This window comes from Neomonachus schauinslandi, chromosome 4 (genome assembly GCF_002201575.2).
Source record: "Neomonachus schauinslandi chromosome 4, ASM220157v2, whole genome shotgun sequence".
In the NCBI taxonomy this organism is placed as follows: domain Eukaryota; kingdom Metazoa; phylum Chordata; class Mammalia; order Carnivora; family Phocidae; genus Neomonachus; species Neomonachus schauinslandi.
The window spans coordinates 131416360-131488448 of NC_058406.1; positions in this window are offsets into that span (position 1 = coordinate 131416360).

The window sequence follows — 72089 nt, forward strand, 5'->3', positions numbered from 1 at the left end:
ACCACTGATCTTTTTGCCATATCCATAGTTTTGCCTTTTGCAGAATATCATGTTATGTAGACTTTATACACTGGCTTCTTTCACTTAGCAATGAGTACTTTAAAATTCACACATGTCTTTTTGTGGCTTGATAGATCATTTCTTGTTACCACTGATAAATTGGCACTTTTAAAGTAGATGTGCCATTTTTAATTTCCACTAGCAATGAATAAGATTTCCTGTTGTTCTACATTCTCACCAGCATTTCTTTCAATTTTAACAACTCTAATATGAGATTTTAAGAGAATTACTTATTATCCTTTTAATATTGTTGGGATCAGTAGATCAGTACTGATGAATCTTCTTTCATTTCTGATTTTGCTAATTTGTGTCTTCTCATTTTTTTCTTAGCCTATCTATATGTTCATTGATTTCATTCATTATTTCATAGAACCAGATCTTGGTTGTGTTGATTTTCTCTTTTTGTTGTTGTTATTGTTTTGTTTTTAATATCATTGATTTCTGCTCTAATTTTTATTTTTTATTTTCTTCTCCTTGTTTTAGGCTTAAATGGCTAATTTCATTATGATCTGAGAATATGTTTTGCATGATTTTTATTCTTATACATTTCTTTAAGTGAATTTTATCATCCAGAATGTGGTCTATCTTGGTGAAAAGGCTTCATGTAAGCTTGAGAAGAATGTACATTTTTGTTGTTGAATGGAGTATTATATAAATGTCTCTTCCTTTATTTATGTCAATCTGAGTTTTGGCCTATATCATTTTACTTCTGTCTGAAGAATTTCTTTTAACATTTTGCAAGGACATCTTGTGGTAATGATTTTCTGTTTTTAGTTGTCAGAGAAAAGTTTTATTTTGTCTTCACTTTTTAGAATGATTTTTCTGGGTATATAATTGTAGGCTCTTGGGGTTTTTTTCTTTGAATAGTTTAAATATTTCAGTCCATTTTTTGTTGCTTGCATGGTTTCTGGCAAGAAATTCACTGTAATTCTCCTTCTTGTTACTTTATAGATAAAGTAGTTTTCTTTCCCGCTAGATTCTTTTAAGATTTTCTTTTGTCTTTGATTTTCTGCAGTTTGAATATGATATATCTTGTGCAATATTTGTGGTATTTATCCTACTAGGTTATCTCTAAGCTTCCTGAATTTGTGCTTGAGTGTCTGCCATTAATTTTGGAAAGTTCTCCATCATTATTACTTCAAATGTTTCTTCTGCTCCATTCTTAGTTCTTCTGATTACATGTATGTTACACCATTTGAAATTGTTCTTCAGTTCTTGAATATTCTGTTCCATTCATTCTTTTTATTTTTCCTCATTACATTTCAATTTCTGAAGTTTCCATGACCAGTATTCAAGGTCATGGAATTTTCATTTGTGTCTAGTCTATAGGCATACTTCATTCTTGTTACAGTGGTTTTGATTTTGAACATTTCCTTTTATTAGAATTTCCATCTTTCTGCTTTCATTACCTATCTATTCTAATGTGTTTTCAAATTTTTTCCTTAGACACTTCAGCATATTAATCAGTTATTTTAAACTCTGTCTGACAATTTTATCATTTGTGTCATGTCTGAGTCTGGTTATGATAATTTTTTGTCTCCTTAGACTGTTTTCTTTTTCTTTCTTTCTTCCTTCCTTCCTCCCTTCCTTCTTTCTCCCTTCCTTCTTTCCTTCCTCCCTTCCTTCTTTCTCCCTTCCTTCCTCCTTCCCTCCCTCCTTCCTTCCTTCTTTCTTTCTTTCCTTTCTTTCTTCTTTCTTTCTTTCATTTTTTCTTTCTTCCTTCCTTCCTTCCTGCCTTCCTTCCTTCCTTCCTTCCTTTCCTCTTTCTCTGTCTTTTTTGTATTTGACAAGACTTGGAATTTTTTGTTGAAAGATGGATATTTTGTATTGGGTATTAGGAACTGAGTTTAATAGGTGTTAGTGTGAGGATTTATTTCCATCTGCTTAGGAGTTAAGCTGTGCTTAATATTTACTGTAGCTATAGGTGCCAAAGGTTCTAGTGTCCTTTCCATCTCCCCTCTCATCTTCTCTGAGTACTTCTCTTCAGAGAGAATTTGCACTTGGAGCTCTTTCAGTTGTAATCCACTATTGTCATATTAGAGCCTTGTTTATGTGGTGGTTATATGTGGAAGAGGGGAAGTTTTGTATAATCTTCTGATTAAATCATGATTATTTGTGGTCTTTTGTCTTTGCACTGTGATCTACAGAAGTGTTTCTCCATTGTTGTAGCTTTTTATCTCCTTCAGATAATGGAGGAAGCAAAAGAGTGATGGAACTGAAAAAAAAAAATGGTATTCTTCCAGGTGGGATAAGTCTCTGGCAAAGGCTTTTATTCTAGGTGTAGGCATTTATTATGGGGAATGTGTGGCCATATTTTGCAATGATTACTCCTCACCCTCCTCTGCCAGAGACACAAGAACATCTGTCTTGGATCTTCACTGGGAATCCCTTGTTCTTAAATGGTATTGGTGCCTGGATGATGAAACCCCCCAAAGTGTGTGGGGGAGCCCCAAGACTACAGCTCCAAGGAGTTTCTCATTTTTATGCTACTCTATAGTTTCCAGCAATTCATCCAAATTACCAATTAAGTACTCCTAGTACTTTATGTTTCTAGTAGGTACTTCCACTTTAGATAAACATTTCTTGGCTATCACTCTGAACTTGTCTATCTCTCTAGACTGGGTGATGGTTTGCCCTACAACCTTAGTTCTCTGGTATATGTCAGAAAAGTTGTTGATTTTCAGTTAGTTCAGTTTTTTTTTTTTTCTTGTTGTAAGGACAGAGTGACAATTTCTAAGCTTTTTACATGTCAGAGATAAAACCAGAAGTAAAGCATTTTATTTTTCAGATATAAGTACAAGTGAAACATTAGGTCACAGTTAACAAATTGTGATAGTATATGATATATTGATGGCTGGGGGAAGTGAGAAAATGAGGATCATCATCATCATCATCATCATCATCATCAAAACTCTGCAAAAGAAGGAACTGTAATATGACTCTTTTCTAAATTATCATGAAATGATGAGATGGGGAAAATAAGTTAGAATAGCTCTATTTGTGTCATCTCATCTTTTCTTAAATAAGAAGCCCTCACCTCCTATAAAGGAAGACTTCTGAAAAGAAATGTCAGTCAAGACCTGCATAAAAGCAGTTCCTCCAGCCAAAGGAATTTTATAAAAGGATTTGTATATTTTCTATGAATATAAAAATCATTCCCTTTTTTGAAGGTGCAGTTTTGTAAAGAATAAAAGTGAGAAGGTCTAAGTGAGTCTTAGGAGAGAAATTGTGAGCTTGGCATACTGGTTTTAATCACTGATTTGAGATTTGGTTTTCCAGTTCAGTCAAATTGAAGTTTCCCTAAAACTTGGTTCTCATTTTTTAACTTCTCCCTATGAGGTGTTTTCTTTTTCTTTTATCCTCTGAATCCTTATGTCTAACAATTTGCTATTGCTACCATCTTTAATCATTTTTAGTCAGCCCTTCTCATGTTTGTGATTTTTCCCTAGCTATTCCTAATGTTTATGTATTTATTTGAAGAATGTCCAACTTTCTTTTTGAATTTTCAACTCAGTGTGTTACCTAGCATACTTCATAAACTAAAGGTGTAAGAGACTATTACATAAGAATTCTTTGGGTCCTCTGCCCATTATTAAATATTCAATTAAAAAGCAAGGCCAAAATCCAACAATGTATAATTAGAATTATATACCATGACTAAGGGAGATTTGTTCCAAATATATAGGGCTGGTTCAGCATTTGACAATCAATCAGTATAATCCAACTTATCAAAAAGGCTAAAGAAGAAAAATCATATAATTGTATCAATTGATATAGACAAAGCATTACACAATCCAACACACCTTCGTGATAAAAATTCTCAGCAAATTTGGAATAATAATAACCTTCTTGACTTGATAAAGAACATCTACAAAAAGCCTACAGCTAACATCATACTTAATAATGATGGATCATTACCTTAATGTTAGTTGGATGCCTTCCACTAAATTGAGAACAAGACATAAATATTCTCTCTTTCTTACTTAACATTGCACTGGAAATCCTAGTTAGTGAAATAAGATAAGACAAAATTATTTTATTTATTTGCCAGAGAGAGAGAGAGAATGAGAGAGCACAGGCAGGGGGAGCAGCAGAGGAAGAGGGAGAATTGGGCTCCCCGCTGAGCAGGGAACCCGATGTGGGGCTCAATTCTGGGACTCTGGGATTATGACCTGAGCCAGAGGCAGTCGCTTAACTGACTGAGCTACCCAGGCACGCAAGATAAGACAAAATTAAAAATGTATTGACTGGAAAGGAGGAAATAAAAATATCTTTATTCACAGATGAGATGACTGTCTATGTATTGTTATATTAAGAAATTGACAAAAAATGCTGAAACTAATAAGCAAATATATCGAGTTTGCAGCATACTAGGTTATTACACAATAACATATGGAAAAACAAAAGGCATAGAATAGCTAACATATTACTGATGAAGAAAGACTCACATTACCTCATTTAAAGACTTAAAATAAGCTACAGTAATCACATAGATCAACAGAACAAAATAGAGAGCACAGAAATAGAGTCATACAAATAGAGCCAACTGATCTTTGACAAAGGAACAAAAGCAGTTCAATTGAGAAATGATAGCATTTTTAACAAATGGTACAATTTTTCCAAATCCTCACCAACACTTGTCACTCCTCCCCTCCTTTGTATAGCCATCTTAGTAGGTACAAAATAGTATCTTATTGGGGTTTTATTCATATTTCCCTAATGACTAAGGATGTTGAACATCTTTATATGTGCTTTTTGGACATTTATGTATCTTCTTTGGGGAAACACCTATTCAAATCTGCCCATATTTTAATTGTGTCTTTGTCCTTTTATTGAATTGTTAGAATTCTTTATATATTCTGGATACTAGGCTTTTATCAAATATATGGTTTGTAAATATTTTCTGCCTCTCTGTAGGTTGCTTTTTCACTGTCTTGATAATGTTCTTTCATGGGCAAAAGTTTTGAATTTTGATGGTCTCATTTATCTATTTTTTTCTCTTGTTCAGAAATAAAATAAATAAAACCATAAAACTCTTAAAAGAAAACATAGGAGCAAATCTTAATGACCTTGAATTTGGCAAAGAATTCTTAGATATAAATTCAAGAGCATGAAATTCTAGAAACCTGTTTCCCTAAATACAATGCTTTGCTTCCTTTACTCAATGAGACTGATTTTCTATACTCTTCTTGTCCCTACTTGGGGAATTGCCTCCAGTCAGAAAATGAGCATTAGGGTAAGGTTCACCTCATTTTTTTTCCTTCCTAGTTAGCCAAGGGAGAGCAAATTGCACAACAGTATTCTTTTATGAGTGGAAGCAAAATTTACAGATTATTTTTTTTGTTGCTAAACAAATAGATTTTACAAAGAAAGGTTTCCTAAAATTTTTTCAGAAATTTAAATCTTTAGAAATAACAAGGAATTTTCTTTATAGACCACTTTTGAAATCAATTTTGAATCATATTTTTAATAGTTTGAAAAATCCCAATTTTGTCATTTAAAATTATTGTGATCTCATTATCAATACCATTAATAATGTGTTTCTTTTGAAAATCTTAAAGGCTTTTCATGGATTATATCATTTGTTACATTTTGCAGGTGAAAAACTTATAATACATAAGGTTAAATCAAATTATTGTTACAAGTACAAATGCAATTAGCCAATGAATAGACTTCAGATATTGCATGCAAGACTCATAATTCATTCACCTATCCATCCAGCAAATACTTAGTATGTATATTCAAACTTTTCCATGAACAATCTCTACTTTTATTTCTTAGACCCAGGTTTGCTTCCTACACACTGCCATTTTTTTTTTTTTTTCCCATCAGGTTCCAGCAATTGGCTAGATTTGTTGCTTTTGCCTGCTTTGCAAATCTTAGAGTGCTGTGTGTCTATTTCCAGCATGAAAAACTTTTAACTCCCTGCTTTTCTCCTCCATTATTTTTCTGAAGGCAAACACAAATATTTTTTTGCTTTGTTGTTAAGAAGCTATATAAGGGGTTTATTTTCAATGGAGTCGTTATAACATTTGCTAATTTTATAAACTAATTGAGGAAGACTTGAATTAGTTACCCATAAGAGAGTCATATTCCTTTCTTCTTGATTCCCTCTATTATGCAAACTGGAAAGTGAAAATATCACTTTCTCAGATTTCTTTACAGCTATACATTTTCTTATAGTTAGACATGTACAATGAACTGCAAACACAAGCCATACAGTGGCTCTTATGGGAAAAATTTTTTTTAAAAGTAAAGAGATACCACTGGAACTCTAAACCTTTGCTTCACTGATTGTCTTGTTTTGCTTGTTTGTTTTTTAGATATGGACTTCATGCCTGGAGTGTGGCAACCATCCTACAACCATGAAGGGAGAAGCATTAAGACAATGTCTAAATTCCACCAGTGATGATTCAGAAATATAAGACAGCCTGGATCACTGATCCTGGGTCCTTTGCAGGTGTACCTTGGGGGCTGCCTACATTTGAGCTTTTAAAGTGAGATGGATAAATAATTATTTCAGCCATCACTACTTATGGTATCACTACTACTTTGCTTTCAGTAAAATGAATTTGTATCTGATTCAAATATATTCTCTATTTCACAATTTCTGACTGCTTTATATAATAGAAGACCCTACTGGCACTTTTACTCTGCAAATAGAAATTTATTCAAACCCCCACTCCTGGGAAAGAATACATTAATTCATTCCCTTAAGTAGGAGACACTCAGGACAGAATAGATGAGTAATCCCATGTTTCACTGAACTTCTAACAAGTTAAGGAATAATACTTTTTGGGGTGTTTCTAATACAGTGTATCTTCTTTTGTTTTAGAGAGAGAGAGAAAGAAAGAGTGGCAGGGGGAGGAGCAGAGAGAGAGGGAGAGAGAAACTTGAGCAGACTTCGTGCTGAGCACAGAGCTCAATCTGGGGCTAGACATGGGGCCTGATGTGGGGGTCACTGCAGGGCTCAATCCCAGGACCCTGAGATCACAACCTGAGCTGAAACCAAGAGTCAGACCCTTAACTGACTGTGCCACCCAGGCGACCCCAGAGTGTATATTTCTAAACCACTAGTCAATAAAATCTACAGTCAATGTTTTTCTTATCTTCTGGTTGATTAGTTGCTGCCTTTCTCTTTCAAGTTTTAAATATCTGAGATGGATTTGGTACAATATTGTTCCCATAGTTACCTAACTTTTTAACTGTATTTAACTAATTTAGAAGGAGGAGGATTTTTCCTGAATTTGTTTAACATGAAGAACTCTAAAGGGAACTGATGAACTATCATTTTTATTTCTTCACTAAGGGATTCTGTTTAGAAGCCTGACTCTCCAATCATACCATCTCAGATTTGAATCCGAGCTCTGATATTTATTAGCTATACAATTTTAGACAAGTGATTAAATTTCACAAAGTCTCAACTTATTTTTCTTTACAATGTGGATAACATATATCGGGGTCATAAGTTGCGAGAATTAAATGGAGCAATGTGTTTATGCTTAGTTCAGTGCCCGATACAAATTAGATTTTTTTTTTTTTTTACAAATTCGATCTTAATTCATGATAGCTATTGTTACTTTTAGTGTTAATTATTATTCAGCACTTGAGATTGTTGCACGCTGTTAATTCAAATTACTTTCTTAATTTGTATTAACCACCAAAGTCAAGTTGGTTAAAATTATATTAACCCCCGAAAAAACCTGCCCTCACATTTATGCTGCATTTGTTTAGCACAGTATGAAGTGAATATTTATAAATATCCAGTTAATCACATTGTAGATGACACAGTCAAAATAATATGTAAATCAGTGGGTACCAATATACTTATAGGATTTGGACCATGCATATAACTTCCACTAATCTGGCTCAGTTCATGTATACATGATTCCATAAACTTGATAAGAATTTAGTTTTCATGAATTGAATGACAGACCATTTGAATAGCCTGATATGGAGTCCCATTATCAACCCATTATTAAAACATTTAGAGGTAGATGCATTAACATTAAAAAGAGGCTTGAACCTTCCACATCTAAAAGTTTCATGTTGTTATGTTGTATATTGGTTTGCTAAGGCTGACATTACAAAGAATTACAGATGGGGTGGCTCAAACAACAGAGATTTATTTTCATACAATCTTTGAAATTATATGATCTTGGAAATCCAAGATCAAAGTGTTGGCAGGGTTCGTTTCTTCTGAGGCCTCTCTCCTTGGCTTACAGATGGCCATCCCCTCTGTGTTTTCACATGGACTTCCTTCTCTACATTTCTGCATCCCAATCTCTTCTTATTAACCACATCAATCATACTGGCTTATGGGCCACCCTAATGATCTCATTTTGTTATCTCTTTAAAGATCTTATCTCCAAATACAATAACTTTCTGAGATGTAGATGCCAGGATTTCAACGTATGAATTTTGAGAAGATACAATTCAGCCCATAACATGAGGGTATTAGATTGTGAAATAGTGGATCCAGAATGGAACATTCCCTAACTTTATATGTTCAGAACTTTGGTTCATTAAGTGAATTAAATCATATATTAATTCTAATGGCTTTCTAATTGTAAAAAAAAAATGACATTGCTATAATAATTGATAGATTTCCTCTGAAAGTATCTAATAGCTTATTTTAAAAATCATCTGCATACCTTAATTTTTAAATTAATGCTTTAATGTTTTGAGAATTTCTTATTTTCTTTGCATGGTCACAAAATGTATAGCAAATTCAAATGTATGGCTTAGGTAGTTAGAAACACCTAATCTGAAATGTATGCAAAGCTGAGAACATTTGAATGCCTTGCCTATAGATTTGTAGAACCTAATGGAATCTATCATTTATTCTCTTTAATATTAAAAGTTAATTTTTTAAACTAAATTTCTAATCATAAGCTTGCTGCTGTTGTATATTTTTGCTTAACTTTTTCTTCTCTTTTTATTGCATCTCTGAAAATGTGATTTAGGTAAATTCCCATTTATCATAATTATTATCATCTTGAGTACCAGTAGAATTATTTTTTAGCAGATGATAATATTTATAATAATTGATTATGTGCCAGTTTATGTATACATAGCTTATGAGGAAGCCATTGAAAACACAATATTTATTTTCCTTGTCTAATGTGCCATAGTGTTTCAACAATTGCAATGCTAAGAAAAAAAGAGAGAGAGAGAGAGTAATGTTTGATGGGGCACAGGGAACTGTTCCCCAGAGGCTCACACAGAATAGCATGTGATAACTTCCAAGGAAGCATTTAAATAGTAGCAAGATTTTCTTTAATGTCTGCACAGTTGTAATACAAATTAGCTAAAAAATAACAAAATGTATAAATGTATTTTAGACTCATTGCATCTATTTTCCCCCATATGTATTTTTTGGAAAGTTACTTTCCTCTAGGAGATACATACTATGCATAATTATGTATTTATATATTTGTTGCATAAGCATGTTCGGCTTTACAAGTTTTCACATTAGCTGGTTATGTAACACAGCATGCTATTTTGTCCTTTGTTAAAAACTTCCAATGGTTTATGTTGTTTTCCATAAATGAATTAGGAAACCCCAGAAAATTGGTTACTGAAATTGAAATGGGATTGGTAGGATCCATTCAGAAACCTGCCTTTTGGTGTTTACCTCTAAGCGCGCTTGTGTGTGTTTGCTTGATTTACATTTAGCAATATCTAAGTGCAAATAGTAATCATACACCAAGTAAATGGGACTATATGCAATTGCTCCCTCTGTTTCTTCAATTGCAGTTGCAATCCCATAGATTCCAATCTTGACAGGTAGCATAATTAGAAAATTCTCTTTGTCTTATTAAATGTGACTCTTCTCAATAGAATTCACTTCGTTGCCAGCAAAGAACAGAAAATATACTTCAAATCTAAAATGGGAAATCAAGGGGGACTGTTTTATTTTTATCTGTCTTTGTGCAAGTGACATTATTATCAAAGGATATTGTAATGCTGCAAATGTACTTTGGGGATTTAAATCACGCATTAGCCTGGAAAGCAAAAAGTGCTGTAGGGCCCATGCAATATATTTTCTCATTAATCTGATTGAAAGATTATCCTTCCTATAGCTATGAAAAGTCTAATACTCATATATCCATCTTCTCTGCTAGTAAAATTCAGCTTTGTGCAAAGTCATTGTCTCTTGTGTCGGGGTCCAACACTTTTCTTCTCGCGGCATAAGCCCATCTGTATTAAAATAAATTCAGAGCAGGCCGCCATTTCATGCACACATTTTGATTATTTCATAAGCTGCTGTGGAAAATGGAAGTATCAGCAAGTCATGCAGTTTCCTGGTAATGTAATGCTGTCATTACCTCAGTGGTCATGTGAAAAAGTTTAGCTGTACTATCTTTGACAAATGTTCAGTGAGTCAAAACAGTGCATTTAAATGAAATGCAGATACGAATGAGCCATTATTGCAATCACAACTCTAGCTTCGAAATTATCTTATATGAATATATACACTTCCTCTGTAACCTGACATTTGCGATACATAACAAGCTGTGCATTTGCTCTCTTGTTACTCACCCCGCCTCCTTTCTCCACATCATCCTCCAGATTCAGAATGGAAGAAGGGGTTGTGATCAGAGGCTGCATGTAATGGTAATTGAAGACACTCCTGATGATTTCATGCAATCAGAGAGGCACATTATTTGTTATGAAAATTAAGTAAAGAAACAAAGCAGATTTATAGATTGCTTTGCTATGGTCAATACCTCTACAAAAGATTGGCAAATCTACATGAACAAGCCCATCAAAAACCAAACCAAAACAAAACATTAAAAAAAAAAAAAGAAATCCAACCACTTATATGCTTTTCCACATAAGAGACTCGCTGAAAATTTTGTATAACCTTTGTCATAACTTGCAGCACTTTGTGATTTTAAGTTTTAATGAAACTACAGAAAATGTCTTAAACTGAATGATTTCTATTCATAGCACTTTGAGTGCTGATACCAAGAACGGTATAGATGGCTCCAGCCATAACTGTCACACAGATAATATTCTTTTATGCCCCAAGACACTAAGATGGTGCTGTAGATAACCAAAAGAAATAAGCTGCACCATCACTAATCTGTAGCTTTGAAACACTATAGCTTTTGCATGGTTAAGAGAAGGTAAAATGTGTACCAGTGTAATAGAGAAGACATTTTACAAATGAACAGGACCTGGAAAAATTAAAGCTTTCATATTTATTTGTAATCCATATGCACCATGAATCAAATCGTCCATATCCTATTTTATGTGTTTATGTATGACAATTGGAAATGCAAAATGAGCTGGGGCCTTTACATTCCCCCAGGACACTTTTGCTAATGTAGTGAAATGAAAATCTAAGCAGTATTTGGCCTTGTGTTCCCTTCAGAGGTTAACTTTGGAGATCTTAAGTGTGTTCTTATGGCTGGATTTGTAATGTATGTAGCAGATTAGAGTGTATTATGATATTCAGATGCACCACCCGAGCAATATAAAAAAAAAAAAAATTGCTGTCTGTATTTTTCTCACCCAGCAAATATTTCTTGAGGGCTTTTTACATGGATAAAATTGAATTTTACATTCCCATTGCATAATGTGACTTATCAACTACTTTCTGTATGTGTGAGCCTGCGGTTTGATGCACACAAATCATAGCCAAAGTTTGATGAACACCTTCTATAAAGCTAAAATACTGGATCTATAAAAAGAGCATAATTAGTTTTAGGTCTTGAAGTAGATTTTGGGGTGAAATAATCATTTCATATCACAATGGAATGCATGTTTACTGGCAAGGAAAATAGTATTCCTTGGTACTTGTTCATGAGGAAAAAAATTAAATAAAAAATCAAAATAAATTTTGAAATACCTAACGTATTTATTCTTACTTAATTTAAATGGTTGTTTTTCATATTCAGTTTGGAAATCTTAAATCAGAAATTCTTTCATTTGAGAAAACAGGCTGACATTCAAGACTCACGGAAACAGAGACAAAAATAATGATAAGCCAAATATCTTGAGAATTGGATGGTACAATAAAACCCTTCTCTCATTATTTATTCTAAGAATGCGATGACTTTCTGGGGAAGAGAAAAATTCTCCTTGAAAATGTAGAGCAAGATACACAATTTTTTTAATCGAATACAAGAACTATCAATACTAATCTGTTAATTTGCGCCCCCAAATGCAATCATATTGTTGGGACAAAAACACAATGCATTCAGGAAGCTATTAAATGCACAACAGTATTTGAAATCGAACCACAGTGACTTGTTATGGCATGCTGACATTATTGGTTCTTGTATATAGTTACATAATGATCTCTGAAGCCAGCTTTAAAAACTGTTCTATAAAACCAGTTAACAGACGTCAAAATCTGACTACAGAGTCAACTTTGTAAGATACTTACCTTAAAGCTACATTTAAGAAACCTTTTTTCCCAAGGTAAAAAATAAAAATCCCAAAACAAAAATGTCACAGTATTTTCTCTCTCCAAAGGTACTCTATGGCACTGTAGACGTTCTTGCCTTTTATTTCCAGTTTATTGTGGATGTCATCATCCGATGGTCATTGACCTAAAACACATGCACCACTGAAATTATGTCGATGTCAGAAACACACACACACACGCACACACGCACGCGCACACAAACATACACACATTCTTTGTTATGATTTCTCTCTATCAGCATTACTGATACAGCATACACTGTTTATTCTGTCTGAAAAATCATATCTTGTTATAGAAAGTCTGTATCATTTCACATATGCAAAAGACAATATGATCAGAAGTCACTTTATCCATAACAATCATTCTTTTATGGTCATATCTCATAACATACTAGCATCTGCTGTGACTATCATCTTATAATGTAAAAGAACACACTATACATTAGGGCATTTGGTGGTATTGTGGACAAATATTTTGGATCATTATTTGTTAACTCCAAGGAAACACTGTGGCTTCAAATTACACAGTTACGAAGTGAGGATGAAATTATGCTGAAAATAATTAAACATTCTCCTCTCCTCTCCAGTTTCTATGTAAAACAACTCACACATCAGTCTACACACACAAAAGAATCATTCTCAATGTTTTTGCATATTTCTCAAATACAGAAGATGGCATCTAGCAAATGGAATTGCTACAGTAAAACCCCTTTTTGTTCTGTGAAAGCCCTTGCTTTTGTAATTTTAAATGAAGTTGTTTCATCTGGTTTATATGCTGTTGTTCCTACTATTGCAGCTCAGGGCAATACAAATGATTAGTTGCCTGATTCTGGATTCATATAGGCTCAACTAGGAGAACTAGACTCCAGCATTTAAATGACTGAACTGATGTGAGCACATAAACAATTCCAGACCATTTGTATAAATGGAACAGGCCAGGCATTTTGTCAAATCTCCTATTACAGGGAATAACCCTGTATCAACTCCATACACTTTTGTTTTTTGCTTGCACAAAATATCAGGGTGTGCTTTCTGGTCACTTTTTTATTTTTAAAAAGTTTTGACATAAATATCCCCCCAAAACGATATTTTCAGATCACAGTCTCAAGTGGTCAAAGCTCCATGTTTCAGTCAGTTGCACTTCAGTGAAGAGGTCTTTATAAGAAATGTTTCCCCCAAAGGAAACCATCCTTTCCTATAAATTAAGTTTCTGAGGAGTTTCCCTGGAATACAAAAAGTGTGGACTTCAAATGAGCTCAAAAGATAAAATTTGCATATGAAAATCAATCATCCTATTTTGGGTTGAACATCCAAATTACCTGCTTCAGCTTTCATATTTGTAATTTCATATTCCTAAAGAGTTTGAAATGTCAGCGAATACTCTCCAAATCCTCATTTCTACCTTTCACCAGAAGGTCTAAGATGTCAGTTTGAAAAACTGCAGGAACTGTATGAAATTTTGCAAAAAATTTCAACACATAATTTAAACAGCCTACTAAATTAGCACAATTGAAATTTAGACTCTAATACTATTGTTTATGGGCTTGAGATTCTGCCTCCCTGAAGTTAATGGAATAGTAACAGCAATAATATATGTGAAAAAGATTAGAAAGAAATAACGCTGAATTTTGTAAGCTACCCAGGTAGATCAGAGTCCCTTTCCTTATGATAATAGACACTGCACAACATGAATAACAATGAACAACCACACAACAATAACAAAATGGAGAGAACTGCTTTTATGAAGGTTTATAAGAAAAATTAAGAACGAGGCCTGATTTTATTAACTGAGATGAGATGATAAATAGTTCCATTTTTGGAAAGCCTTTAATTTTTTTTTTTTCTTTTTGGAGCAGGTTTAAGTTCACAGCAAAATTGAGGGAAAAGTACAGGGAATTCCCACATACACCCTACCTCCTTCCTCCACACCTGCTTAGCCTCCTCCATTATCAACTCCCCTCACTAGAGTGGTACAGTTGTTACAATTGATGAATCTACAATGACATATCATAAAGTCCACAGGTTAATTAGGGTTCACTCTTGGTGTTGTATGTTCTATGGGCCTGGGCAAAGTACAATGATGTCTGTCTATTATAATATCGTATAGAGTATTTTCCCTGCCCTACAATCCTGAAGTTTTCAGATAATTGTTCTAATAATCATTTTTCACTTTAACTGTGAGGATCAGACCTAACAATATTATGCAACATGCCTGTGGGTGTCAAGCTAGAGTAATGGAGAACAAGGCTATTCCTTGAAACTTTTTCCTGGCACCCTGTCTAAATTTAGACAGTTCTTTGTGCTTCCATAGCATCATCTACTTACTGCTATCATAGAAGTCATCACTTTTGTATTGGTGCCTGTCTATGCCACAACTCACCATCCTCCCCAGCCTCCAACCCACTACCTAGACAATAAACTCATCAGATGTAAAGTTTGTGTTCTTTCTCTCTGTATCATGCAAACTGCAGTGTGGTACACAGAAGGGCTCAATACACATTTGAATCAATCAATAAGAATTGTATTGAAAATTAAAAATTCACTGTGCGACCTTATGCCTGTGTTGTTCCTAGCTATTGCTACAACCTGCAATCCGCTACATCTTTCCTAGTAGTTTAGATACCTACTAAACTTGTAGATTTAGTAAAGAATTTTTATATTTAGAATAGAATTTTTATATTTAGTTCCCAAGTTAAGTCTCATATATAAAAGTTTATAAACTTTCCCTTTCATACAATAAATAGCTAAACAAAGTGACTTATAAAAGAAGAAGGCTATTTAAGTTGAGTACTTTCTGATTCTCAAAGCACTGCAAGCAGACATTAGGGCTTATGGAATTATTTTGGGGTCATTAAGGGGTAATAGCCAGAGGTTCAGAAATGCCCAAACCACCTCTCCTTCTAATAGAGTTCCTAGTAGAGTAGTATAAACTTATTTTTTTAAATAGCTAACTGAGAAAGAAGAAATGACTTTAGTAAGAGTCACACAAGTTTCTGAGAATGTAAGCAAAGCTTGAATAAAAGTCAAACTGGTACAGAGTGGGAGAAGATATTTGCAAATTCTTATCAGATAAAAAGTTAGTATCCAAAATCTATAAAGAACTTATCAAACTCAACACCCAAAAAACAAATAATCCAATCAAGAAATGGGCAGAAGACATGAACAGACATTTCTCCAAAGAAGACATCCAACAGACACATGAAAAAAAATGCTCAACATCTCTTGGCATCAGGGAAATACAAATCAAAACCACAATGAGATACTACCTCACACCAGTCAGAATGGCTAAAATTAACAAGTCAGGAAATGACAGATGTTGGCGGGGATGCGGAGAAAGGGTAATGGTGGGAATGCAAGCTGGTGCAGCCACTCTGGAAAACAGTATGGAGGTTCCTCAAAAAGTTGAAAATAGAGCTACCCTACGACCCAGCAATTGCACTACTGGGTATTTACCCCAAAGATATAAATGTATTGATCCAAAAGGGCACCTCCACCCCAATGTTTATAGCAGCAATGTCCACAGTAGCCAAACTATGGAAAGAGCCCAGATGTCCATTGACAGATGAATGGATAAAGAAGATGTGGCATATACACTCTATGTTAATTAATTGAATTAAAAAATAAAAAAGTCAAACTGATGCAAGCGGCCTAGGCCCAAGCTCTAAATGGAGCTTCAAACATCTACCTAAAAATAAACCTTGGGATCCACACACTTAGGTATGCTTGCAAAGAGAGGGAGATGAACAGAATCCAAGAGAGTCCCTGGATCCATTTAAACCTCCGATTATAAGGAACCAGCCCAGACAAAGTTTCCTTTGGAGCCCTGTCTTAACTAGTTGATTCCACCACTGCATTTGAAGTAAAAGATGTACATCCAAGAATCTGAGGTAGAAATATGTAAAAGGGGGCATGGGAGTTTTTCTCTTAACACAATGTCTCTAACCAGAGATATTTTTGGCTCATCAATGCTTGGCAATCTGGCCAAAATAAGCTGGAAGATCCTCGTTCTATAGAGTAGATATTATTATTATTTTATGGATGAATAGGTGAAGTTTAGAGAAGCCAAGTGGCTTGCCAAAATGTACAGAGGGAGGGAAGCTAGAATTTTTACTAGGTTTGCCATTCTGAAATCTGTGCTTTGATTTAAACCAAATGGGAAATCCCCAGGAGATGCCATTTGGTGCACAAGATCCACCCAGCTAACTGTCTAAATATTAACTCCCCAGAATTGTCAGCAAATAAAATGGCTGCTATTTCAGCCATTAAGTTTTAGGGCAGTCTGATATGCAGCAATAGATAGCTGAAATGCATGTGTTCTCTGAGACTATTCTTATTTAATATTACATACTTTAATAAAGCATGCATGTTCTTACTGTATAAGAGGTTACATGGAAGGAAGCCCCACTCAGCTTATTGTTGAAATCTATTCTGGGCTTACAGTTGATCTGAGATTGCTTGTACTGGTCTAGAGAGCCTTCCAGTTAGCTAAAGTCTAAAAATTTCAGTGAACCAAGATCATATTACATGAATTTGCCAGAGAAGTAAGACCTGGCAAACACTGAAGAATACTCTACTGACACAACTTTCAACAAATATATAAACCAACAATCCTGTATCATTTATTTTTAAAAACCAGTGTTTCCAAATTGGGAGCCCATCAAAACCAGAAAAAATCATATTCTTGAACATTTTGATTCTCAAAATGTAAACAAAGATATGATAATTTGGTTTTCTCCACACCCTTTTTTTTTTTTAACCTGGGTACTTTTAAAACAATTTATGGGGGCCCCTGAGTGGCTCAGTCAGTTAAGTGTCTGTCTTGGGCTCAGATCATGATTCCGGAGTGCCGGGATCAAGCCCCACGTCGGGCTCCCTGCTCAGCAGGGAGTCTGCTTCTTTCTCTGCCCCTTACCCTGCTCTTTCTTCCTCTCTCTCTCTCTCTCAAATAATAAATAAAATCTAAAAAAAAAAAAACAATTTATGAATTCAAACATGTACCAGGTATATGAATTTGGCTCTTTCCAAAATGCTTTTACATAAATGACAGTAGTAGCAAATATAAGTGTTGTGGCTTGTTTGGCTGATTATTAATGCCATCAGAACCTCCTTGTGAAATACAAGATTTTTAGCCTAATGGTTGAGAGTGACTCTATGGAATAGTCCTTTCAAACATAAATGATTAAAATTAAGATTTAAATGTCTTGAGTAATCAAACATTTACATGTTGGTCAATGGAAGTCATATTTGTGAGTGTGAATTATGCTGGAAGTTAACACTATTAAAAGCGAGCAAGACCCATGCTGATTAATAATTCATTAGCATTCTTTCACCTTTCTTTAAAATAAGCTATTACCTGCATTGTGGGAAAGCAGATAATAGACGATAATTTATCACTTTTTCAGGAACTAGAAGTGGTCCTATATTTTAAATCCTTGTTTTAATTATCTAGCCTGGTATTTTGATAACCAATATTATAACATCAGGAGGTTCAGAAGATACTGTGGGAGAGATATTTTGACATATTTAGTCTACATTTCTTGATTTCATAGTGAGATTGTAATGAGGAATTCCCATTTACTCTTGAGCTCAGCATCTAGATAATTGAATAATAAACCACAATCAATGAGGACCTTTAAAGATTGTCACTCTATGTTCAGATTGAACTCAAAAAAAGAAGAAAAAATAGCTTGCAAACATTTTTGGCTCAGCCCCATTTGGTATTCAGAATGTAAATGAGATTTGTTATCAGGCAGGCAACCTGAAACTGATTTAACCTAGATATTAATCTTCATATTAAGGACATATTTACATTTCTTGCATAGCACAGTAGGTTAGCACTATGGAGGATCTGCACTTAATTTTTTTAAAATGGCTTGGCCCAATTGATGCACAGTGCATATTTCTCATTTTAATTATTTTGTTTATTTCATAGATTCTTCTCTTTTCCCATGATCGTGTTAAGGCTTGCTGGATAGAAAATACGCTACGAATAGAAGCCAAACCACAGTAAAATGACTCTGCCTAACCCTAAGAGTTCCAGCCATTTCCTTTTATACTTTATAATAAGATATGACAACTCAATTTAAAGAAAATACACAATAGTTGCTGACTACAGTGAAAAGTTTATATTAAAATAATGTGTTGCTGTGGGGAGGTGGATAATTGAGCATACAGTAGGTAATTTCTGGCAGGGCTCCTGAAATAAGCAAAAATAATATCTGTTAACAGAGGATAAAGGCAGATAATGTTACTCTACTCAGTAATTAGGATTTTACAGATCCCTGTTTAAATGCTGATGCAAGAGAAAATTAAGAAGAAGGCTGCATTCAGTCATTAAAGTTGAGCTGATACAAATTCTCTCAGTAAGACCTGACCTTTGATTGGGCCCCATTCCTACTGATATGTGACTCCACCAGTTTTCTTCTGCATTTTAATGAGTACTGAGCATTTTTTTTTTTAAAGATTTTATTTATTTATTTGACAGAGAGAGACACAGCAAGAGAGGGAACATAAGCAGGGGGAGTGGGGGAGGGAGAAGCAGGCTTCCTGCCGAGCAGGGAGCCCGATGTGGGACTTGATCCCAGGATCCTGGGATCATGACCTGAGCCGAAGGCAGACGCTTAACAACTGAGCCACCCAGGCGCCCGAGTACTGAGCATTTTTGAGTGCAAACAAAATCTAATTGAGACTGTCAATTTCAAGGAGTGACTGGAGGGGATTTGAAACACTAAAGGTCTAGCAAGTTTCCCCTGCTTTCAAACAAAACCTTTGGCCATTTTGTCTCCTTCTGTCATCTTTTTGTTTGTTTGTTTGTTTGTTTTTTGAGTCTGCAGACAGATCCTAAACTTCTGCCATCCTATCTAATTCCAGGAAATAGACTTTTAAGTCTTTGGCATTGTCAAGGAAGAGAAGTGAGGTGACCAGGTATTAACTTTCTTAAAGAGAGAGTTTTTAGAAAATTCCAGTTGACTACTCTCTTCTCCAAGAGGACTTATAAAATCAACATAGGACAAGAAGATTGTGCATCTTCTTGGGCAATTGTGTTTGCCGAAACAATAGTAACTTGAAAGATCAAGTTAGTAGCAAGAATTGGAAAGCAGGTATTTTTCCTCTAGGACCACTACACAGTGATAGTATTTGTACAATGAATACCAACTTACAAATGAAAATTTTAAAGCCAAACCTATTCCCCAAATTATAAGCTAAATAACTCCTCCTCCTTTCCACTTTGTTGCTGGAGATGATTGTGAGGTGCCGGTAATAGTCAACTTTCATCCATTACTGTTTTTGTTTGGGAATAATTACAGGAATCTAGACATGATTAATATGGATCACCCTCCTCCCTTGTGAAAGAAAAGAACTGGGGACTTTGGGGTTATCATCACTTATTGTGCTTTGAATAATTTCTCTCAGTGTTTCCTTGTTACTCGGCCCAGTGAGGAGGTTTTTGCAAGCATAAGTAGGATAGATTAAAGTGGGGAGAGAATAGAGTTAAGGAAGCAATTAGCAAGGTATTTCAAAATGTATTGGGGTGAAAGTCTCCATTATCATTTGTCAGTGTTCCTTTAGTTGGGACCTGGAGACAAGCCTCTAATCAAGCATTATTGTAAATGATAGACACTTGAATCTCTATAATCATAATCTTCTCCATAGCCTTGGAAGCTGCTCATTCCATTGCAACTAAATCCTTTTTATCCACTTGATCAAGTGTCCTGTCAACCCTTGCTCTTTTACCTTAGGTCATCTGGGATGAGTATTGACTGCTTTCTTCCGTTACTAGTCTATGCTTACATTTGGATACTACCATTAGATTTTTGTTCTATAAGGCTAATTACTACGGCTCTGCTTTTTTACTTGAACAGTGGGACCTCCTTGACCCCCACACTAAGTTAAATCTCTCTGTTATATAGTTCCATAGGACCTTACATCAAACTCATTCATTCTTTTATTTAAATGTTCAGCAATTTGTTTCCTGAGATTAAGAATGTGGGGGGTGGGAGGGATGGGGTGGCTGGGTGATAGACATTGGGGAGGGTATGTGCTATGGTGAGCACTGTGAATTGTGTAAGATTGTTGAATAATACATTATATGTTAAAAAAAAAGAAGACGATAGTAGGAAAGGAAAAATGAAGGGGGGGAAATTGGAGGGGGAGATGAACCGTGAGAGACTATGGACTCTGAGAAACAAACTGAGGGTTCTAGATGGGAGGGGGGTAGGGGGATGGGTTAGTCTGGTGATGGGTATTAAAGAGGGCACGTATTGAATGGAGCACTGGGTGTTATACACAAACAATGAATCATGGAACACTACATCAAAAACTAATGATGTAATGTATGGTGATTAACATAACATAATAAAATAAAAAATAAATAAAATACTTAAAGATTAAAAAAAACATTCAACAAATACCTGTGGAATCACTATTCTGTTCTAGGTACAACAGTTAACAAGGGAGACAAAAATTCCAGGCTTCATGGAGCTTACGTACTACTGTTACATGCTATTTAGTGCCTTCAAATCTCCACTAAAATAGAGCTCTTTGAAGACAGGAATCACGGCAGTTTTTTTCACTACTGTTTCCCCAGCACTTTGCAAAGTACCTGGAATATTGTAGAGATGCAGTGAGTATTTATTGAATTAATAAATAAATAAGCATTGCAATTTTACGGAAACATAGGTGTTTTATCTGCTACACAACAAAGTCCAGATATATAAAATTAACATTGAAAAGTATCATAAAAAGTGACTTAATGGAACCATCAGACTGAAATACACTAGTACATGGGCCCTACCAATATGAGTATATGACTACTTAAAAATAACGTATTCTCTAGAAAAATATTGGGATTTGTTTCATACTCTGTCTCTTCGACATACATTAAGGCATTGTTAAAGAATTTTCTAGCACTCAGTTTAAGTATGTATAGTACAATACATATTATTCATGTGTATTAAAGTGATACCAAGGACCCCATCCTAGAATTATAGTAGCAAAATATGTGACATAAAATTAAGGCACAGACTGTTTTTCACCTTGTAGTACACACACACACACACACACACACACACACACACACACATCTTTGCAAAATGCTTTGAATGAACATTGAGTTGAAGTCTTTTTGTTGTTAATAGGGTATTTAAAAATATCTGAATCCTTTTGACTCTGTTAATGAGAGCAGGGAGTTCCTAATGATGAAAAGGCTAAGGTCCAATGCCTGCATGAAGGCGAGATTTACCTTCAATTGTCTTATTTTTTGTTTCCAGCTTTATTTGTGGCCAATATTACATTGCAGAGAAAGGAGGCAAATAGGGACATAAACGCTACCCATTTATTTGCCATGGGTTTCAGCCCATGAGAACAGTTAAATCACAGAAAAAGTTCCATGAAACTATCCATGCTTCACATATGACTCTTTTAGTTTTGAACCATCAAAAATAAGCCCTCAAAATAACTTCAGAAATGAAAGGAAATTATTTGCTCATTTAACAAAAACATCTAGAAATAAGGCTGGTTACAGTTATCACTTAATTGAGGGTGCAAATGATATTATCAGAACCCATTTCACAGCTTGAGATGCTCAAGCTGTGCTCAAGAATGGCTTCATTCTCAGGGACTGCCCAGGTTAGGAAGAAAGCAGCCCAATCCCACGGGCTCATTTTCATTCCAACAATCTAGGCCCAATGATCAGGAGGGTATGATCATTTGGGTAGCAAATTTATTTTTAAAATTTTCTACAGAGTTCATATTTCTGTCACATGATTATGTTTTCAACTTGCCCCAGTAAAAATTTACTGTTTCTGCTGAAGAAATAAATAAAACACAAGCTCCATGAAGCCAAGGTCTGACTACTCATCATGCAGAAACATGTACAGAACCGGGTTTCTCAGTACCGTATGAATGGGGAGGGAGGGTTAGATGTAAGAGCTACTATTTTAAAGATTTCATTTATTTATTTATTTGAAAGGGAGGGAGAGTGCGAATGTGAGGAAGGACAGAAGGAGAGGAGAAAGAATCTCAAGCAGACTCTACATTGAGCACGGACCCAATGTGGGGCTTGAGATCATGACCTAACCCAAAACCAAGAGTTGGACGTTTAACCAACTGAGCCACTCAGGTGCCCCAAGAGCTACTATTTTAAAAATAGCACACAAATAAACAGAAAACCCAATTTGGGTATTTGGTAACAAAAGGGACCATTTAAATACTTCTAGAATTTCTTTGGCATATCGCTTTTACTTTTTGTTCTTCTTTATCCTGTCCCCAGCTGAAAACACTGTCTAAATTCCAATCCTAACCCTTACATCATAGTCTTCTCCTTCATTCCATTCCCTTTGCATTTTCTCAGTGATCTTAACCACTGGCATGACATTGCATTGTATAATTTGTATCCAAATGTCTCTCACTGCACCATAGCTAGCTATGACCTCGCCTAAATTTCTTCTGTGTATTTTCTTTAACCTTTTAAATATTTCGCCTATGATGTTCCACCGACTTTTCCCATTTTAGGCATCAAAAACTCAACTCATCAATAACACTAGTCAGTTCTTTTTCTTGCCTACTTCATGACAATGATTTTTTCTCTCTAAGTATCACCATGCTAATTGAGCAAAGGTTGTTACCAGATATTGACTGAACTTATTGGTTGTTTTGTTTCTGCCAGTTCCACATGGGAATACCTATTTCCCATGTCCTCTCTTCAGCTCCTAGACACCTTTCCTTGCCATCTAGACTCCCGTCAAGAAATCCTGACCTTTTAGTTCCTGACTTCATGCCATGTGTCCTAACCAAACCCTGTGGGTCCTTTTACAAAATTAATTTCACTCACTAAATTCTTGAAAATGCAACCCATTTCACCTGGATTCACAGTTTAATGAGCAAAGCTTTATTTACTCAGATTACCACTACAAATATATCACTCAGATGAAGGGAGAGGATGCAGAAAGAGAAATATTTCCAACACGCTTGAAAACTCTGAAAAATGAAAGTGGGATGCAGTGCAGGGGAAAAGCCTAGGTGCCCTATGCTGCTATGAGAGCAAAAACCTGGAAGAAAAGACTGATTGGTTTTTAAAAATTGAAAGCCTGGATTCTTCTCCACCACTTCTATTTGTCTTCCCAGGAATCTTTACAATAAATTCCTATCAATCTCTTTTTCATTACAGACTCCGATAAGTCACCAATCCTTCTTTTGGCTTGGTTCCCAACAGTTGTTAACATTACCTGGTTCTGAAAGAAATTCCAGTGAAGAAAAATTTAGCTCAAGATATTGTTGGTCCATTTTTAAAAATAGACAATCGACAGTCTTTTTAAAAATATCTCAGTCAATAGGCAATACAAGAACAACAACCAACATGGCAGGTATTCAGAGTTCAGCCTCTGGGTCTATCTGAATTCCATAATTTATAGGATAATATCGGGCAATTAACTTCCTTGTGACTCAATTTGCTCATAAGGATAATAATAGCACCTACCTGTTTTCCTTTAAATGATTAAATGAGATAATATACTTAAAGTGTTTAAACGTACAACTAGAACAATTGTTCAATAAATATGAGCTATTAATTATGAAGTTCTTATTCTCTATCAGAAATATTCTGCACCAGCTGACGGGCCATTACTTATGCATTTTGGAATTAGCATGTTGTCCAGCTGTAGGAAGCTGTCGTAAGTTTAAACACTGATGCGAAGCTTTCAAATTCCAGGGATTAAAAGATGATTCTGAAGTTTTCCACTTATATGACCACTCTAGATGAATTAGCTAGGAGAGAGAATTATAGTTGTTTTGATTGCGTCACTAGCAGGCCATTCAATTTGGGAAAATTTTTAATTATCGTGAGATACCTAAACAAATGAGCATAAATGAGCACATGGTTAAGAAATTATATTAAACTCTTAATATTTACTAAGCTGTGCCTGTCAAACCAGGAATTACGTTAGACCCTAGTGAGGCAAAGATGAGCCAGATCAAATCCCTGCCTTCACGAAACTTACAATCTTTTTTTTTTTTAAGCTTTTATTTATTTATTTGACACAGAGAGAGAGACAGCTAGAGAGAGAACACAAGCAGGCAGAGTGGAAGAGGGAGAGAGAAGCAGGCTCCTAGCTGAGCAGGGAGCCAGATGCAGGGCTCTATTCCAGGACCCTGGGACCTGGGACCTGAGCGGAAGGCAAACGCTTAATGACTGAGCCACCCAGGCATCCTGAAACTTACAATCTTTACGTTATATAAGTCAGGGTACAAGAAAGCAGTTGAGCCAGAGAGAATGATTGTTGTGCCAGAGAATAAACAGTTAAAAGAGAAGATACAATGTGAGGCATGTTTCCTAAGGATGCCTCATTATCCATTGCATGTGGCAGAGTTCTGTTTTTTTTTTTTAACGCCATTTTCAAATTCATAATAAACGTCATGTATTCGAATATTCAAAGATTAAAAAAACTTCAGCTTTAATATTGATATTAATTTTTTAAAAAGCAGAAATTCTCAGGCCTTCCACAAAGATCACATAAATCCATAATTTCCCAGAGAAACTGACTGCTTATGTTACTAAATAAGTCAGGCAGAATTTAAACACCTTTCCCCATATCTTCTTTCCTCGAAGGATTTCAGTTGGTCATTATGTCAGCCAGGCACTGTCACGGCTTCAAACAGTTTTCCTCCTTTATTGAGAGGTCACCCACAGAGACTGGGGCAGGCTAAGGCAGAGTTCAACTTTGCCTTCTTCCTTGGCTGTGTCATGTACCTGTGCAAATGGAATCCCCAGTTAGAGTGATCCCTGAGGCCAAGAAGTTCTATTAAACTGTAGCAAGAACTGGTCAGCTATTTGCTCCTGGGAAAATCCTACTGCTGTGACTAATAAGTATTTCAAAAGAAATAAATGAGCATGTAATTTATCCTATGATTACAGGATGAGCTGCAATAGAGTTGCTGGCCAAGAGACCCTTTATGTAACCCCTAGTTACTATGTTCTTTCCCTAAATAGTGCAAATTGTCCCATGACGGGATTAAATCTTTTTCCAACCACTACCACGGCAAATCTGGTGGAGGATCACAGTATACAGTGAGACCAAGGGAATGTTTGATGTGTTAAGGGGTAAAGAAAGGCGGTATTTTTGGCACTTGAGTCAACAGGGAAATTAGTTTTACTGAAGTACATTTCAATCACATAAAGTATAGTTAAAATATTAAAGGGCAACACATGTAATGACTATTATTTCCAAAATATTAATAAGATTTACAAAATAAGATTGTTCCAGCTTCTCTATACAATGGAATATATAATCATTATTTACCATCATCACTACAACCACCACCAAAATTTCACCACAATGCAATCATTTCAAAATAAAATAGAATATAAGAATACACAGCATTAATGTTTTATCATCACCCATACCTTTGACTTTCTATATCCCATCTCTTCTTCAAGGTCCAGGACACCTACGATACCATCTGTGAAGATTTAACTGGGAATAACTTCTTTCTTCTTTCACCTTGTAGCAGAGATCACATTTACCTTAGACTCTAGATATTTATGAACTTACCTAAATTTCTCTAATGGATGAAAAGGACATCTCTAGAAAATTGTATCTATGTTTAATTTTCCCCAGTATAAATGCCTTCCTTTTTTTTTAAAAAAAGATTTTTATTTATTTGACAGAGAGAGACACAGCGAGAGAGGGGAACACAAGCAGGGGGAGTGGGAGAGGGAGAAGCAGGCTCCCGGCCAAGCAGGGAGCCCGATGCGGGGCTCGATCCCAGGACCCTGGAACCATGACCTGAGCCTAAGGCAGACGCTTAACGTCTGAGCCACCCAGGCACCCCTATAAATGCCTTCCTTATGTGAGGTATTCAGTAAATAAACTTCCACAACTATAGGAAAAGGGCAAGCTCAAGGATGGACAAACCATGTATCGTTTTCACTCTATTTGTCTATAGGTTTTAAAATAAACCCCACCTTTTTTTTTTTTTTTTTACTATTTTTTTATATCTATGGTTTTCTTCTATTTTTTTCTATTTATGTTCCATCAGTTTTTCCATTAATGGAGCCAGAATGCCCATCATGTCAGAAAGAACACATGGAAGTCAGGTACAAGTAGCATGATGTTTACCCTGGGGTTTTTATAGACCCATATTCTGCTTGTTCATTGAGCTTCATTTCATTGTTCCCTTTATTGGCCAATTATGTTGTACTCTAGTTCTGAAAACTTTTAATAGAATTTTCCTAGTCTCTCTTTATACTGATGGTTCATTGTACTCATTTATATACCTTTCAACCTTCAGCCCCCTTAACTATGACATAGCCATAGCTCTAGAAGAGAGATATTCCTTCAGAAAGCTCTGACTGGGGGGTCGCAGCTTGGTAAAATATCCTTGTCAATAGAAACGAATCCAGCATACATAAACTTTTGATTTATGTTATTCCTGACAAATGTAAAGTAATGATTTATATCATAGCTACATATTTCTCTAATTTATACTCTACTTTCAAAAAAGAATACAATTAAAATAAGAGAGCATTATCACATACAGAGAGCAATTTACTTTTATGCTCCACATCAATGCTAATTCAATTACTCTGACTGATCTTTATGATTAGTTTTGACTCCCAAGGTAAAAAGGAAAATATAATGGTTCATATAAATACAAGATTAAAGGAAACCTATATTCCCAGTTAGATAAACTCTTGTTCTATTTCTAAATTCTAACAGAATTATGAGTTTTCATGTGAGGGAGAGTGACAAACAACATACCTAGTAGAGGTTTTATAGAAGATGCAAAAAAGTTTCTTCATTAAGATTTTTATGAACATAGAAGTCAATGATAGTATGCCAATGTTTAACTAAATGAAAACAATCTGTAATGAGCTAATAATTATGGACATTTCCAGGGATCAAATTCATACAGATATAAATGGAAAATCCTTAAGAAAAAATGATTAGTATGTCTCTTAGATCATATCTATCAATGAAAAATTGTGTCAACTAAAAATTGTTTACCTTGAAAAAATACTCTTCACACATGTGGGTGAAATAAAAACATGTTCAGATAAATAAAAGTTGAACTAAATTTACTCTCCTGTAAAATATGCTAAAGGAAGTTCTTCAGGCTACAAGGAAATGTCAACAAATGGAAAGTCAGATCTACAGGAAAGAATAAAAGGTGCCAAAAATGGGAGATATGTGCAAATATACAAAATTTTCTTTTTCCTTGTTTTAATCTTCAAATGTTATTTGAATTTTTAAAACAAAAATAATATTGTATTGTGGGGCTTATAATGTATGTATTAATAAATTATGTGACAAAAGTACAAAAAGGATAGAGCTAAGCCTAATTACATTCTTAAGGTTTTTATATTTTTATGTAAAGAGTAATTATTAACTCTAGTTAGATTGCAGTGTGTTAAGTTTTTATATTACAATCTCTAAAGTAATGACTGAAAATAAATCAAAGCACCAGTAAGCCAATAGTGGAGCGAAAATGAAATACTAAAAAATACCCAACTGTTACACAAAGAGGACAGGAAAAGAGATAAAAAGAAATAATTAAGATAGATGCAGTGATAACTAAATAGCAAGATGGTAGATACAAGTAAAATCATACCAATAATTACATTAAGTAGAAATAGACCAAATACTACAATTAAAAGAGAGATATAGTCAAACTCAGTATAAAAAATTATCTATATTGGATCCACTTGTAAAGACACAGGTTAAGAAGAAAAAGAAGGCAAAAGGCTTATCATACAAATAAGTATAGAAAAGCTGATGTGACTACATTAGTATTAGATAAGTTAGACTCAGAACAAGGGGAATTACCAGAAAAAAAGAAGAGGAAAAAAGTAACTATTCTAAAGTAAATGGACAATTCATTAGGAAGATATAAAAAGTATAAATGCCAAAACATATGAAACAAGAGCTGACATATACAAAGGTATAATTAGCCAAGTCAAAAACCATAGTTGAAATTTTTAGCACCCACTATGATAGTTGATATAACAAGTAGGCAAAAATAGGTAAAAATATAAATTTGAATAACATGATCAACCAAGGTTAATGTAAGATTTATATGATATTCCCACCAAAATATATAGTCTACACATTGTTTTCAAATGCACATGGGATATTTGTTAAGATAAATGTTATCTTAGGGCTTAAAATAATCTTCAATACATTTTGAAAAATCGGAACTTTACAGTGTTTTCTTTCACCATAATGAAGTTACATTAAATATCAGTACCAATAAGATGCTAGGAAACCTCCAAATATTTAAAAATTGAACAGCAAACTTCTAAGGCATATATGGTTCACAAAGAAAAGAAAAATTGGAAAATATTTCTACTGAATGCTAGTAAGAAAATATGTTGAAATATTTGGGACACATATAAAGCAGGCCATAGAGTGAAATTCATATTTTAAAGGTTTGCAGTATCAAGGAGAGAACTAAAGTCAATGATACATGCAACACAATAAGAAGGAATCTTAAAACAAAACAAAACACAATGCTGAGCCATAAAAATCAGACACAAATGAATGCACACTCCTTATTATTATTTACATGAAGTTCAAAACTAGTCAAATCTTCAATGAAAACTGAAACAGTTGTTGCCTGTCGTTTGGGTCTGTATTGTTTGTGAAAGTTTATTGACTTGTATTCTTAAAGTCTGAGCACTGAACTGTAAATTTTACATATGTACACACACACACACACACATATAAACACATATAAGCAAGAAGTCAAGATGAAAATAAACCCTGAATCCCCAAAGAAATATAATCACACTCCTCTAATCGACACATAGTATTTGCACCTAAATTCAAAACTCTCCCTTTATAATCAAGTAGTCTTAGTTGGCTTTTAATTTAAAGCCTTCAGTCTTCAGCTAATCTTTATGCTTTGGTAGGAGAAACTATTTACAGTTACTGATACAACTAGGGCCTACCTATTGAAAAGTATTTTCACAGTGATTTTTTTTTCCAATAGTTTATTAATCATAAAATAGCTTCACTTTGGCACTTGTCAGTTAATTAATTTTAAATAGTTTGGTATAATGACATGTTAAAGCAACAAAACAGACAACAGGTCCAAAATAGAGTCACTATGCTAGGCCCCGCATCAGCAAACTGAGACATAGTATCTAACCTACTTGAAATTTCAGCCTCTCCAAGGAATGTGACTTTTAACCAGTCATTCTGGAATTACCTGATCAGCACTACTAGCGAGACAATCTGCATGAGAGACTGCTGCCCTTCCCCCATTGAAAGGTGATCTTGCCTGAAACAAATCACTCTGTTAGAAAACTTTTTTTCCCCCCCACCCTTTCAGCCTATGAAAACCTTCCATTTTGCATAGCACCTTGGAGCTGCTTTCATTTGCCGGATGGGATGCTGCTTGATTCATGATTCGTTGAATAAAGCTAATTAGATCTTCAAATTTACTCAGTTAAATTTTATTTTTTAACACTCCCAAATAATGGCATAACTGGTCTGCAGGAAATTGTTATGCAGTTTTGCCCATTTGAACACTGGAAAATGTCAGCCAAAACCCATTATTTGATTTTTGGCCTACATGATGTTGAACAGTTCGTTAGGGCAGTAATTTAAAGAGCAATTTCCATAGTTTTCTGGAACCCATTCAGAATTCAATAATATGCTAATATCAGCTAAAGGAAGATGCCTATATTCTTAATTTCTATGGCATGTATATACACAGTATATTTAAAAGCTAAATCAACATTTTGATCTGGAAAATAAAATATTAAGATGACTGGTTTATACCATTTGGAATATAAATTTATTCTGTCAGCACATTTAAATTAATGAAGATTTTCCTCATTCTTCCATATTTTATTTCTTCCTGGAATGAGTTAACTGCAACATTTGCATATTGAATAAGAAAACAATGTCTTGAGGTTTTATTGTTCAATGAAAGCAACACCAATAAAAATAACAAAAGGAAACATTGCCTGAATGGCATTAGTCTTTTTTTTTCTACCTGTTTCGGGAGCAACCATGAAAAATAAACTAGGGTTCAAATAAGGCAAGGACCGAAACGGTCTCACTTTTAGTAAGATCACAATGCTTTTAACAGAATATTCTTTCCTCTCACACAGTAGCAATAACTACCTCTGGATATTTTAGTATATGTGCTGCCGAAGCGAGCACTACCTCTGGATATTTTAAAGTGTACATTATGTGTTTACATCTTACAGTGTTTCTCATTTTCCAAGTAAAGTAGTAATCTTGGGCTTGACCTTGCCGCCTTTACTCTACAAATATTCCCCACAAGCCCTTAATGACTTCAATAAGAGCTATAGAATCCGGCCCCACTAGGAGTGTTTCCATCTTTGTGCTGAGCTCAAGAAGATGTTCGTTATGAAGCTGAATGTGATGTGTGTGAAACAACAGACTGATAGTAGGTCATCCCCGTAACAAAAGTTGCATTGATGTAAGATTATTTTGACCCACAAATCTGACTTTCGCTTATAAATGTAGCAGAAGTAGGCACATACTGAATACCTAGTAAGTGACTAAGCTGTAACACATCGAAACTTCAATTCAGTCCAAACACTAGTGGATTTGAAAGAGTGAAGAAGAGGAAAGTCTGCATGTCTAATCTCAAAATATATCGTAGCACTCTAAAGACAGCCTTTATATTATTTTTAAATGACCAAAATTTGATCGCATTTAGATATGCTTCCTCCTTGGCTCAAAGTTTTTGTAAAAACTTATGTTACTTTATTATTCATGTAATCCACGTGATTTTTTTTTTTTTAGTTTTTTTTTTTATATGGCAGGAACTGTTCCAGGAGCTATGAATATAGCGATGAATAAGACAAGCAACGTCCCTGTGCTCATGGGATTTTTATTCTAGTAGGAGAGATGGGCAAAAAAACCCAGTAAATATATAGTATAAATTCAGGGAGTAAAGGCATGTTTCATAAGGTGGTGTTTGTGGCAAGATATGAATAAAGTACAGGAGGCGGCAAAGAAAGATCTGAAAGTAAAGCATTCCAGGAAGAGAAAATAAGAAGTGCAAATATCTTGAGATGAAAACAGTTTGGTATATTAGAGAAGTCAGAACACATCAGCACGGCTGGAGCAGAGTGAACAAGGGGGAGCCTGGTAGAAGATGTGGTCAGAGAAGGAGGCAGTGAACACACCACAAGTGGGTTTATAGGTTGGAGTAAAGAATATGGAATTAATTTTATTTATTTATTTAAGATTTTTATTTATTTGACAGAGAGTGAGAACACAAGCAGGGGGAGTGGGAGAGGGAGAAGAAGACTGCCCGCTGAGCAAGGAGCCCACAGCGGGGCTCGATCCCAGGACCCTGCGATCATGACCTGAGCCGAAGGCAGACGCTTAACCGACTGAGCCACCCAGGTGCTCAAGAATATGAAATTAATTTTAAATCAGATGGATGGTGATCAGAGGATGTTAAGCAGGGGAGTTGATGACTTGATCATTCCAGCTACTGTGTAAAAAAAAAGACTCTATGGGGCAGAGTGAAAGGAGAAATGCCAGTTAAAAGTTCTGTCAGTGCAGAAAATTAAACATGATTCTAGCTGTTTTAAGCATGAAAAAAATCTGATGCAGGGAAGTAGGAGCTTACAAATTCCTTGGAGTGATTAGAGCAGTGAGCTATAGCCTTGCTTCTGCAACTTTGGAGTCAGAAAACTAGAATCAAGATGTCATTTGTCATCATTCATCATGCCACAGCTTCCTCCCCAGACCCAGGATGCTGGAGAATGGATCCCAGGATGCTGCCACAGGAAAAAAAATCAACTTCCATCAATTTGCTGGTGAGCAAGGAAAAATGAAGCCAAAGATTGAGGAAGATCACCCCCACCTTACTTCTGCCTTTCCAATTTTGAGCAAGCACATCTAATTGTTAATAAGCCCACAAAGGCATTCTTCATTTCTGTTAAATTGATTTCTCTCTAGCATTTTCTTTTGGCTCTTTCCTAGGGTTCTCATCTCTTTGCTTATATTGCTCATGTGTTCTTGCGTGTTGCCCACCTTATCTATTAGAGCCCTTTGCATGTTAAACATCGTTGTTTTAAATCTGATAATTATCTGATCTGATAATTCCAATATCTCTGGCTGAGTCTGGTTCTGATGCTTGTTTTATCTCTTCAAGATTGTGCTTTTTGTCGTAGGTATGCCTTGTCATATTTTCTTGATAGACAGACATTGTGTATTAAGTGAAAGGAGCTACTGTAAATGGGCCTTTAGAAATGCGGTGATGATGTGTGAGGGGAAAGGAAGTGTTCTACAGTTCTATGATTAGGTTTCAATCTTTTAATGAGTTTATGCTACTAAATAATGGAGTAAGAATTAGATACTAGGTCTTCTGACTCCAAAGCTCAACTGCGTTAATGTCTCTTTCTTATCTAATCGGGCTTGTGAGTGGTAGTAGATGAGTGTGAAGTAGGAGGAGTACAAGAGAGGGATATTTGGAATTAGATTATCTTTATAGAGTCTCTATTTAACTACATTTATCTGAACTTAGCATATTCAGCCATTCTCATTTAATGGAGAAATGGCTATCATGAGAAATTTTGGTAAGAGAGTTTTGAAAAAGAGAGTCAAATGTTGGTGAAAGTCCAAGGGAAAAGGAGACTAAAGACTGACCATTAGAGTTAATGCATTGGAAAGTATTCTTGGTTGCTGTAGCTGTTCTTCTTAAAATGGACATTTCATAGTCAATGTGATTCTCAAGTGATTTTTTGTTTGGCAGCACCCATACTTGAAAGCTGGACAAAATGAACCTCAAATATCTATTATAACACTAGGATTTTATAATCTCAAGGAAATAACCTTAATGAATTAAGGTAACATATTAGGATAATGAGTTGTTGCTTTAGAAAAGTACTTGGATACTCAGGATTCTGAGTTGGTGACATTAAGAGCTGAGAAAAAGTGTTGAAGGGAAAAGTTGAGGGTACAGTCTTTACTCTGGCCACTCAGCATAAGAGCATTTTCTCTATTTCCATATAAAACTATGTTTTTGATATTTCCCCTCAAAGCCCAGAATGCTAAGGCTGAACTAAAACAACGGCAATGATGCTTGATATAGTAATAACAACCTGTGTGGGTGACTGCACAATCACATTTACTTGAACTGTACACAGTCAATTGTAGAAATACAAAAAATAATAAGTTTTGTAACATAGGCGACTTGATAGAATTGACAGCTATTTAAGGGACACATTTTATGACATTTATCATTTTCTAGTTACTTTGAAGAAAATATATAAAAAACTTTTATCTGTTTTAACTTCTCTTTACCATTTACAAAGTCAGAAATATTTTATTTATAGTTTCCAATAATCTATTTGATAAAATTTAGATTTTTAAAAATCTATGCTTCTCAAATAATTTGGATATGTCTTCATTTACTTAGGCATTCAACCAATAATTATGGAGCACCTTTTATGTGTCAGGTAATACATGTTGTGCTATGGATAAAATGATAGACAGATATAGTCCTATAAATTAAAGCCTGTGTTCCAGGTGGTATATAATTGGAATCTTTTGAGATGTAGAGTTTTGTAAGGATATCTAGTATATTTTTATGCAAGTCACTTATTATAAAGTTGGATATTGGATCTAAGTGAGAATGAGAGGGAAGACATGCGGGTTAATGAGGGTTAAGAAAAAGTGGTAGGATAAATTGTTTGTAGGACCCAATGAAATTTAAAGAATGATTTGAGCGCAATAATAGAAGAGAGTAAGCTAAGAGGATGATAGGTGGTGCTCGAAGAATGAAATCCTTGAAAGTGAATGAAGGGATAAAAGAGGAAGATCTTTCCTAAGTTCACACAGACTTGGGCCCCTCTTCTCCCTTGATATTGAGGGTCAGGACCATTCATTCTTCAATGTCATCTGACGTATACTGGGGCTACCACAGTCAATCAGGCCTGTTTTTTTATTCATCTTCATTCCAATGATGAATACAGTTCAAATTATTTTTCTCAGAATAGCCTCAGAAACCATTAAATCTCATTAGATCAGGGGATGTAAATGGATGTTTCCATGAAGTGTTGCATTTCTTTATTCCTTTGAGCTCCAACTCTTGTACAGCCAAGTAACTCTACAACTGTTGGGGTCCAAGCTCCCCACACTGATATCAAGTGGCAATGTGCCCACCATGTAATGTGGATTCAGTAAATATTTATTGACTGTTGACTCTTGACTGACTCATGATGTAATCGCATGTAGCCGGAAATAGCATAAATTCTTAGACATTTATGAGTGGAACTAATCTTTTCCTTCAAAAGAATTGGGGAGGAACAGAAGAGGAAGAATGATGTGCTGGTAGTGATATTTCATTATCAAAGCTGGAGTTGGGGAATAAATCTCTACAACTATCTGCCCATCTTTCTTCTTGGGACCACAGAAAAATGCAAAGAACATGAAAATGGTAGCAACCTCTTTTTAGGGTCATTTCAATGCTTTTTGGTATAGCTCCAAGATCTAAAAGAATTAAAGTCATAAGCAAATGGTATTTAAAGGTATTTCTGTAAATATCTGAAAATAAGATATGTGAAGAACTGTCACCAAAAAAATCTAATAATTTCACTATCCTTTCATTTACTGCTGGTACAATTTATTATTATTTTTTTCTGGTGATATAGGAGCTGGTAACAAGAAACTATTTCTTTATTGGCCGGGCTAACACAAATTTTCTGAAGCAAATGGGTTATTATTACCTTAATACCTTGTTAATTTTTTTAAAGATTTATTTATTTATTTGAGGGTGGGGGAGGGACAGGAAGAAGAGGCAGAGGGAGAAAATCTTCAAGCCTACTCACCACTGAGCATAGAGCTCAATGCAGAGCTTGATGCAGGGCTTGATCCCAACCCATGAGATCACCACCTGAACTGAAACCAAGAGATGGACACTCAACCGACTGAGCCACCCTTTAATGCCTTGTTTAATTTAAATGTATCTATATAGTTTCTAAGAGCAGACATAAGTATTAAACACAAATTTTTCATCAGTGGTCAAAGTGAAATTCAGTATAAGCTCTATTGTGCAGCATGAAATTTTTCTACTATCACTTAAGCAGGAAGTTTTAAGGAGCAACATAAGCAGCTCTCATTCAAATGCAGCTACTCAGGGTTCTTGATGAAGGAAATAAGTGATAATAAATCAACTTGGCCTAGAAATGCTTAAACGCATTCAAAACTTTCATATTTGAAATAAGATTTCCAAAGCTTTGCAATCTGAGAATAACAATGAGAAAGCAAATGCAATAATCTTATTATAAGCTGTATGAAAATACAAAATGTGTGTTGATCTAAAATATAGCCTACATTACTCAATTGACTAGGAGTAATTTTGTGTGAGCACAGACTCTTAGAGTTTTTTTCATTAAAAAGTTCAAATATTTCCAATATTCAAGAAGTATGGGTAGCTAATTCAAAGTATATTGTTATAAAGATCCTTACATGATAAATATATGATTTCTTAGACTGTAACAAGAAATTCAGTAACACATATGAAGAAAAACAATAGTTTATAGAAAGATCAAAATATTTTATTCTTGCTCAAATCCTGATCCCCCTCAAGAAAATGAGGGCATTAAACCTAATTGTCACCAAGATACATAGAAGAAGCCAAATGCTGTGATTTCAGTAAATGTGGGAGTGGAATTCAAGGGAAGTATCTGCCATCTTTTGTCATTTGTATTGACTCCAGAATTAATCTCTCTCCTTTTCAAAAAGCTGTTTAGGTGGGTGGAGAGATGGATGAAATAGATAAAAGGGACTAAGAATACACTTACCTTGAGGAGCACAGAGAAATGTATAGAATAGTTGAATCATTCTATTGTACACCTGAAACTAATATAACACTGTATGTTAATTATACTTCAATTTTTTAAAAAAAGCTATTTATGTGTACATGTCACTCTCCCTCATGACACTCCTTTAAACAAAGGATATATCGTTCATCCTTTTACAACCCCTACAGAACTTAGCAATATGTCTAGTTCTGAGTACATCTTAAACAAATGTTGCAGGAATCAGATTAAATTTGATATTGTCAAATAAATGGTGAAATTCTGAGCCACCAAGGAACACAAAGAGAGTCCAATTATCAACTAATAAGTCTCAAGTGAGCCCCAACTAAGTGGAAGAGAGTAATTCATAACTGAAACTGAAATAAAAAGTTGGTAACATTCATGAATTGTTAGTAAAGTGATCAGAAAGTTAGGAACACAATTTTTTTGGACAACTTTCCTCAGAAATTGGAAGCTAATGAGAAGTCTTAGTGGTAAAACAAAGGATTAGGGAACACTGTAAACTTGAAACATTTTGGAAACAGTTAAACAGACCATTAAAAGTTGTTTTAGGGAAAGAGAATAAGTTGACCAAATACTTAAGAGGACAACATTGTATTCTTGTATTAAAGGATATTACTCTTTAGAAAGGTTAAAATATTGTACTAAGTGGATAGTAAATACAAATCAAATATCACAGGAAGACAGGATATAATCTCTAAGGATGTACAGATGAGAAAATAATTTTCAAACTTTTTTATAGATTCCATTATTTTTAGGATTCCATATTTTTCTCCCACTTGCCTTTCTAAATTGATCTTAAAAAGATTATCTAGGAAACACTACAGTGAACTTTATATTAAAACAGCTTCTCATTATTTCTAATTCCCCTCCATTTACCTAAACTCCAGACATATGCTGTTCACTTAGAATACTGGACTATTTCTATATTGCCCCAAGTTGAGGAACTCAGATGTATTCACATTTTGTGCCATCTGTGTCTCTCCATCAAAAGTAAAATAAATTGATTTAAATGTGACCTGTGCCCATAATGCAACAAGTTCATATTTTTAACAAACATATTTGTACTTAAATTTCAAGTGAGGGGCCCCTGGGTGACTCAGTCGGTTAAGCGGCTGCCTTCAGCTCAGGTCATGATCTCAGGGTCCTGGGATCAAGTCCCACATCGGGCTCCCTGTTCAGTGGGGAGTTTGCTTCTCCATGCCCCTCCCCCCCCATTCATGCACAAGCTCTCTCTCTCTTTCAAATAAATAAATAAAATCTTTAAAAAAAAATTCAAGTGAATGTTTTTTTCAAAAAGTACTCAACTTGGAAACTATAGATTTACCTCAGTGAATCTGGTTTGCCACATGATTTATGAAACATATCTCACACCCTTAGAAAAAATCTAAAATTCCAAAATAAAACCAATATTGTTATTTTAAATCCCTCCCTTTCCCTCTCTTAAACCATAAAATATGTCCCAGTGAGGTTCTCCTCTTTGGACTCAAGACGTGACTTTGGCTTGAATACCTTGTGTCAGTGCCTCGAATCAAATTCATTCTTTAATCATGATCATTCTCCACCATGAGAGACATTCCTCAAAAATTTATCTGAAACAACACTCAGATACCACTGTGAGGATGGCCAAAAATCTGGAGCACTGGCAACAACAAATGCTGGTGAGGATGTGGAGCAACAGAAGCTCTCATTCATTCTTGGTGGGAATGCAAAATAATACAGCTACTTTGGAAGACAGTTTGGCAGGTTCTCACAAAACTAAACATACTCTTGCCAATCAAGCGATTTGTACTCCTTCATATATACTCAAAGGAGTTGAAATTTTATGTCCACACAAAAACCTGCACATGGATGTTTATGGGAGTTTTATTTATAGTTCACCAAATGTAGAAGCATTCAGGAGGTGAATAGATAAACTGTGGTACTGGCAGACAATTGAATATTATTCAGTGCTAAAAAGAAATGAGCTAATCATCCATGAAGACATAGAGAACATGTAAATGCATATTGCTAAGTGAAAGAAGCCAATCTGGAAGGCTACACCTTGTGATTCCAACCATATGACATTCTGGAAAAGGCAAAAACTACTAATATAATGAAAAGATCAGTGGTTGCCAGAGTTTGGGGTTAGGGGGAAAATGAATAGGCAGATTTTTTAGGGCGTTAAAATGCTTTGTGGTACCATAGCAATGGACACATGTTGTTGTACACAATTCATAACATCAAGATTTAACTGTATTGTAAACTCTGGAATTTGGGTGATAATGATGTGTCCGTTTAGGTTCACCACTTCTGTGAATGTGCCACTCTGTTGGGGACTGTTGCTAATAAGGGAAGCTCTATGTGTATGAGAATTGGAGTAAATAGAAAATATCTGTACCTTCCTTCAATTTTGCTATGAATTTTAAACTGCACTAAAAATAGTCTTTTTTTTTTAAAGATTTTATTGATTTATTTGACAGAGAGAGACACAGCGAGAGAGGGAACACAAGCAGGGCGAGTGGGAGAGGGAGAAGCAGGCTTCCTGCTGACTAGGGAGCCCAATGCAGGGCTGGATCCCAGGGCCCTGGTATCATGACCTGAGCTGAAGGCAGACGTTTAACCGACTGAGTCACCCAGGCGCCCCTAAAAATAGTCTTAATTAAAAAATTGTCACAAAGGCCATATAAAATGTCATCTGCAAAGGGTCAAGCACAGTGCTTTATACAAAGCAACCCCTCAATAAATTGCTATTCCTCAGTGGTCATCAGTTTTCTTGCTTCTTTCTCCTGAAAGCTGTTTTCAGTTCCTCCTTTCCATTTTCCCTGTTTTTATCTTATTATGAGACCAAACAATTGGTTGAAGGCCTTGAGCTTTGGGTCCTGCCTCAGTTTCTTATCATTGCTGTAACAAACTACCACACACTTCGTGTCTTAACACAAATTTATTTTGTGTTCAAACTGAAGGTGTAGTCCTATAATCAAGGTGTATGTGGGGCCATATTCCTTCAAGAGACTTTAGGAGGCAATCTGTTTTTATGCCTTTTCCAATTTCTAGAGATCCCCTGCATTCCTTTTTCTCCATCTTCAACTCACAGCATTTCTGCCGGTTTCCAGCATCATGTCTCCTTTTACTCACTCAAATTTTGTGGTCTCTCTTTCCCTTATGACTACTTTTGTGACTCCATTGAGCCCACCTGGATAATTCAAGATGATCTCCCCCTGTCAAGATCTTTAACTTAATCACACATGCAAGTTCCTTTTGACATGGAAAGTAAAACATATTCATTGGTTCTGGGGTCAGAGGTAGGTATCTATGGGTGGCATTTTTCTGTCTACCATGGGACCAGACTGCCCAAGTTACAATCTTGGTTCTATTGTTCATTTGTTGGTGGTTTGCTTTTGCTTTACTTTGTTTTGTTTGTTTATTTATTTTTATTATGTTCAGTTAGCCAACATATAGTGCATCATTAGTTTTTGATGTAGTGTTCAACGATTCATTAGTTGTGTATGCCACTCCAGAAAGCAGTATGGAGTTTCCTCAAGATGTTAAAAATAGAGCTACTCTACAACTCAGCAATTGCACTACTAGGTATTTACCCCAAAGATACAGACATAGTGAAAAGCAGGGGCACGTTCACCCCAATGTTCATAGCAGCAATGCCCACAATAGCCAAACTGTGGAAGGAGCCGAGATGTCCTTCAACAGATAGAAGATATGGTTCATATATACAATGGAATATTACTCAGCCATCAGAAAGGATGTTTTATTTTGTTTTTAAGGTAAATTTCTTAACCTTCCCAAACCCAAATATTTTCATCTGTGAAGTGAGGCTCATAACGGTAGCTCATCAGGATTGTTGCGAAGATTAGATGAAGTTGTACTATGTATACAGATGGTCATAATGCCCATCACAGAATAAGTACTCAGTAAAACTTAGCTATTATTATTTGCATTAACTCCAACTGATAGAAACAACTCATGTTAACCAAGTTCACAGACATGAATGCGTTTAGACATTTAAAATGTCCACATATTAATTTACCATTAGAAGTGCAATCTTGGGATTAACAATACTGTTATTTAGAGAAATTAAAAAAGAAGCTATGTTTCAATCAGAAGTTGTAGATAAACTAAAAAGAAGCTATGTTACTGGTGTGAGGTGGTATCTCATTGAGGTTTTGATTTGGATTTCCCTGATGCCGAGCGATATTGAGCACTTTCTCATGTGTCTGTTGGCCATTTGGATGTCTTCTTTGGAAAAATGTCTGCTCATGTCTTCTGCCCATTCAGAATGGCTAAAATTAATAAGTCAGGGAACGACAGATGTTAGCGGGGATGCAGAGAAAGGGGAACCCTCCTACACTGTTGGTGGGAATGCAAGCTGGTGCAGCCACTCTGGAAAACAGTATGGAGGTTCCTCAAAAAGTTGAAAATAGAGCTACCCTATGATCCAGCAATTGCACTACTGGGTATTTACCCCAAAGATACAAAAGTAGGGATCCAAAAGGGTACGTGCACCCCAATGTTTATAGCAGCAATGTCCACAATAGCCAAACTGTGGAAAGAGCCAAGATGTCCATCGACAGATGAATGGATAAAGAAGAAGTGGTATATATACACAATGGAATATTATGCAGCCATCAAAAGGAATGAGATCTTGCCATTTGCAACGACGTGGATGGAACTGGAAGGTATTATGTTGAGTGAAATAAGTCAAACAGAGAAAGACATGTATCATATGATCTCACTGATATGAGGAATTCTTACTCTCAGGAAACAAACTGAGGGTTGCTGGAGTGGGGGGTGGGGTGGGAGGGATGGGGTGACTGGGTGATAGACACTGGGGAGGGTATGTGCTCTGGTAAGCGCTGTGAATTGTGCAAGACTGTTGAATCTCAGATCTGTACCTCTGAAACAAATAATGCAATATATGTTAAGAAAAAAAAAAGAAGAAGAAGAAGAAGATAGCAGGAGGGGAAGAATTAAGGGGGGGAATCAGAGGGGTAGACGAACCATGAGAGACGATGGACTCTGAAAAACAAACTGAGGGTTCTAGAGGGAAGGGGGGGTGGGAGGATGGGTTAGCCTGGTGATGGGTATTGAGGAGGGCACATTCTGCATGGAGCACTGGGTGTTATGCACAAACAATGAATCATGGAACACTTCATCTAAAACTAATGATGTAATGTATGGGGGTTAACATAAGAATAAAAAAAAAAAAGAAGCTATGTTACAATCAGAAGTTAGTTTGATGGACCTGAAATTAAAAAAAAAAAATGCAGAGATACATCAAGGCGTGTTCACGGGTTGGAGTTCCTTTCAGTTAAATCCTTGCTACTCAAAGCATGCTAGTATCACCTGGCCTCACTCCAGATCTTCAGAATAGAATCCCAATTCCTCTATGACCAGAAGATTTGGATGCCCATAAAAGTTTGTGAAGTCCTATTTTTGACAGTGCTTAAAGGGCATGGGTACTTTGCCCAGCTGTACCCATTTGCCTCCAGTAGTGTTTTTCTTATGTTTGCTTTCATAACAGGGAACACCATCACCACCACTATCCATTGATATGTTAATACTTTCTAAAGGGAATCCTTATAGAAACTTTATCTTGGAAGTGACTTGGCATAAACATATGTTGATTACTAAATGTGACTTAAAGTTTGAGTCTTGGTGCACATTTTTAAGCTCTTCAGCTCTAAGCTGGTGAAGAAAGGAGAAGGCTTGCCTTCCTAAGGTCTAGAAGTAACAGTTTCAAAGACAGACCTCCAGAAATCAGGTATCCACTCCAGTTTTCAGTAGCTCCACTGAATTCTATTATTAGGCTAATATTTCAAAACATAGGTCTGCAAGAAAACTCAGATAATGACAATTAATTGCATTAATCAAACAAATGTTAAATTGTTAAATTTTCAATGTGAAGTAAAGAAAAAGAAACAGTACAGAAATATTTTCTCAGCCTGGACAATAACCATTGAAGTATGCTTTTTGAAATGAGAGCAAATATCAAAGTATAAATTAAATTGCTTTAGTGAAATACCAAAAGATAAGTAAATTGCAATTTTATGCTTGTCTTCAAAGTGGATAGAGTCACAGATTAAAATTCTTAGAGATACAAATACATTGACAATGATTCAGTGAATTACATTTGAACATTATTTCAATATATACATTTTGAATTCCTAATATATATAAGGCACTGTACTACTCACTTTTGTCAAATGCTGACTTCCCTAAAACAGCCTTCAACAAACAAACCTATTGATAAAACAAAGGTAAGTTTATTCTTACCTTGGTAAGTGAGAGTACTACCCTGACAGGGTCTTCCTAACCTCTTGGAAAAGGGAAAGAAAAGTTAGCATATTTATGAGGTTTTAGAGTATGTTTTTTTTTTTATTATGTTATGTTAATCACAATACATTACATCATTAGTTTTTGATGTAGTGTTCCATGATGCATTGTTTGCGTATAACACCCAGTGCTCCATGCAGTACGTGCCCTCTTTAATACCCATCACCAGGCTAACCCATCCCCTCTAGAACCCTCAGTTTGTTTCTCAGAGTCCATAGTCTCTCATGGTTCGTTTCCCCCTCCGATTTCCCCTCTTCATTCTTCCCTTCCTGCTATCTTTTTCTTCTTCTTCTTTTTTTTTTAACATATAATGTATTATTTGTTTCAGAGGTACAGGTCTGTGATTCAACAGTCTTAACACAATTCACAGCTCTCACCATAGCACATACCCTCCCCAATGTCTATCACCCAGCCACCCCATCCCTCCCACCCGCCTGGAGTATGGTTTTATAAGGATCTTTCAGTGTAGGGATAGAGGGAGAAGGGATGACGAGAATTGAGAAAGAATTAGTATATAGTAGCTTATATTACTGGACATAGCAAGGGGGAGGGTCTTGAGGTGAAGCATTACAAAGAGTCTTGAAGACTAGTCATATTATGGTATCTACTGAAAAGTCTAACAGTTTGATATTCATTTAAATGGTTTTTCCAGGAAGTTTCTAAATGAACAATAAAGTTACTTGCAACTTATCTTCCTGTGCAAGAATTTCCTGGAATAGTAAACTTATGTTGATGAAGACAGTGGAATAGTAAAGTGACATTGGTGAAGACAGCCTAATAGTAGAGTCCAGTTATGTTAATACAGAGAATAAGCTACATGCTATAGATGGTTTTAGCTTTCATTTTAGTGACTCAAAGATGAACAGGATATAGTCACTATTTTAAAAGAGCACACATTAGAACATGACAGTTTTTATTAAATACTAAAATAGGTTTTTTTCTGGTTATAAAATGTATGGTTATTGAGAAAAAATAGAGAAAAATATAAACAAGATAAAAATCACCAAATTCTATCAACATGACAGAGCATTCCTAACATTTTAACATATTTGGCTGTTGTTTTCATATGAGTTTAGTTTATATGTATATATAATATATATATACATGATAAAATACACAAATTTCTTAACCAAAAATTGGGTCCATATTATCAAAAAACTTTATAGATATATTTTCACTCAATTTAAAAAGACCATGAACACATTCTAGTATTATTAAATGTTATTTGAAAACTTGATTTTTAAAATGTCCATGTATATATTAATTAATTAAAACATATTTTAATGAACCGTATTTATTTTTCTAAGCAGGACATTTTTGGTTTTTGGTTTATTTTTAACCTTTTATTACTCACTACTAGATGTGGTATTCTTGTTGAATGAAGCTTCTGAATGAAAGAATGGCTGAAAAATTATTTTCAAATTGATTATCATCTTTGTGTGGAAATATATGTATTTTTAATTACTTCCTTATCAAAATTTCTAAATGTTGAAAATGACTATTTTTAATGATTATTCGAACAGATAATGACATGCTTAAACTTAAAGGCTAAGGAGACATTTTTGTTAATGCCTCATTCTGAAGTACCTTTGCCTGCTCAGAAGCAATGAAAATAGTTAATTGATAGAATTATTTCAAGACATTTGGAGTCAGTACTTCTTAGCAGCCTCTGTCAATAATGGCAGAGAAGAATGGAAACAAACTTCCATTTATTTTTTGAGCTTAAGTCAAAATTACTGAATGTAATCACAAAATTTCTTTAAAGCTTTATTTTTGCCTTTTAAAAAATGTGTACATTTGTATTCTGCAATACACCAGTGTTGTCTTTTTTATACTAAATAATTGTGTCCCAATGTTTTGGGTTGAATTGATTGTCTAGGAAGTTTCAAGACCTTTTATTATTCCTACTATTGCAGCTACAGTCCCAAGGGTATACATATTCCAGTTTGTGCATCAAAATGACCATAATACAATTCAAAAAGGATTAAGACAATTGTTCACAAAATTGTCTTGGATTCTGAAGAAAAACAAGTCGGTGAGAAATGGAACCAACTTTAAGTATTATATCTGAATATTGTATTCCAAACAAGTAATCAGGGAAGGAGAAAAAAGGGGAAATAAAGATATTTCAATTAATTGAATACAGTTAGATTTATAAGCAGTAGCAAAAATACATTAATATTTGACAAGCCCAATGGATCTGCATTAAAAGCAATCAGGGAAAAGACCACCTACAAGTCAAGGAGGAGCTAGTGTCATGGTGGGAAAAAGAAATCATAGTGGAAATGGACATTTGTGTTATCACTATCACCCTGTATCTGCAAAATGCAAAAATCAAAGAAAAGCAATGCTGTGTAGGGAGAAATCTCTCAATATAATTTAAGTAAGCACTAATTTATATGAGAGAAGTTTTTGTTACGTTTGGAAGCTTTAAGTTCCAAAACTGGAAAATATCTCAAGAGGCAAGTGAAGAATCCTTTACAAAGGGATTTTGCAGGTACCGTATGTGGTGAAAGTGAGAACACGAAAAACTGGCATGAATTAACCGAAACCTGAAACTGCCTTTCTCTCCCTCACTTATCGCTCCCACTTTCTTTACTTTTTTTTTTCCAGACTAAAACTTTGGTTGGCCATGGGAAACTATTATCTCTTCTGTCTGTGGGCTTAAATTGGAAAGCCAAGAGCAGACAATATATTGAATCCTAGGAATTGGTGTATCTTATCTAAGATAACTCAATAATCATTAAACTGTAGGTCTGTAGAATAAGGAGAGAACTGAACATTAGTTTAAAAAGAGAGAGAGAAAAGAAATAGGTTAAGAAAATGTACCCCTATATACAATTCAAAAATTGTCAATAATGTTAATATAACACATTAAAATAAGTAGTTTTTCTCAGATGTGTTATATATTAGAGTAAAAAATAGATATTTCAAAATAGGTTGAAGAACAGAAATATAAAAGTCAATGTAAAAATTAAAAGCAGCATGATGTGAGGCTGATAATAATAATGCCCACCATACAATAGAGAAACTAAATAAGTATAAATACTCCAGGATACAACAAATACAAAAAGAAGTGTGTGGAGTTATAATCTGGTGAAAGAGAAGTATATAATGAAAGAGAATAGAGCCAAGAGTACAGAATAATTTATTGCTGCTTCAGCATACATAAATGTGACAAAACTTCAAGTGAATAGAAAAATAAAGATGTTAGAAGAGATGGCTGTGGTAATTAGTATAATATGAATTATGACCAATGATCAGAATTATGATTTGTAGTGGAAAAGGAGATGGAAATGGGGGAATGATTTAGAATATTCTGTGAAAAGAAGAAAATAAAACAAAACAACTAAGAATTAAGTGACGAAGGCTAAACAAAACACGAAGAGGATTTATTATAATGGGAAATGACTGCAATTGATTTAAGGAAGGAGGAAGTAAAAGAGTAATGTAAGACCACAGAGTTGTATATGAACATCTACTGTATGCACCTTGACATTTTTTAAGTTGGTTTAAAAACAAACAAAACTAAATACTCCTTTGGAAGTACAGGCACTGAACAGAACTGGAAAAACAAATACATAGAATAATAGAATATATTTTTTCCTACTGCTATTAAAAAAAAAAAAGTTTTCAGTACAAATCACAGCATTCCTTGCTGGATTGTTTTGTTTATCGTAATTCTTTTAGAGATGAATTCGTACAATGTGACTGAGCATATGTTTGAAAAAAGAATTGTGACAGATTTTTGGAGGAATAAAACCAGTTGAGTTTTACTTTCTGGTTGATCAGCAAAATTGTTTTAGTGTAACTAACTTCCACTAGTTCAAGGCAAAGTGAAGTGCCTGTTATCTAAGAAACTCCTCTTCATATTTGGATGTTAATACAACTTGAGAGGATATCTTTACAAATCAGTAAAAAGTAACAGAGTTCTCATTAAAATGTCTTCAATATAAATCAAGCTATTACTTTCAGATCCCCAAAACCCAACACTTCTCTTTGACACTTCTGTAAAAATTATACTTCTAATTGTTGATTTAGATGATGTGCTCCAAATCATAGTAAGCATGATAAAGTAGTAATTGTTCCCAATAATATATCAAGCTACAGAGGGGCCAGAATACACATTTATCTGTAATAGCTTATCAATTATCACTGTGCTTAGGCAGGTGGAAGGGTAGGCTGCAGAAAGGACCAAAAATTATAAAAAATTTGTTGCTGAAGATCATCTTTATAATTTTTTATTGTACCTGAAGGAGAATGGAAATACATGTTAATTTGAAACTTGAGAATATTTATTGACACAGCTTGTCTCAAAAATGTGGGGAATAGTTTTGCAAAAATATGAAAATACAGATTTTTTTCTTTTTGTAAAAAATATGTACATGTATGTGTATATATATGTAATACAAAGCATGTGTTTCAAGAATAAAAATTTATTGAACACAAGAGTTAGAAAATTATTAAATATCTCTCTCCTGAAGGAGAGGAAATCAGTTCATTTAAAGTTAATTGGGGCACCTTGGTTGCTCAGTAGGTTAAGTGTTTGACTCTTGATTTCAGGTCAGGTCATGATCTCAGGTTGTGAGATCAAGCCCTATGATGCTGAGTATGGAGACTGCTTAAGATTCTCTCTCTCCCAGGTGCCTGGGTGGCTCAGTTGTTTAAGCGACTGCCTTCAGCTCAGGTCATGATCCTGGAGTCCTGGGATCGAGTCCCACATTGGGTTCCCTGCTCAGTGGGGCATCTGACTCTCCCCCCTCTCATGCTCTCTCTCTCTCATTATCTCTCTCAATAAATACATAAAAATCTTAAAAAAAAAAAGAAAAAAGATTCTCTCTCTCCCTTTGCTTTCCTCCCCCTGGGCCCCTGCGCTCACTCACTCTCTCTTTCAAAAATACAATACAATATAATACAATACAATTAAATTAACTCTAACCTAAGAATCTATGGCTTTGAAATTTTGAAGTGGACTGTAATTCTCTGACTCTATTCAATTTGAATGGTGAGTATTACAATACATGAGTATCAATGTTAATATTTATGTTTACTTAAAAAAGTAATTATCTTGGGGGCACCTGGGTGGCTCAGTCGGTTAAGGGTCTGCCTTTAGCTCAGGTCATGATCTCAGGGTCCTAGGGTCGGGCCCCGCATTGGGCTCCCTGCTCAGCAGGGAGACTGCTTCTCCCTCTCCCTCTGCTTCTCCCCCAGCTCATGCTCTCTCACTCTCTCAAATAAATAAAATCTTAAAAAAAATTAAAATTAAAAATGTAATTATCTTGTGGCAGCCCAGAAAAACCCTTGACAGTGCCCATAAAGGGAAAGTTCCTCTGACAACTTGTATCATGTTTGTCTTCAGACCTCTTGGCAAGTCTAAAGTCTTCAAGAGGAGATTAAATGTATTCATTCAATGTCAGTCAGAACCTTATGATAAGCACCTGCATAACTAGAAAAAAAATTTGTCACTAGACGCAAGTTCTAATAATAGTTGAGTATTACCCACAAAGCACTTGTCACTATTGATGAGAATAACTGAAGCAATTTTTAGGAGTTTGACTTTCCATTTTAAGTTTGACTTTAGATATATTTTCCTCTAATTTTAGCTATCTGCCACATCTTGGCCACAGGAATGGAAACATGAAGGCAAAGAATTTAGATTATCCTCTGTCTTCATGGAAAATAATTTTTCTGGCTGTACTTACAGTCCCTTATTTCCCCTGTAGTTGATCTTTCTCTTCATTGATGTATAACTGATCAAATGTGGAGGAATTCTTCCTCTCCCTTTTAGTAAAAGTGTGAATTTATAATTTCATAAGAGTTTAGTGTACTTAAAAAAAAGCATTTTCTGTTCCTTATATCCCTAATTTTATTCCTATTCAAATAAATCTTCCAATCTTCACATCTTCTTGCTCTCTTACTATACCATGTGTCTTTGAAAGAACATTCTTCTTTTAATTTGAATTAAGTTTTGCAAATATTGATAACCATCTCTTATTTGAAACAGCTCCATATTCTTAATGTACACTTTTTTTCAAGGGCATATCTTGTTTATTTATTTTAAGGACATTTACATAATATTATGGTATCAAAAGAAGTAAGATAAATTTGTCACATTTTACATTAATGAGATAAAATGAGTTTAAAGACAGAATCCTGCTTCTCAGTGTGATCTTTAAGATATTTATCCTGTTATATCAGTTGTTCTATATCAATTAAAACATTAATTAATTGCAGATATAAGATAAGTGATTGGTGATCAAAAGTCCTTTGTGAAATATATAGTAGAAATTCATGAACAATATGTTAGTAAAAAGTATATTTGTACACTTTTTAAATATAACATGAGCATTTTTGTGTAAATGAAAGGAGATGTATGTGAAGATTCATATTGGAAGTTTCCCAGTTACTATTTCCTAATAAAAATATCAAGTTTATAATATAACAAATATTCAGAAACCGCTACTCTCAATTTTAACTTGATTTATTTAGTCGTATGCTGCATGGCAGCCAAGTTAAAATTATCAAAAATTTCAGTGGTGCTATAATTATTTTATTTATAATTTTTATTTTATTTATTTATAATTATTATTTTTTTAGGTTTTTTTTATGTTATGTTAATCACCATACATTACATCATTAGTTTTTGATGTAGTGTTCCATGATTCATTGTTTGCATATAACACCCAGTGCTCCATGCAGAACGTGCCCTCCTTAATACCCATCACCAGGCTAACCCATCCCCCCACCCCACCCCCTCTAGAACCCTCAGTTTGTTTTTCAGAGTCCATAGTCTCTCATGGTTTGTCTCCCCCTTTATTCTTCCCTTCCTGTTATCTTCTTCTTTTTCTTTTTAACATATAATGTATTATTTGTTTCAGAGGTACAGGTCTGTGATTCAACAGTCTTACACAATTCACAGCGCTGACCGTAGCACATACCCTCCCCAATGTCTATCACCCAGCCACCCCATCCCTCCCAGCCCCCACCACTCCAGCAACCTTCAGTTTGTTTTTTATTTATAATTATTTTATTTTATCTTATTTTATTTATTTATAATTATTTTAGTGTTTTGTGCAGCCAAAATTGGTCCTGTAGAGGGAAAGAACCGTATTATCTTATGCTATGTAATTTAAGAGGTACCAAAGCCTGCACTTGAGTTAAATTGACATCCAATCATGGCATCTCTCCTTCTATTTTGAAATTTCGACCACGAAATTCATCATGAATGAACTAGGCACTTTTCTCAAAGAATACCTAGCAACAAACAGATGCTTCCGGGGAATGGTCCTCTAGTTGTTTCTGATTAACATTTCAGTTTAACATTAGCATCAATTAGCAAAGCTTCATCTTAAGCCAGCTTTCATAAATGGACAGCCGAATAAGGAGTAAACCACCCTGCCCTTGAAGAGGTTTAAGGAGCAGGCATAATATTTTAAATCATACCACTTCTCATCCATTCTGACATGCTTCCTTTCCTCCCTGTCATGCACCGGATGCTCTCTCAATTCCAGGGCTTTGGATGTTTCATTTGTTCTGAGTTATTTTCCCCCATTTCCCTGCTTGACTCCTACCCCTCTTCTAAGTCTTAAGTAACACTTCAGCTCAAAAATTCCTCCCCTACTTGAAATTTATAGTACAAGCTCTTGCTTCCCCATCAACTGATAGAACAGGTGATATGCTAATGACCTGGGTACTTGGCAAATCAGGTATGACTATCAGTAAAAATGTGAATTTGTACAGTCTTTATGCAGAACAACTCGACAATATCTGTCAAAATGTCTAAATATATTCACATAGATTTATGTGTAAGGTTTACTACAGTAGTGTATAAAATAGCAAAAGTGAAAACCACTAGAATGTTCCTTAATGCAGGAATTGTTGAATAAATTTTGGTATATCAATGCTTTGAAACATTATGAAGTCTTCATTATACTGGCATGGAAATATTTCCAAAATCTAGTGTTAACTAAAAAAACCAGAAGTAGAAAAATATCTGTAGTCATTTGCATGTATAAACTGTATATTATCTACATCCTTGTAGATATATTGTACATGAATGTACACTGTCAAAGTCCAGAAGCGTGAACCTGGCAATATAAGTTTTATGTAGAGTAGCAGGGGGTGGTGTTTGAATGGAGATGGCTTTACTTCTACTCTATATAAGCCTGTGTTGTTTGGATTTTTTCCAATGATTGTATATTATTTTCACAATTAAAGTTAAAAATTGAACCTGTTTGGAAACTAAGTTTCAGCCAATGCTACAAACATGATAGAAAGAACACTTTAATAGTGGTGATGAATTTAAAGAGGGCATAGGTGTTCCTGAGTGTCTTCAACTAGTCAAAACAGTGTTTCTCAAACTTCAGCAAAAAAAAAAAAAAGCTTTATAACTTGAAGAAAGAAAACTAATACACTTTTTCCAGACAATTCTCGCAAAGGGAATGGTTACTCTGAATTATCTAGGCAATAAGCCTATTTTTCCACTTCCTCAGGCAGTGGGCAGTAGGATATGTTGAAATTTAAATGTCTTTAAGATAGTCATAAAGGTTCTGCATCTTATATTCCATCCTTAATAGCAACTCTTTCTGCCTAAGTAATGAGTTATCTCTAGGTGATAGAATCATATGTCCTTTGGAATATCATTTCTGGTGTTATCACATCTCTTAAGAAGCTTTCATTCTATAAAGTCAAAATAGACAAAATGTAATCAATCTATTAATTAGCCAATGTTACCAAATGGAAACTGTAATATAGGAACCAATAAGAGTCACAATTCCAGGAATCTTTTTGAATAAAGCAGATGGATGGCTTCTTTCATTAGGAAAGGAGGCGTGTAAGAGTTAATCTTGTTTCTTTAATGGAAGTTAAGTAACCCACCTGGTATGTCTGTTTTTTTTTACTTTGAGCAGTTACCACAGATGTGTCAACATATTAAAGAATTTTGTTGTAATGATTGCATTTTGATTTTCACAGTTATGTGATGCAATCATTTGTAAATTTAAAACATTTGGCCTTGTAATTTTTTTCTTAAGTATAGGGATAGCTTATTTTGTAGGAAATATAAAGCTGACTTTTACAATATTTTCTCTCCAGCAAAAATACTTAAGTCAAAATAATTTATATATTCACAAGTTAAACAAATCTCTATCAAGGGAAATCTATTGGGTAATCTGCTAGGTGATAAAAGGGATACCAAGGGACAACCAGAAGATGCCCTGAGAATTCAGACATTAGCATCATGGAGGGCTGTTCCCCCCTAATTCTATCTATTATATCCTTCCAGTTAATTTTACTTTTTGATGAACTTTTTACTACTGGTAAAAAAGAGGGCTGAATAAACATTTCTGTCTCTGGGGTAACTATTACTAAGAGTGGATTGAGGGAGAAATGTGGTAGTGCATTAATCCGATAACCAGGTGAACAAAGGAAAAATAGTGTGCCTTATTCCACATGTCACATTAATAATATCTAACTATCAAGGCACTTATTACATTTCAAATACTTTTAAAATAGTTTATAAATATTAATTCTTTTAAAATACAGAATAACTGTACATGGGTATTATTATCATCCCCTTTTCAAATGAGAAAATTGAAGCACAGAGAAATTTAATAATTTGCTCCAAGTCACACAGCTAGCAAATAGGTTTCAACCTCTACATCGTCTCAAGTGAGTCTAGTATCTTACTTCAGACTATACTGTAAAGGCTATGCCTTTAAAATGAGATTAAAATAGTTTGTGTGTTTTTCTTTTTCTACTGGAAAAATCAATTAATCTTAACATTAAATTGTAAACTCTTAAAACCAGCACTTTAGTGCTTTTGAATTAATACTGTACAGTTAGTCATGTATTCTATGTACATGGCAGCATGTTAGCTGATTAATAAAAAGATAATGTTTGTCTTTGTAAGCTAAGAATTGGGAAAAAGTTCATATTCTTAACACTGATTTCTCACTAGGAATTACTAAGAACAACAGAAACTTGGAAACCTGCATGTTTCTTATAGAAACTCATTTTCACTAATACTTTAACTTGGCTCATCTAAGTGAAAAAAGCTTAGATGTACAAGGGGGGCCACTGCAAAACCCAGAGTTATTCAGCTTTCGCTCCATGCAGAATATCTCCATCCAGGAGCAAGACAAAGCCAGGTGTGACATTCAGATCTGCTTTTAAGGTCACAAAATCCTCATCTTAGAAGTGTAGACCCAAGAGTCTGAGTTGTTTTACTCTGAACTCTGCAATATGGAAAGGTCTGCCCCTTCCTGCATTTCAACCTCTCCTCTCCACCAATGTTAAGTCCTTTCTCATTTAGAATTTTTTAAAACAAGACTCTGACAATATTTGTAAAATTTGTTATATCTGATTCAGTATGTTCTACTGGATTCACTATGAACGTTTCTATATCATAATCTGTCAATTAAGAGTGCTATCCATATACACCATCCTTAAAATCAATTAGTGAGGGGCGCCTGGGTGGCTCAGTTGGTTAAGCGACTGCCTTCGGCTCAGGTCATGATCCTGGAGTCCCTGGATCGAGTCCCGCATCGGGCTCCCTGCTCGACAGGGAGCCTGCTTCTCCCTCTGACCCTCCCCCCTCTCATGTGTTCTCTCTCTCTCTCTCATTCTCTCTGTCTCAAATAAATAAATAAAATCTTTAAAAAAAATCAATTAGTGAGCAGGACCACCATTACACTGCATGGTACTGGCAAAAGATCAAATAAGCCAAGGCTTCATGTTCTTCTAAATATCCAATTCTAAATATTGTATATCTTAGGAAAATAAGATTGAGATATTGTTCTGAAATTATTTAAGGATCATGGCATTCTTGTCAAACTTAAGTCTTTTCTAAACGTGTGATGTTTGAGAAGATTTATGGAGGCAGTTCATGTTACCAATTTTAGACATCACTGCGTAAATTCAGTAAATATTACTTAAGGACACATTGTCAAATGAGCATTATGATTAGTTAGAGAGCCCTAGGGGATAAGCTATCTGACTTAAAATGAAGATATGAAATTTACACTTTCTAAGGTATGGTACAAAGCCATCAAACCAAAATAAGTACATTAGAGTATTCAAGAACCATATTCAAATGGTCTCCTTTTTAGATTTCTTTAAATAAAAATTTCATGACAGTAGAAAGAGCTCGGGTGAATTCAAAGATGAAGACTATTATTTGCCCTCTTCTTACAGTGTCTCACCAAGGTATTTAGAAAGCCTGGTGAGTGTGTTATCCAAACACTTTGTAGTCCCAGCTCAGCGGGCATCCACCCCCTCTGTGCCAGGTTGCCCTGCCTCTCCTGTGGCTATACTGTTTTTCGACTGTCATTTTTATTGAAAAATAAAAGCTAAATTGGAGTTTCTGAATACCTTCCATTTAACTCTTTTAATAAAATGGGAAAGATAAAAGCAACCTAGTCACAAGAGAAGTGTTTTTGAAAGCTATGCCTTGGATATCAGAGATGCAGAAATAAAAGGCTGCTTCAAAAATAGAGCCCACTGGCCTAGCTCTGGCCCTCCGCAGCTCTTCTCCTGTACTAGACCTGCTTTTAGCTTTAATTTTTTATTCAAGAAGTTAAATGGTAGACATGAAATAGTTTGGATCAAATATCACAACAAATGAAAAATGGGCAGCAGATGATTCTTTTAAATGCATTATTCTTGTGTACCGAGGTCCGATGACTTCGTCAGGCAATTTGGTACATGTCTGTTGGAAAAGAGAATATTATTTATATTATATTTTTTTCACCTAGAGAACTTTTCTTTCCCAAGGATAGATTAGCATTTCCCAAAGTATGTCTCATTTAATATACTCATGAATATAATAAGAGTTCTGAGATACCCTACAGTAAAACAAACCAAACATTGTTTAATTTTATATTTGTTTAACTTACTTGCCCATGGAAATCTTTAAAACTTTACATTTATTAAAGTGCCAGGGTGCTAATCTGGAGATACTGTGATCCTGGTCCTCAATCATACCTAAAATAGTTTTAAAATCTTTTCAAGAGAGGGCACCCACTTACCTGGGTAACTATAGCTCTACTCTGTATTTATGTTGATCATTGAATTAATATCAATCATAGATCAATAACCCTTTGGATAATAGTAGTATCTTAATACAAATAGGCTGAGAGAGATGAGTATTCAAAACAGGATAATTCAAGGATGATGAAATTTGGTGTTAAATATATTGTTACACTAACAGATACAACTAAGAACAACATGCAAGATGATGTAGTAGGATTTGTGAAAGGAAAAGGATTGATACAGTCTTAATTTTGAAGAAATTTTTTATTTTACTATTAGATATGTAGATAGATCTATGCTGTCAATAACCTCAATGTTCTATTCTATTGTTCCTGTAATGTTCAGCTAATAATTGAGCGATGGTGATTCAAAAATACCCTTGGTTGTATTTTGCCACCTTAATAAAAGAACGACCCAATTTGTGATTGTAATATCCTCTCTGACTCTTCTCCATCTCTCTGACTCTTCTCCATCCAAACAGACATATGTAAATTTATCCATATAAATTAAATACATATATATATATATTTAAAGATTTTATTTATTTATTTGACAGAGAGAGACACAGCGAGAGAGGGAACACAAGCAGGGGGAGTGGGAGAGAGAGAAGCAGGCTTCCCACAGAGCAGGGAGCCCGATGCGGGGCTCTATCCCAGGACCCCGGGATCATGACCAGAGCCGAAGGCAGACGCTTAACGACTGAGCCACCCAGGCGCCCCTAAATACATATATTTTTAAAGAACACTTTATTTCAGACATTTGATACTATTCTAACCAATCAAAGAGAAAAGAGGAAATGCAAACTAAAATAATATTGAATGTATTTCTCAGGATAAGTCAGGACGGATGAAGACTGAATTGTGAAGAGAGGACTCCTCTTCCCCACTGCCCGATGCAGAGGGTGGGGAGATGCTAAAAGCATTCTAGTGTCCTTCAGTCAGAGCTGCTTCATTATTGTGGTCATAGTATTATTTTAAATTAGCTTTTTATATTTAATTAAATAACACCTAGTCTACGAAGTACCTCTTATTGTCCACGCGAACATTTCGTATGACTATCTTCAAAATAAGTTTCATAGAATAGGCAAAGAATAAACAGAAAGCAATTACTTTTGCTTTATGAAGAAAAAGAAAAAAAGAAGGAAATGGCTAAATTTGGCAGCCTGTCTTTTGATCCAATAAAACAATCTCTTTTTCAAGAAGTGTTATTATACTTAATAATTACATAATTTTCCCTAGACGCCAATGAAAAGCAAAGAATGTTTCAGCAATGCCAAAATATAAGTAGCATTACTATTGTCTTATGCTCTTCAATAGAGCGTAACTGATTCTGACCCAGATTGTGATCCTTACCAAATCATTTTGTCCACTGAGGGATTCACTTGCTTTCTTGCTTTAATTTTCTTTGGCATGTACACTGTTCAGAGACAAAAGGATAATTTTGAAGGACATGAATACCATATTGTTTCTCAAGTATTCATAGAAAAATTTCCTTTGTGCAATAATGTTGCTTTTGAAAATGTAAAGGAGATAAGTATATAATCATGGAAATTCTAATCTAGAGTGGCTTAATTTGATATAAAGTTTCAAACTGTGTGGCACTGTCTTTATTTATTTATTTATTTATTTATTTATTTATTTATTTATTTATTAAGAGGACATTTCAGCCCAGATGTCCTAACACATATTATTTTCAAGATTTGGTAAAATTAATTTCATTCGTTACATAGTATGGAGGCTTAAAATGTAATGTGTCATCACCTGGTTAAGATGATATATTTCTAGAATCACTGGTATCTTTTTTATTACCCCTAAACTAAAGAACTCTAAAGACAATTATTGTTTATTTCTAGAATCACTGGCATCTTTTTTATTACCCCTAAATTCAAACTCTAAAGACAATTACTGTTTTTCTGACTATACTAAACATGTACCCCATGTCCAAATGTCTTTATTAATTGATTAGACAAGTACATATTTAGTGAAACTATATGCACATTATTGTTATTTTGAAAACACTTCCTCACTGAAAAGACAAGAGGAAAGTGTATGTGAGCTAATTGCAGGTTGATGATGCAAATTGGTTGTTTTACACTCATTGCTAGATATGTTTGGTAAGAATCAAACTCTTCAGCAAAGAACACACTTAAACACTATAATTAGACAGTATTTACTTTTGGCATATGTCCATGTTAAATGACACTAAGCATTTAATATGGTAACTGAAATCTCACTGTAGAAGTAATCTGCCAACACACTAGTGATAACCAGGAGAAAAGCAAATGTGAAAACTTTCTTTCCCACATTATCTGCATTTTGTATTATTTTGAGATAATTTTAGATTCACACATATGTAGTTGTAAGAAATAATATAGAGAGATTTTACGTATGATTTACCTTATTTTCTCCAATGCTAACATCTTGCAAAACTGTAGCCAGGATAGCCAGCCCACATTGCAGCCAGGATATTGATACTGGAATTCAGGACATGGAACATTTCCACCCCTTCAAGCATCACTCATACTGCTACTTTATACACACCCCAAATTCCTTTCCATCCCCACACCTCCTTAACGCCTGGCAACCACTTATCTGTACTCCTTTTCATAATTTTATCATTTCAGTAATTTTATATGAATGAAATCAGACTGCATATTGGCTTTTTTCACTCAGAACTTTCTGGAAATTCACCCAGGTTATTGCATGTATCAATAGTTCATTCTTTTTTACAACTGAGTCATATTCCTTGGTATGGATTTGCTACATTATTTTAAATATTCACCTCATGAAAGAAATCTGAGTTGCTTCTATTTTTTTGGCGATATAAATAAAACTTCTATTAACATAGTTTTCAGTTTTTTTGTGTGTGTGTAAAAATAAATTTTTATTTCTCTGGAATAAAAGCCCAAGAGTGAAATTGCTGGTTTGCATGGCGGCTGTATGTTTAGTTTTCTTTTTTTTTTTTTTAATTATTGCAAATGATATCATATTTTTAATTTTGGAGTCAATGTATTAATTGCTAGTATTTATAGAAATACATTTGATGCATAGGTTTATTTTGTATGGTGTGACTTTGTGACTAATCTGTTAATTCTTTATGGGTTTTCTCATAGATTCCTTGGGATTTTCTACACAGATAATTACATCATCTGAAAACAACAAACTCATTTCTTATTTTTCCATCCTGTATACCTACTGTTTCCTTTTCTTGTATTTGCCAACACTCATGAATAAAGTGTTGAGAGCAAACGTTCTTTCCAATCTCAGGGGTAAAACATTTAATTTTTCACCAATAGGTATAATGTTAGCTATAGTTTTTGCTGTGGTTGCTGTTCTTTATCAAGTTGAGGAATTTCTTCTCTATTCCTATTCTTCTGAGGATTTTTGGCATTAATGCGTCTTGAATTCTATTACATGTTTTTTTTTTTTTCCCCTGTATATGAGTTTGTGATTTTTCTTCTTTAGCTAGTTAATATAGTGGATTACATTGATTGATTTTAAACACTGAGCCAGCCTTGCATCCCTGGAATAAATCCCACTTGGCATGGTGTATAATTATTTTTTTATATTGCTGAATACTATCTGGTAATATTTTATTAAGAGTTTTGATTCTATATTCACAAGAAACACTGATCTCTTCTTTGGCTTTGGTATCAGGATAATACGAACTTCAGAAGATTAATTGGAAAGTGTTCTATCTTAGGTTCTGGAAGATATTGTATAGAATTGGTGTTAATTTCTTCAACATTTGGTAAAATTTTTCGGTTACCTCATCAGAGACTGGGGGATTTCTTCTAGGGTAGATTTCTAAATTATGGATTTAATTTCCTTAACAGTTGTAAGCTTATTGAGACTTTCTATTTCTGCTTGATTCTGTTTGGGTAGTTTGTGTTTATAGAGGAACTGGTCCATGTTACCTAAATTGTCAAATTTATTATGTGTAGAAATGTTTGTAATATCCCTTAGTTATCCTTTTGATGTCTGCAGGGTCTTTAGTGATATTCCCTCTTATGTTCCAGATATTAGAAATTTGTGTCTTCTCTTTTTTTCTTCATCAATCTTGCTGGAGGTTTGATTATTTTATTAATCTCACCAAAGAATAAGCTATTTGTTTCATTTGCTTTTCGCTATTGTGTTACTGTTTTCCATTTCATAGATTTTTGCCATTGTTCTCATATCCTTCCATTTGCTTGCTTTGGGTTTATTTTGTCCTTATTTCCCTAGGTTCTTGAAGTAGTCATTTTAAGTATAAGCTTTTCTATGATTTAGATTTCCTTCCCAGTACTGCTTTAGCTGTGTCTCACAAATATTGATATATTGTATTTTCATTTCCATTCAGTTCAATGTATTTTTAAAAAGTTCCCTCCCTTTTTGGTTTAGTGTGTTGATTAGTTTTTGTTTGGTATTTTCCTATTATATCCTGTAATTTCTGGCTTGGTCCTTTTGTGGTCAGAGAACTCATTATGTATGATTTAAGTTTAAAATTTGTTGAGGTTTATGGCCAATGAATATATAGACTATCTTGGTATATGTTCCATGGGCACTGTTAAAGTATGTCTGTTCTGCTGTTGTTGGGGGCAGTGTTGGGAGCAACAATTAGATACTGTCGCTTGATGGTGCTGTTGAATTTTTTAATTGCTCATTTTATGTCTAGTTCTATCATAGTTGAAATATGGGTATTGAAGTCTTTAATTATAATTGTGAATTTGTGTATTTCTCTTTTCTAATTCTGTCAGTTTTAACTTTACAGATTTTGAAGCTCTGTTTCTTGGTGCATACACACTTAGGATTACACTTCTTCATAATGCTTTGGTCCCTTGTATCATTATATAATGCTCCTCCCTGTCTCTGGTAATTTTCTTTAATGTAGTCCTTCTGCTATCTTTTGATTGATGTTTGTATGATGTAACTTACCATCCTTTTATTTAAACCTGCTTATATTGTTATATTTAAGTTTCTTGTAGACAGTGTATAGTTGCATCATGTTTTTTTTTATCAATTCTGACAATTTGTCTTTAAATTGTTACATCTAGATCATTTATGTTTAATTTAATGATTAGTAATGTGTCAGTCTGCCACTTTATTTTTTTCCCTTTGTGCTCTCTTTTTCATTTCTCTGCTTTCTTTACCTGCCTTCTTATGGGCTATTGAAACTTTTTTTTTTCTTAGAATTTCATTCTGATTTATATATAGCATTTTTGAGTGTAAATCTTTGTACAGTTTTTTTTCAGTTGTTTCTCTAAGTATTTTATTATATGTACATAATTTATCATGGTTTCCTGGTGGTGTCATTTTACTAGTATGTGAAGTGTAGAATCCTTATCTCTTTTTCTACCTTTATTTGCCTCCATTTATAATATAAATTTCTTAAATATTTCTTTTATATACATTTAGAATAACATCAAGAATATTATACGTTTTGCTCCAACCATCAAGCATTATTTAGAAAACTCAAGAGGAAAAGGAAAGTCTATTATATACACTCATAGTTTGCTTGCTATGTTCTTTATTCCTTTATGATGTTTCCAGATTTCTTTATCATTCTTTTCTGTTTACAGTACTTCCTTTAGCCATTCTTTTAATATAGGTCTGCTGGAAAAAATATTTTTAGTTTCCTTCTGTCTAGATATCCCCTTCATCCCTGAAAGATATTGCCAGATGATATAAGATTCTGAGTTGACAGTTTTGTTTCCTTTTGTTTTATTTTGCAGCACTGAAAAAATGTGCCCCTTTCTTTCAGTTTCTATGGATTCTAATAAGAAATCTGTGGTAGTTCAAACTGTTTAGCTTTTGTAGAGGAGGTATCATTTCTCTCAGTGTTTTCAAATGTTTATTTTGGTTTTAGTTTCAGAAGTATGTCTTATTTTGGGTTTCTTGGGCTTACCGTGTTTAAAGTTAGCTCATTTTTTTTTTTAATTTGTGAATGTATGTCTTTTGCCACATTTGGAAACTTTTTTTAAAGATTTATTTAGTATTTATTTTAGAGAGAGAATGCACAAGAAGGGGGAGGGGCAGAGGGAGAGGAAAAGAGAGAGTCCTCAAGCAGACTCCACGCTGAGCACAGAGATTGATGTGGGGGCTCATCTCACAACCCTGAGATCATGACCTGAGTCTAAACCAAGAGTCTGCTGTTCATCCAACTGAGCCACCCATGCGCCCCACGGGAACTTTTTCAGCAATTATTTCTTCAGCTATTTTCTCAGCCCTGCTTTTTTCTCATCTCCTTCTGGACTCTGATGACACAAATGCTTAATCTTTATCATAGTCTCACAGATCTCTGAGTCTTTGTTCAGATTTCTTTTTGTCAGTATATTTTCTATTTTTCAGATTGGGTAATTTCTATTGTTCTTACAGTTCTCAGATTCTTTCTTCTGCCCCTTTATTCTCCTTTGAACACATCAATTGAGTTTTTATTTCAATCACTGAGTTTTTCAGTTCCAAAATTTCCATTTGTTTCTTCTGTATATTTTCCTCTTTTTTTTTTTTGAAGAAATTTTCCATTTTCCAAATTTGTTTCAAACTCTTTTGTATTTGATTTTTTTGAATTCCCACTGAAGGAATTTTATGATGGTTACTTTTAAATCTTTTCAGTTAATTCTGACATCTCTGTCATTTTGGTGTTGACAATTATTGATTGCCTTTTTCTTTTCATTTAGTTTGAAATCCTTTTAGTCCTTGGCATGACTGATGATTTCATACTGAATCCTGAACATTTAGGTATTATGTAATGAGATTCTGGATCTTATTTAAATAAGTTTGGATTGGTTTATTCTGACATCTCTCTAACAGGGGAAGAAGAGGGCACCACCTTCTCACTGGCAGATGACGGTAAATAAAGTTTTTTAATTGCTCATTTTATGTCTAGTTCTATTGGTTGTTGAGAGATGGGTATTGAAGTCTTTAATTATAATTGTGAATTTGTGTATTTCTCTTTTCTAATGCTGTCAGTAAATAGAGGTTCCCTCATGACCTCCTTTGACACTCAAGGGAATGGATCCACATTACTATCTAATGGGGGTGCTAATTCATGCTTCCCACTAGACCTCCACGGGGACCTCCCTGGCTGGAAGAAGTAAAAATACCTTGTTTGTCCTCCCCACTTGGACTCCACTAGCCCCACAGGGACAGCAATGTGGCCTCATTACCATGGAGCAGTGATGCAAATTCTAATGTTCCTCCAGTCCTTCTCTGATATCACCCCACTGAGGAAGAAGAAGCATACATTGTACTGCCAGGTGATGAAATTCCAGGCTCCCCATGTGGTTTTTACAGCACAAGTTTAGAAGGCTCATTGCCACTTGGCAATTTTACTTGGTGTTGTCTGACATTAGTCTAGGCTCCTCATTCAGCCTTTGCTGGAAAAGGGATGAGGACTAGGGGTGAGGCCTTGTTTTTTTTCAGTGGTGTTTGGCTGAACTGGAATGGTTACTATCTCAAAATTTTCTGTCTTGCTAGGCTACCCATTTCCTGGTATTTGACCAGAAGGAACAGTCTTTTGTTCCTTCTTTTTGGTTTGTGTTTGTTGGTTTTTTTTAGGTCACCACCTTCTTCAGCTCCAGGCTTGGTTATATGAAGCAAAAAGGAAGTCCAGGAAACTCACCACTCTGTCACTCTTTGGGTTCCAAGGTCACTAGCTGGTCTGCCTTCTTCTTTCTACTTGTCAGAATCTATGTTTTGTTTTGTTTTGTTTTTAATATATAGTATCCAGAGCTTTTAGTTGTACTTAGTAGGGAAAAAGAAGGAAAAGTATGTCTACTCCATCATTCCAGAAATATACAGTCACCTTGGATTTTACCAGAGTTATCTGAATATGTATTTTTTTCCTAAAAAAATTAACTCATCATTCCAAGAGGACATGATAGAATTCTATGAGGCACATGCTGCATAATATCTCTAGCTATCAGTGCTTAAGGTATCTACACTACTCATAACACTACAGCTTTGTAACTGTGTCTCATCCATCTATGGGCACTGCTTAAAGCCACCCATAGAGTTTCTCCAGGCACCTCTTCTATTTTACCTAGAATAGTTCAGCTTTCATCTGATTTCCATTCTAGCTTCAACACGAAATTTTATTTGAAGAAGAGAAAGTTTAAAAATATCTTAAATTCCAATTTTTCTTAAATGGAATTTTACAAAAGATTTAAACCCTACTGGATATGATTTGAGTGACTATTTTGTCAGTTCTCCCAAGAATGTATGTATCATACTAGATACATAAAAGTTCATTCATTACATACAATGAATATCTTAGGAAACTAAGGATTAATTCCACTGTAAAACTGAGGTGAGAAAGGTTCAACTATCACATATTGATGAGTTTTACCAGGGTATGTTACAGAGAACTAAAAGCTTAAAACAATAACCAGTATACTATTTCAAATATGAAAATGTAATTATACCAACTAGCTTGAAAAAAAGAAATTTATTTTTATTCTAAAAGAGGAAACAGCAACAGCTCTTGCTGCTCTAAATATGGTTAGATATTTATGTTCTAATAAAACTATGTTCTACCAATTACAAAGACAAACTGACTATATTAACTGCCAAATATTTACTTAAAGCTTAAATACAAAGGATGAAGATAATATCAAGCTTGTGAATGTCATGAAAATATTTTGACCAATGCATGTAGAATGTATTAAAAAGACCAGAATTTATCATTAAACAAAGCTGAAAAACAATTAGATTCATAGAGTACTCATTTTTCTCTCTGCTCACAGATGAAAAAGATATTTTTCATCCTTCATCTAGATCTTAGTTCATCCCACATGGGGCACTATAGCTATACTGCTCAAGTGCATCCCCACTGGGGACAAGATGGTGTTTCCAATGTGCTATGGTATAAGAGTTGGTGCCATGTTTATGGTGACTCAGAAGACAGCAAACGCACCCCCTTCTGTATTCTTCTGGAAAGTCTGATAATACAATGAAAGTAACTGGAAGGATCTGGAGATTATAGTGAAATGAGCTACTCAGAACAGACTTACCCAGCCTGAAACCATGGCTTTTCCTCAGCTCTTATCATCAAAAAAACATATGGATGAACATAGAGAAGGGAAAAAGTAAAATATATTAAGTGCAGTAAAAATGTCTGCTTCAATGAGCTTGTCAACATTGCCTGAATGATGAAACACAGATATTTACCCAGAGGGCTCTCTAGCACCATTAAATGTTCTGGGGACTAGCCAGTCTCTAGGTTTCAATACTGAGAGCAGTATTTTAACAGTGTTTTCTACAAATCCACAGCAGTGCAGATTCTCAGCTAGTTAAAAGCTACAAAGATGAATATATCACAGTAGCACAATATTTTGACATATTTTTAAAAAGTGTAATTTTAAGTGCTTAAAGAGCTATTTTCTTTCAGAAGACAAAGAGGTTCCTTAAGCTTGTTTCAGAAATGATTTTCTTAGTCATCAAGAACCAGCTAAGACAAAGTCTACAAAAAGTAATAAAAACCATCAAACATCATAGTTTTCATTGTAACCAGATTGATATAGAAAAACGTAATAAATCTATTCATTGAAATAAAATGGAAGAAAGTTTACATATAAAATCTGGGTTATCAAAGACCGGTTGACAATAAATCTTCTTCCAAAAGTCTTATAGTAATCTCAAGGACTTATATTTAAAAACAGAAATAAAAATAAAACCTGATTTTTTTGAGGGCCCTGTTAACAAAGAGAGTTGGTGATTGTATATCTACTAGAACACCATAGAGAACAGGATTACCTTGCAATGTATTAATGAGTATGGGATGGGTAGGGTAAAATCCAAAGTATGCCAATGCTCTTTCTGTGAGTCCTTTTAGTGTTTGGTCTCAGTTAAGTACCTTCATGATTATGTTGAATGAAGTGTGTTGTGGAAAAATAAAGGTTGCCATTGTAGTGAAGCTGTGGATTGGAAGCAGTTTACCTTCTACTTGTTTATTGAAGCCCTAATGAGCACCCACACCTCACTCTGCTCAGATCCCAGCCTACCCCAGGTTCCAGTTTGTAAAAAGACCCATATTCTTTAAATCCATAGTCTTGGGTTGACAAAGAATTTTGAACATTTTGAAATAGAATTGAATTATTGATTTCAGTTGTGCTTTGATCTTTTGAATAACTACAGATTTTTTAAAAAAGATTTTATTTATTTATTTGACAGAGAGAGATACAGTGCGAGAGGGAACACAGCAGGGGGAATGGGAGAGGGAGAAACAAGCTTTCCCGCAGAGCAGGGAGCCTGATGCGGGGCTCGATCCCAGGACCCTGGGATCATGACCTGAGCCGAAGGCAGACGCTTAACGACTGAGCCACCCATGCGCCCCTGAATAACTACATATTTAAAATAAACTTTCTATAGCTTTGAAATCTGTAATTTTACAGTATGGGTAAAACCGCAGGAAAAAAATAAGGATTTATGTTCTTTGCAGAGTTCTTGATCTTCACTATCCTCTCTCACCCTCAAGTGGTAGTGAAAAAATAAGAACAGACTTAGTGCCCATTTCTATTATGATGAACTGCTTCGATTCTTTGTGAGTTACCTCTCTGAGAGGCACATCTGTTTGTATCATGACAAGGTTATAATTGTTTGTAGTACTAGTTGGAATTTAAGTAAGAGTTTATAGGAAACCTGTGGAATATATAAAGCAGTAGCGCAAGAAGCAGAATTAACAATATAAAACCAATTTTATGTCTGTATGATACCGAGCTAGACTACCCCCCAACTCCACCCCCTCCAAAAGGTGATATGGAAAGAGATTGGAGAGAACAAATTCTTGGGCTAAATTTTTTTTCTTAAACTATTAATCATTAGTCTGTTGTTCAGAGAAAATTTTTTTTTTAAAAAACCCACAAGCCTAATGATGCAACTGTTATGTCTAATGAATTATCAAGATTTATAAAGAAAATATCTTGCTAAAAAAAAAAAGAAAATATCTTGCTAGTAGGACTGGTGAAGAATTAAGTACATATTAATTACATATAAACTTGAATCCAGCATATGTTATATTGGACAAACAAATATCCATTAGAGGCATATAAGGATCCTACATTCAAAGTGAGAAATTTTTCTTCTTGGAGTCTACTAAAAGAAAATAGTGTTAGAAAATAAAATTAAGTAATTGTGCTGTGTTTAGGCTATGGGGAAGAAATAAATAAAAAGCTAATTGGACAGAAGAGCAGCAAGAAATCAGGGAAACCAGATTTCCTTGTTGCTTGGGGTGTTTTGCTTCAATAAATTGGAAAGGTGTAAATTACACTCTAAATTGAAATTCAATTCACTACCATAAATAGAAAAAAGCAAGTATGTATCTACCTTTGCATTTTTTATCTATGGGACCTTTAGGTCTATGAGAAAGGGACCACCTAATGTCAAAGCTCTTTCAAAAAATCACTTCAAAAGCACATAGCTTTCAACAAAACGAGAGTGTGACAGAGATGGAATCTTGTTTTAAATGATGATGATGGTGTCTTGATGATGTCTGTCTTAAAATTGCTGTTTAAGAGAATGTTGAAAAACAGTGAGAATTGTTCAAGAATTTGGAAAAGAATTAAAGGGCAGCTAGAATTTATTATAAGTTAGTTGCTAAGGGGTAAGTAATTGTAGATTAGACAGAAGTGGACAACATTGGGAAATACAAGAGTATAATATAAGTTGTGATACTATGCTATAGTCCCAGCCAAAATTTCTTTATATTTTTATTATGATTCCAAAATATCTCTCAAATTTGAAAATATCCCTGCATTTAAATCCAAAACTTGTCTACATATATGTAGGAGTGCTTGGTTGGCTCAGTCAGTTAAGCATCCAACTCTTAATTTGGTCTCAGGTCATGATCTCAGGATCATGAGATCAACCGTTGTGTTAGGCTCCGTGCTCAGCGGGGGAGCCAGCTTGAGATTCTGTCCCTCACTCTGCTTCTGCCCCTCCTCTCACTCTTCCTCTGTGTCTCTCTCTCAAATAAATAAATAAATCTTTTTAAAAAAAATAAAATAAAACTTAGGGCAAATCTGGGGAATGGGTTTGTGTTCTAGGCCCATAATTTGGTGAATAGTTGCAAAAGATAAAAATAAAATAAAAACTTTTATTTTATTTATTTTATTTTTTAAAAGATTTTATTTATTTATTTGACAGAGAGAGACACAGTGAGAGCAGGATCACAAGCAGGGGGAGAGGGAGAGGGAGAAACAGGCTTCCCGCGGAGCAGGGAGCCCACTGCGTGGCTCGATCCCAGGATCCTGGGATCATGACCTGAGCCGAAGGCAGACGCTTTAGGGCTGAGCCACCCAGGCGCCCCTAAAATAAAAACTTTTAACGATCTCATGAACATAAACTCAAAATCATTATAAATTTCTATGATTATGCAAACTGAAATAACAACACATATAGCTTTATACCAATTGACCAGACAACATTGGAAAGAAGGCTAGTGCCAAGTGTTGGTGGAGGTGAGGAGAATTGGGAACCCCTCACGTACTGCTGATGGGAGCACAGGCTGGCAAAGCCAGTCTGGAAGCACACTGGACCAGTCAGGCAAATATAGCATTATCATATCCTGCAAAGAGTGAAGCAACTCCACTCAGGGTATTCATATCTGGGAGAAATGTGATGCAAGCCCAGATCATGTACAAGATGTTCATGAGCATATCATTTGTAGTGGCAGAAGTTGGCAGCAATCTCTGTGTCCATCAGTATGACAATAGGCAGAACGGCATGAACACACACGGTTGATGAAGGTGGTTGAATACATGAATATATACTCTTGATTTAGGAGACTTGATACCACATAGATAGATGTTAAAAAATACATTGTGTTATAAAAAAGTAAGAAACAGATTGTCACATTACATGAAACCATTTAAACAAATTAAAAATACATGCAAAAAACACAACAGGAAACCATGTTGTTAGGATACACACACAAAACGTAACATGGTTTTCTTTGTGACAGGAAGAGAAGGAGATTGAAGTACAGGGATAAAAGAGAATAAATAAACATCACAGTGATAAATAAACAAATAAATAATAAATGAAACAATAATGATACTGTGCCATGATCTGAGGGATACAATCAATGTCTACATTGGAGGTCTAGGAGAAACAAAAATTTTTGAAAAAATTTGATAAATACATTATATGAAATGAAATGAACAGCAAAAAATTACACCCTAAAAATGAAAACAAAACAAAAAGAAATCTTCCTGAGATTTGTGCACACAGAAAACTATATACTCACTATATGGCAGGTGCATGCTATTTACTTTTAATGTATCATCTCATTTAATGCTCACGGTAACTCCATAAAATAGATGTTCTTATTCTCCATTTACATTTGGGATAACTGATCCTTAAGAAGCTCATGATTGCCCAAAGACACACAGCATTTTTGTGGTAGAAACAAGGTTCCGACCCAGTTATGTTGACACTGAAGCTCGTCTGTTTAATATCTATAAAATGTATACTCAGTTTTTTCACAAGAGTAAGTACACATTTGTTATGTGTTCTTCCTGTTCCCTGCCCACATACATTCAATTATTTTCCATCTCCACCAACCCCTGGCAAACACTCTCAATTCCACATCACCTCATTACCAAATCTACTAACACTTCTCTGCTGCCTTAGGCAATGCTGATCATGTTCTTGACACTCTTGACTCATACCCAACTCCTCTGTGTCTGGTTCTTCTCATCTCTTCATAACACCCTGACTCCTTTTTCCAGCTTTCTAAACATTGGTATTTCTAGGGGTTTTAATCTTGGTGAGTGTAGGAACTGGTAATTTCTCCACATGCTTACTTGTAAAGATGTCAGGAAATCATATTTTATAGGTTGATGACTTCTAATCCATTAACTTTACCAAATATAGAAATCAGACTTAATTTGTTTCCTTTTCCCCTTGCATGCCATAATCAATCAATGGACAAATATCGAAGAGGTTATCTTCTAAATATTCTAATCCTTACCTTTGTTCAGATCTGCATTATTTCTTGGAAACACTGTCACAGTAGCCACCTGCCTCATCTCTTTTTCTTTGATTTTATTCTTCTTAACTTGATCAACCTAAAATCATGCTAATCTAGCTAAACTAGCAATGTGAAGCACCTTTTTGAAAGTCTTCGATAACTTTTTGTTTTCTAAGGGTTATCTTACCTTCCTTGGCAGAACTTATAAATTCTTCTATCACCTGGTTCTTAAACAGCTTTTGTGCACCCCATTTTATGATCTAGAGATACTGAACTAATAATTCCTTGTGCTAAGCTGGCTAGTAGCTAGTGTGTCCATTCTTTATAATATTCTCTTCCCAGAATACTTTTCCATCTTTATTTTCCTTCATGATTTTTTATTATTTTTTTAAAAGAATTTTCTTTTTTTTTTTTTTTTAGATTTTATTTATTTATTTGAGAGAGAGAGCACGAGAGGGAAGAGGGTCAGAGGGAGAAGCAGACTCCCTGCTCAGCAGGGAGCCTGATGTGGGACTTGATCCTGGGACTCCAGAATCATGACCTGAGCCGAAGGCAGTTGCTTAACCAACTGAGCCACCCAGAGGCGCCCCTTCATGAATTTTTTTTTTTCATCTTTAAAAAACCAGCTAAGGTAACTCCTTTTCCATAAAACCACATGTTAAAGCCTCAGCTGCCCTCCCATATCATCTTGGGTGTGCCTCCATCAGTATACTCCTGTTTTATACTGAAAATAGAAACATAACTGTCTACCTCAACATAAGCACTTTGAGAGGAGAAATCCTCAATGCCTAGAATGGTGCTCACTTCTTAGTAGGTTTTCACCAAAGTCTGGTGAAATAATTTCCCCCATAATTGTTACACATCATTGCTAGCATTATTTAGAGTATCTACGTCTCGAGTTCTGTCCTATATGAATACAGTTTTGTTTCCTTGTTTTTTTTCTTTGGTACATGGGAAAGAAAAAAAAAGTCGGGGCGGATTACAAAATTATATAATCATCACTGAATGACAGGTAAAGAAATCCCTTGAGGAGTATGTTTTTGAATATGTGTATTCAATGTGATTTGTCATCTTTATTATTCATCATTACCAGGACATGCAAAAAGACCCATAATTATTTTTGGCTTTCTGATGTAAAGCAAGACAAAACTAGTTACGAAGATCAGTTGAATTTCAGTGAAAGGATATTGATTGCAACGATATTTCAGCTTACTGGGAATCTAAAAAGTATGCTTAACAGTTATTCTCATTTCTATCAATGCTTTGATACAGCATTTTCACGAACCACCAGCATATATAAAAACATTTATCAACAGCTACTAGTCTTTATTTGTATTAGCTATTATTTTATAATAACACGTATTATATATGAAGTAACAGATGATATATGTTATTTTAATATATAGTAATGTAATACATTTATATCGCCTATGGTCTATATAACTTCTTTTGGGGTTCTGTTTGAAGTTAATGCAAATGAAATATAGTAATATTTTTTATCATACTGTGAAAGATGAATATTCTACATAGCATTATTTTCTCACAAAATAGTTCAGCATTCCACTGAAATTTATTTAATTATATTAACTTTAACATCAATTTGAAACTTATTTTGAGCTTAATTTTTAAATTCAAAGATATTGTTTCTTTTCTACAAATATAGTCTCTAAAATAAAATGTTTGCATTTTGTGGTGGGACTACATGTAACACCTTTGGAAAGGTACTATTGAAAGCAGAATATAGATAAAATCCACAGGATTTTAATAAATCTATATATATACTTGAAAATTTCAAAATTCTTTTCCCAAAGATTGATATAAAAAGTAAACCAAAAAAGAGTAAGTATATAAATGACTCAAAAAGCACTAACAACCAACAGTATCTATATGATATTCACAGAGTTTTATGCAAAATACAGATTCTTCTTTTGGTGCAGATGGAACATTCACAGAGATAGACCATATGCTAGGTCATAAAATGAGTTTCCATCAATTTTTTAAAAATTAAATTATATGAAGTACATCCTCTGACCACACAAAATTGAATTGGAAGTCAAAAATGGAAAAGTATCTGAAAAATTCTTATATATTTGAAAATTCAACTACATGCTTCCAAATAAGCCATCATCCGAAAAAGAAATCATCAAAGAAATTAGAAAATATTTAAAAAACTGAGGAGTATTAACGACTCATTTTGCCAAAAGCTGTGGGATATTGATCCAGCAGTGTTGAGAGGGAAATAGTGTATACAGTTATAGTAGACAAAAAAAAAAGAGATTAAGTCAATGTTGTAAGTGTTGACCTCAGTAAAGAAGAAAAAGAGAGCAAATTAAAACCAAAACAAACAGAAGGAAGGGATTAGTAAAAATTAGAAGCAGAAATCAGTTAGTAGAAAATCAGCAAATAAGAGGGAAATAAATAAGAAAGAAAATAAATAAATAGTTCTTTGAAAAAAAAAACGTTTTAAATGATCAATTTTTTAGCAAGCTGATTAAGGAAAAAAAAGAAAAATTTTATGTCAATAATCTCTACCACTTAGATGAAATAGACAAATACTTTGAAAAATAGAAATTATTAGCAGTGACTCAAAAAAGCAATAAAAAAGCTAAATAGCCATAAAAGTACTTTAAAAACTGAATTTGTAATTGAAAAGTTGCACAAAGAATATCCCAGGCCTACATGGCTTTACTGAAAAATTCTAACAAACATTTAAGAAGAAAATTATACTACCTCTACACAATCTCTTCAAGAAAGTGAAGGAACACTTCACAACTCAATTTTAGAGGCCATTATCATCCTGATATCAAAACCAGAACCCCTAAAATATAGTTCATATATATTTCATATATATATATATGAAAACTACAAAACAATATCCCTCATGTACATTAGCAATAAAAATCTTGAATAACATCATAGCAAGTAAATTTAAGGATACATAAAAGTATAATACATCATGACCAAGTGGACTAATCCCAGGAATCAAAGGTTGGTTTAAGGCTAAAAACTTAATCATGTATTTGACCATAATAGGAAAAAAAAAAAAGAAAAAAGAAAAACATATGATGATTTCAAGAGAAGCAGAAAAAGAATTTGACAAAATTCAATACCAATTCATGATAAAAACTGTCAACAAGCAAGGACAGAAAGACACTCTCAGTTTGATAAAGGGCATACTAATGTGAAAGACTATGATTTTCCCTAAGACCCCAAATTAGCCAAAGATGTTCCCTCTCATACTCTATTTGACAGTATACCAAAAGGTCTAACGGTGCAGTAGATAGATAGATGATAGATGATAGATAGATGATGATGATGATAGATAGATAGATAGATAGATAGATAGATAGATAGATAGATAGATGATAGATAGATGATAGATAGATGATAGATAAAATATTTACAGATTGGAATGGAAGAAGAAAAATTGCTCTTATTCAAAGATGAAATGAACACATATATAGAA